The following is a 72,089-nucleotide window of genomic DNA, read 5'->3' on the forward strand; positions in this document are numbered from 1 at the left end:
ACATTTCAGGGTATATTAGGCAAGACCCATCTGCATGTATCTAGGAATGCACACTACCTGTTCACTAGTGTGAATTCCCTGAGGCACCAAAAACGTATCCATTGCAGTATATAGAACGTATTGTGTATAACAACTGGGCACACATACAGAAATACATCCCTGCAATTCAATGTTAACGATACAGATAATGTACAATGATCAAAACCGGGGTGCCGTTTGTTACACAGTAAACTAGTTTTTCATTAAAGGAAGAGCTATGCAGGAAAACTAAAGGTTGAATACTTAAACTAGAAGGTCCCTGAAACTTAACATAAGTTGTGCAAAAAATGGATGTAAACAATGCAGAAGAAAATGCTACAATTTCAGAAAAGAAATTCTTGGTAATTTTTTCCAAGACATCAACACTGCAATGTTAACTTTATGAAATGTTAAAACAAAACGTTCAGAGCACTATATATATATATATATATATATACACACACACACACACACACACACACACAGTGGTACCTCAGATCTCGAATTTAATCTGTTCAGAACTCCAGATCGAATCCTAAAAAGTTCGAGTTGTGATCGAATTTTCCCCATAAAAAATAATGGAAAACCAATTAATTGGTTCCCGGCCCCCAAAAAAATGACACCTAAAGATGTTTTTTTTTTTAGCATGTAAACACAAAATGATCCGGATAAAATAAGAAGAGCATATACTGTACTAAACACATCTAAGCACATTTATCAAAATAGTAATTTGTAAAGTAAGAAAATAAATGTATCCAAACAATGTGTCCTGCCCCGATTGTCCGCTCCTTCCGTGTGCCATGCCCCCTCGTTAACCCCGTGTGGAATCCCCGTGTAATCAGCTGTTTCTGGTTGTTGTCTTTAGTTCTCTGTATTTCATCCGCGTTTCAGTTTGTTCCCCCAGTCCGGTCATTGTATTGTCCGTCTGCGTTTTGCCTGCCTTACCTATAATTAAACCCCGTATTCCCCGATACCCTGATGTCTACGCCTTAATTGTCTCCGTTCCATCCCAGCTCGGCATGACAATATTAATATAATTAAATGTATTAATGGTTTATTATTAATCGGTTTAATATTAAAATAATTAATAAGAAATCTTTATTTTTAAATGTATTTTTATTATATAATGATAATTACTGTTGCTGTCTGTCATTGTCTAAATGTATTTTTACTGTCTAAATACAGTATATGTATTCATCTAGTGTAAACATGCACGATGCTATCACAGCAAATGTGAGGCTGAGACTGAAGCGTTACCCTCTGTTTCTGCTGAGAAACATGCAGCGTGACTCATTTCCCCGAACATACAACTTATCTTAGGTCGGCGTTCACGGCTTGACTTCTGAGATTCAGATTGAGTTCTAGGTAATGTTTTTTCGAACTTGTTTTCGAACTCTCTCTCTCTCTCTCTCTCTCTCTCTTATATATATATATATATATATATATATATATATATATATATATATATATACACACACACAATATATGGAAAACTCTAATCCCAACATGATAACCTTAAGCCCTACCCAGCTTTTAGCTTCACCAGAGATTTTTGGCATTTTCTTTTCTTTTTGGATTTCACAGATCACAGATAACCCCCACACCACGATGTCACTTGTGCACAGCTTTCAAATGTTTTAGTACATGTATGCAAATGGTCTTATACAATTGTCATCATTTGGCATAATTTTCAGTCGCTTTAGACTTCTCAGTCAAAATGAATTATGTCATTTGCCATTGTACATACATACATACATACCTAGATATATAAATATCGTGATCATTGTGTTAGCCACCACATGCAAAACAGTTCATCAAACATTCAAGATGATTAAAAAATAGGTTCCATAAATTACAATGTCATGACATTGTTGTATTTTTGGTTCCCACAATACATGATTTTGTTGCCATTTCATTGTCCTTCTCTTGCCATTTCCATTTTCCTGTTTTTGTGTTATACAGTGCTGTGTAACTGTGCTGTGTAATTGTACTGTGTCTTGAGATACGAAGAAGTTCCATGTGCATATGAGCCCATTCTCTTTCTAGTTAACTTTACATACTGCAATGCACTGTTGAAACTGGTGTTTGACATAAAAGTCAGTCTATCAGTGACAGAAAGTGAAAGATGGCTGTCATTCAGAATTGTGGAGCTCTTTCATACATTTAATTTTAATGGCACTGACAAATTCATTGATAAACTTATTTGGTTTTCAGACATGAGTCAATTGTTTGGGGTGAGTTACGGCCTTCTGTAGCTTAACCATAGTGTTGTGTGATATGCATGAACTGCTTTGAGAAATGTTGTTACAGGCATGAGAATGTTATGTTTCATGAAATGTGCCAAAGCAATTAAGAAAACCCATAATATGATCTGTTCCAGCAAAATAGCAACAGAAACGGTTAGAGCCTTGGCTAGACACACAAACACAAAAAAGAAAAAAAAAACAAGCCCAGTGAAAAAAATTACACACATCAGCTATGTCAATTAGCATTTTGTATTGTTCACATGCCACTTTGTTTTTTATTGCCTTTGTCTTCACACTTCTGAGTATTCTTTATTTTGTTGCTGCATATCTATCGAAAACAAACAAGCATTTCTGATATTAGAGAAAAAAAATGCAATAATGTTGGTAATAATTGTTATAAGCTGAATATGTAAACAAATATGCACTACTGTTTAAAGTTTTATGTGTTTTTCTGCATAAAGAATAAAAATAATATAAAAAGTACAATTCAGGTATTTTGATATAGAGATACTGTTTCACTGGGCCTGTTGAGTATGGTGAGCTCTACTTGCCTAAGGGGGTCTATGGGATACTGACAGAATCAGTCAGCAGTCCTGAGAATCAAACTAAATATGAGATCAATTCTACAGATTCCATCTTTACTGTTACACACTATTTCATTGTATATAGATTATCTAATGGTTACAGTGCATGCATTTTTTCCACATAATTGTAGATCACTATTTTGACATTATTTTGAACATGATAAATGTAAGTATAGATTACTTTTATATCACAACCTGCTTGTTATTCCCGTTTTAATCTCAGGAGGTATATTGTTACAAATGAATGTTAAAATGTAACTGGAAAACCTTCTGTACAACTACAGGAAAAAGGAAGAAGAAAAATTAGATTCCATTCTGTAAATCACAATAGCTAGACTTAAGCACGTGCAGATCCATTTTAATTTGTTAGTTGAAATATAGAGAATAAATGAATGAATGACTGAATAAACAGGCAAACAAACAATAAAAAATATCAAAACACAACATAAAAAAATGACAGTTTTAAATCAGATATTGCTGCCAGAAGAAAGACTAAGAAGAAGTTCTCTGTATCTGAATATGGTCAAAAATACACTTGTTATCAAGTGTTATGACAATACCTGCAAAGCAATTACTGGGAGTACTGTACTGTCAAGCTTAGTAATGCAATGCAATGATTATTAATTTAATTAATTTACATTCTTACAATATTAGGGTGGTCCACAAACTAGTGCAAAGGGCTGATGTTTCTAGAATCATTTCTCTACAAAGCCTCATTTTGTCCATTTTGGCCTGATTATGAAACATTTAGTGGTTGCTCCATTCTGAATATTTTATTTGTATTGTTAATATTTACGTAGTTTTGCATGGAGTTTTTAAACAGAACATTTTAGTATTAAGGTGGAGTTTTTATTTTATTTCTAGTTCATTCAGGGTCGACAGAAAGTCTTAGAAGCATCTGGTAATGACTGTTGCCTATATAAAGTATATAAAACTTTAGTAATGGACAAAATTACGCTTCGTGAACCATTTGCTATATTTTTTAACCCCACTACATGGTACTCCCTGTTCAAAAAAAGGGCACAAAGCATGCCCCAAAGCAAGCCAAGAGCACCATCTAGTGAGGTCAAAAAGTACAGTATATGGTTCATGAAGTGTCATTTTGTCCATCAGTAGAAAACTTAACAGGTGACAAGTTGTTACATGTAACAGTCGTAACAATAACAGCATGTTACTTTTACATAGGTATTACTGGACAAATATGGTTTAATTTAGTTTAAAATCTGATACAGAAAACTGGTTGCTCAGAAAGCCAATCTGTCACAGCAAGGCTACCATGTGGACTCAATGTCCTTAGTCCAGTTCGATCACGCGGATATCAGAAACGGTTTTATATATTTTCCACGTTGTAGACTTACAAGTGTGGAACAGTCGTGTGCTGTTTAAGTCAGATGACATCAAATCTGGCAAAAGGAGTGACCTCTTAATGTTGATTATTTTGTTTGTTATAAATATGATAAGGACTAAAACTAGCCTTGTGGAGAATTGAACTGCTTGTTTATTTCCAGTTCATTTATTGACGTTTATAAAGACTGTCAAATGCATGTGACTGTACACATTTGTACACTTCACTCTAGCTTCTGGCTTTGTGGACATGCTTATTCAGGCAAGAACACAAATGACCATAATGTAAAATAAACATCCAGTAAAATATTTCTTTGTAAAACAAATTAAATTTAAAATTAATTTGAAAGCATAAAAGAGCAAATTGACAGCACAGAAAAATAAATCATGTGCACATTTTAGCGATCATGCCAAGCTGGATTAAGTATTTTGTGAGAACATTAAACTGAATTGTATGCAGTTCTGTACATACCATTCGTGTAACTGTCATAGTTATTACTGTTACAGTATGTCATGTAAAATGTTGGTCATAGTGCAAATGAGAACAAATAGACCCTGCATTGGACAAACCTGCAGAGAAAGTGGAAGAATGGATGGATGCATATTTAAAAAATATTTCAAAATTAAATTAAATACTTGGACATTAAGACATACACAAAGCAATACAAGTATCCGCCTAATTGGTGGGGAAAGATTGTCCAAAATTGTTTGCAAGTGGAATGTGCAGTAAATGAATAGGTGTAGTTTCAGAGTTATACACTCACCTAAAGGATTATTAGGAACACCTCTTCAATTTCTCATTAATGCAATTATCTAATCAACCAATCACATGGCAGTTGCTTCAATGCATTTAGGGGTGTGGTCCTGGTCAAGACAATCTCCTGAACTCCAAACTGTATGTCAGAATGGGAAAGAAAGGTGATTTAAGCAATTTTGAGCGTGGCATGGTTGTTGGTGCCAGACGGGCCGGTCTGAGTATTTCACAATCTGCTCAGTTACTGGGATTTTCACGCACAACCATTTCTAGGGTTTACAAAGAATGGTGTGCAAAGGGAAAAACATCCAGTATGCGGCAGTCCTGTGGGCGAAAATGCCTTGTTGAAGCTAGAGGTCAGAGGAGAATGGGCCGACTGATTCAAGCTGATAGAAGAGCAACTTTGACTGAAATAACCACTCGTTACAACTGAAGTATGCAGCAAAGCATTTGTGAAGCCACAACACGCACAACCTTGAGGCGGATGGGCTACAACAGCAGAAGACCCCACCGGGTACCACTCATCTCCACTACAAATAGGAAAAAGAGGCTACAATTTGCACAAGCTCACCAAAATTGGACAGTTGAAGACTGGAAAAATGTTGCCTGGTCTGATGAGTCTCGATTTCTGTTGAGACATTCAAATGGTAGAGTCAGAATTTGGCGTAAACAGAATGAGAACATGGATCCATCATGCCTTGTTACCACTGTGCAGGCTGGTGGTGGTTTGTGTAATGGTGTGGGGGATGTTTTCTTGGCGCACTTTAGGCCCCTTAGTGCCAATTGGGCATCGTTTAAATGCCACGGCCTACCTGAGCATTGTTTCTGACCATGTCCATCCCTTTATGACCACCATGTACCCATCCTCTGATGGCTACTTCCAGCAGGATAATGCACCATGTCACAAAGCTCAAATCATTTCAAATTGGTTTCTTGAACATGACAATGAGTTCACTGTACTAGAATGGCCCCCACAGTCACCAGATCTCAACCCAATAGAGCATCTTTGGGATGTGGTGGAACGGGAGCTTCGTGCCCTGGATGTGCATCCCACAAATCTCCATCAACTGCAAGATGCTATCCTATCAATATGGGCCAACATTTCTAAAGAATGCTTTTAGCACCTTGTTGAATCAATGCCACGTAGAATTAAGGCAGTTCTGAAGGCGAAAGGGGGTCAAACACCGTATTAGTATGGTGTTCCTAATAATCCTTTAGGTGAGTGTATGTCACAACTAGGAGAATTTGGGTAAAAACACATTTCTTGGCTACTCCAATTGATCCACCCAGTAATTCTGAAAATTGTAGAGGTTAGGGAGTGCAGGAGGAGTACAGATTAGATGGGCAGGGCAAGTGACAGGGGCTGTCTGGGGAATACAATGCTGTCGCTTCCCACAACCCCCCTTTCTAGTCAATTATTTAAATTATTCCATGTGTCTTTGAGCCTTTCATAATGAAAAATAAAGAGTATTGTGAGTTAATAGATCTGCCCTTAGGGTTCAGCAGCTGGCACAAAGGGGATGCCATCTCTGAAACAGGTGATCTGTGACATTCCATTATTTGAGGAAAAATACTGAGGTGGCACAGTGGTGCAGTGGTTAACACTGATGCCTCACTCTTCTGGGACCAGGGTTTGAATGTCTGCCATTGCCCCGTGTGTGGAGTTCACATGATCTGTCGTCGTGGGGTTTCCTCTGGGTATTCTGGTTTCCCCCCATAGTCCAAAAAACTAATATGAATTGGGGTCGTCAAATTATCCATAGGTGTGCATGTGTGTGTGTGTGAATAGTGTGTGAGTGTGCCCTGCAAGGGGTTGGTGCCCCATCCTGGGTTGCCCCCTGCCTTGTGCCCATATGCTCCAGACCCCTGCCATGACCCTAAATAGAGCAAGGGGTGGAGAAAAATATTGCTTTATTTTCTAATTGCATTCATACAGTACCAGCAAATATAGTGGTTTGTGAAGAATGGTGATGGGAGAGCCTTGGTTCAGTGAAGCATGTACCACAATAAGGATAGATAGAGGACTGAGAAATACATGGAGAGAGAATTTTTTAAAAAAATAGGTGTTATCATTGACATGAGTAAGTTTACAGTTAATTCAAGGACCCAAAACTGAACCCAAAATATGGGAGCAGAGCCAAAACAAGAGCCTTGGATAGCATTTTTAATGAGCAGAGAGATAGCATCTCTCAAAACAATAAACATGTTAATAAATAGTATATAAATGTGAAATCTCACTTCATTTTCACAGAGGTTGATTATATGCCAGCAATAATCTCAGGTGGACGGCCTCAGATTTCAAAGTGAGTAGCAGGAAGTACAAAGAATTATGCCTTTAGACCTGCCTGCAGTTGTTCTTAAGTGTAATGCCATATTTTTCAAACAAATGGTTATTAATGTATGGTAACAGCCAACACTAAATCTATTGAAAAATAAGAAATAAGAAGTGACTTTAAGACCTACATCCATTATTCAGGATACGGTGATAATGAATCTGAAGCCTATTCTAAAAAGCACAGACATATACCCCCAGATGGGAAGCCAGTCTCTTTCAGGAGATGAAACCATTTAAAGGCACCAGGTAAGCTAACTTCTGGTTTTTGGACTTTTGGAGGACACTTACATGGTGTAATTCAAGTCCCCAAAATTACAACAGAAGCGTGAGGCGATAGTCCATCCTGCTGAATTCAGCTAATAAAAAATTTGATAATAATTAATGGCATTCATAATTGTCGCAAAATTTTTCTACCATTACTAAGTTGTTCTACCTCAAATAAGAAGTTATGACTGGAAAGATAGAACTAAAACACAGGCGGTGTCAGTTGTTGGAGTGTAGGGGCGGACTAACTTTTCTGGGGGCCCTAGGCTGACCTGGGTAGGGGGCCATTGGGGTTATTTTTGGAGCTGAAATGAGTGGGAATTAAAAACAATGGAATATTAATAATATGGTAATTAAAGTACAGGGTGCCAGAGGTAAAACTTACTGATCAGGGTGGGGTGGGAGTGTTTTTGATAAAATCCACCAATCCGGGGAAGGGTGTATCGTGCCGGTGAATTGATCGGCCAAATTTAAGTAGTTTGACTGTTCCCTCTGTTGCTGTTCAGAAACCTTGACTAACATTATATTTTAGCCCTAACGTTAAAATATATTTGTATATTGCTAAGAAAATTATGAGATTTCAATAAATGATCGTTAATAAGTGTTAATATTTGTTTTATACATACAATATATTAGGCTTAGTCCCCATTACTTTGTTCTGTACCTGAGTTATTCAGTCCGTATATAGAGTTTTTTTTATTACCAAGTAAATTAAGTGTAATTTTAAGTACTGGACCTAAACATACACTTATATACAGTAATGGAGGGTAAGAAGGAAATACAAGGCCAAAACCGCACAGAAGAGAGATCATACAGATGAAATTCCTTGAGCTTGACCCATTTCCATTTCATACACTGTGAGGGTGATTTAACAAAGCAAGAGGTCAAAGGTCAAGGCGGCATCAAGCTAGAGCTTTTCGAAAATGCTTTTCATTTTTGGTTTAATAATAGTGATGGGAAACAATACTTAAGCAGCAACGGGTCTCGCTACTAATCAAAACTGCCTGATCAGGGTTCCTCTGATTCTACCTCTTAGTCAGTCTCCAACATGATTATTTATTTAATTTGTAAGCTAAAAGCTTGTCCAACAGGAAGAGTCTACTTAATGAACTGTTTTTTTAAACCCTTAGATGTTCTGACATAGTCTATTCTCGTAAATAAGTAAAAGGCAATAAAATGAGATACCGCATGTAGGCAATTTAGGCCACAAGATGATAAGACTGGTATAGGCATGTTCCACTGGTGAGCCTGCCATCCTGCATTATTGAGGATGCATTGCTTGTCCCTTTTCTTCAGCTTTCAGTGAAAAGAAGAAAGGAATACTTGCCTTTGTGCAGTGAGCTGTAGATGAGACCTTTGATCACTTTCAAACATAGGGCATTATGTTACTGAAACATAATGCCTGTCATAAATGGATAGTTTTATATATGTTTCTACACATAAAAGCAATATTATACTGATTAATTATTTTTCTGTATTTGTGAATGTGGTTTTACCTGCAGAGATATGCAGAAAATTCCCTTATAGCCAATTGCAGTGTTTCCATCATCCATACTACATGGAATTACTTCCATCCCATCAGTGCCAGGAACCACTTGAGAGATGTACTCTTCGGGATGGACAAAGAGAATCCTACAACAAGTCATTTCTCCTCACCTGAATGTTTTGCCTCCAACTAGGAGAGTCCCTCTTGGTACCTTTTGCTGCCGACTGTGGGCGGTGCTCCTGATTTCCCTAACCAGCTTGCCATGGTCAGTGAAACAAACATATTAGGAACCTCTAAGTTTCACTGATTAAGACTAAGATTAAGAAGCCTTGTATGCTTACAGTGCTTAATTTTATTAATTTATTGGCCTACTGGATTTTTTCTTCTGTTTCTGTTTAACAATTATAGTTTTTTCCATTCGTAAAACTCCAGTCGGTGTCTACAATTGTGCAATAGATTTAATGTAGTGATCTATTGTTCAATATTATCAAAAGTTGCAGATTTATTATGTTGTTTGCTTGTTATTTTGTTTTTTTATTTGTCAGGTAGGTAAATATTCTGATCTAGGCAGTACTACATTACCCATCCTCCACTTCTGCTACACTGAGGATTTTGAGTTTTTATTTCGCAATTTGTGGTAAAGTTTTGAAGCCCTCACAATGCATCTTGGGACTTAGCATCAAATGCTGCCGTATACAAATGCATAACGAATATACTAGACAATTACACAATTATGGATTAATGTTTTACTGGTTTTAAGACATATAATGGGTGCAGCATGTGGTTCTGTGGGCTAAGCCTCTGTGCTTGTGGTCCAAAGGTTACCAGTTCAAGCCTGCCCTTGGCAGAATAATCATGTCTGTGGGCCCTCGAGAAAGGTCCTTGATCCCTGGCTCCATGGGCACTGCTACGGGTGGCTGCCCTTCACTGCCAAGTTTGCTGTCACCCCCATATGTGTCATGGAGAGCAGGATGGGGAAGGCAAAAAGACCTTGGACCCCCCAGAGGTTTTTTGTCTTCCTACTTGGGAGTTTTTGGTTCCTCTCCATTGTCATCTGGCTCTCTTTCTTTTATTTCTTTGTCTTTCCATCTCTCTGTTTTTGCATTGTTCTTACTTTATGATGCTGCACTGTATCACAACACACCCATAATAAAACACCTTGGGGCAACTCTGTTGTGAAAGGCGCTATAAAACAATACATTGAATTGAATTTCCTCACAGGGATCAATAAAGTATCATCATTTCATAACAAAAAGAGAAATTTAAACTCTCACTGGAATGCCCCCCCCCCAGTTCAGCAGTGTTGGAATGCATTGATGTCAATCCATTGGGGATGAAGGTTTACATCAGTCAGTATGCATGCTGGCTGCGAAATTTGGGTTGCTGGTTGCGATAGCTGATTCACTCTTCCAATCAGCAGTTGGCGATCTTGAACACCACTGTGTGAATGAAATGGGGGAGAGCACATCAGCTGCCCTCAGTTTCTTGGCAGGCATGTAGCCGTTGTGAACAGCCAAATCAGATATAGAATTGGAAACCTAATCAGACTGAAAATCTGAGGGGTAAAATATGAGATGCACTTTACAGTTCAGTTTTGTTGTGCAATGAGCCATTCACTGCCAGTGGTAGGAAAGCTGGGATATACATGGAGTTGGCTGAAGATAAATGAGAAAAGGAAGCATGCAAACACTAAAACATAGAATCTTGGGACCATTCTATCCACCTGCAGATACAATACATTTGTTCTTCTGCATATATCTGTTACTTCTATGCAAGTAGACACTCTCTAACCATATAAAAAAGAAATTGATAGAAGGAGAAGGGAAGGAAGAGAGAAGTAGGAAGATTGTTGAGTACATCAAAGCTGTAAGTTTTCTGCTTTGTAGAAGTGACTTCAACATTTCATGGTGAAATCAAACCAGGAATAGTTGAAAGAACATTTACAGATTTTAAAAGTTATGAATGCATTGTTTTATTCAACATGTTAGAATTCTAAGCATAAATGTTTGTGTACTGCAAGCATGTTTAGAACTATAGTTTTTGTTTTAATTGAGGATTGTTATTTATATGTTCCTTCAGACACTGGGCTGTTAAATTTTTTCATTCTGGAGACATGACTTTCTCATTTTTACATTAGATGGGAGATGATGTTACATCATATTAAATACATAAGCTTTGCAGATGTTAACACTGAATATGTAAGCAACGTGTTTCATATACTGTATACTGCTAATAAATGATGAAGTTAGATGTGCTTTTGTCCAATAGAAGTGGAGATGAGATTGTTGCCATGGCATAAATGTAATAAAAGCATTTACTGCATCGTAAAGGTTTCCATTCCTCTTTTCCTATCTGCTGTCTGCACTGCTTTCCTTCTGGCTTGAAGTTTAATTCTGAAATCAATTGCTTTAAGTGCGAGGTAGAAAAAAAGTTCTCTGCCATTAAAGTAATTCGTAATCAGCTCTGAAACCTTTAGATGTTGTAGAACACACTGCATTTACTGGGTATGTAGATGACTATTAAATTTAGAGAATGATTTACTGACATATAGGCCTAATTTACTCTGCAGCAATATTAATCCCTAAAAACATGTGAAAGAATGTGACAGAAAATGACATCTTGTGTGTTCAGAACAGTCTCAGAAAATCTTATTGCCAGAGGTATTGGTTCCCTTCTAGTAGCTTTTAACTTGACCATGCTTAGTTTTGACTTTCTTCCTTTCCGTCTCAGACCACCCTCTGCTTTTCCTTCCCTTTTCCATGTTCAGACTGATGCACACCAAGACAGGGGGGTGTGTCTTTTTCAAGATTCAAATAGTCCAACCGACTGTTTACAAGTAAATAGTCTGCTTGAGATATCACTACAATTCAATTATTTATTTTCACTTGTAAGGGGTCCTAATAACTTTGTCCATGTCATTTTCATTTGTTTTATTATTTCAAATAATAAGTTGCAAATTAAAAGGGTATGGGAGGGTACCAATAATTTTGGCCATGTTTGTATACAGGCCCAGTCTTACGGCATAGATATGGTACATGAAATTAACCAGACCCTTGGGTATATTGTTATTTCACCTGGGGAAAATATACTGCCACAGGCTGATGCAATGCAAGTTGGGGCAGTAATTATAAGTTGATGTTGCTGCTAATAGCTATGCATATACTCGCAATAGTCACTTGATTAAAACAGCTTTGCATTCAAGATACATCAATAGCTACCTACTGTATGGTCTTAAAGAGTATAAATGTTTTTCTGTGAGAGAGTGTGGGTCATCACCCCAGTTCTCAGCCTCCCATATGCCTATTCATACATTTCTAAGCCAGGCAACTGTTTTTCCTTAAAGGCAAATTGTGAGAGAGGAAAAGCGAAATAAGAGATTGGGCATCCAGCACATCAGAGAGCATTTCAAACAAAAGCTTGTTTGCTTTATACTGGACTTTATGAGTTGCTGATTTGCCACTTAATACTTCATACTTTTGTTGATTACAATGTAACTGCTATGAGAAAACGATGATGAAATCAAATATATATTGCTAATAATGCATATTACCGGAACCAAAAAAAGCTCAACACAGGGCAAATATTATTTTTTTGGGAATATCAGCAAAAATCATAAATTGGAAAAAGAAACCTAAAATAGCTACTTAAGCAATAAAAACAATTCTCATCAATCATTCAGTTTTTTAAGCAACACAACCCTAACCTCATCCCACAGCCTAAATATGTCCCGAATATTTACAGTAACTATGTAAACATTCACCTTTTACTGTTTTGTTCACCTGCTACAGTGTGTGTGCCAGGTGACCTACAATATGTTTGGCCGTAATACAGAGTGAGTGGGGACAGAGAGGGGACTGTCATGTGGCAGAATAGTGACATCCAGCTGGTTTGCTTTGTTTAGCTAACAAAGTGATCTGGGAAATCATAGGAGAGAAACTGATCAAAGAGAAAAAAAGATGGATCATACCTTTGAAAAAAAGTTCAGAAGGTGGCTAGTTTCATATCCTGTTCTCTGTACAGATCACCATTTCCAAGTTTCATTATTAAACACAAGCAATGGGGTATTGCGTCTTTTAGTTTAAATTCATTTACAACAAAATTGTAGCTTTAGTATGGGGGGGAGGGGCATGGTGACGCAGTGGTTAGTGCTGTCACCTCACGCCTCTGGGACCTGGGTTCCTGTCTCCACCAGGGTTCCATGTGTGTGGGTTTGCACATTCTCCCCATGTCATCACAGGGTTGAATATGGATGAGTATAATAGAAGGTACTATTGATCACCATGGGGAAATTGTCCTTTGGCCCATTAGACAGACAGGAGAGAGTGAGCTTGGGGGTCACAGGACAGTTTCTGGCAACTCTGGAGCAACTAGGCAGTAAGAGCCTTGGTGGGACTGTGGTGGGATTTGAACCGACGACATTCTGATCACGAGCACATGCTAACTTGCTAAGTCACATTCCACCCCCATTAATAAAACAGTGCTGGTTTTTAAAAAAGTGAATGATCTGGCTATATATATATATATATATATATATATATATATATATATATATATATACTCAGTGACAAAAAAAAGTTAAGCACCCAGAAGTAATGGTCCGATTTGGATGCAATTTGGTACATGTGTAGACTAGCCATGGGTATGTAAATGATTTGATTTGCAAGGAGCTGGCATGTCTAGTCACCGGACACAGAGAATGCGTCGTAGACACATTAGACGGCAGTACCAGCACTTGACAGAGTTTGATAGTGGGTTTGCATGAGGCCGGGTGACATGGGACCAGCAGTGTGCCCATACTGCCAACTCGGTTGTCCGTTTGATCTGATATTATAATCATTCAAATACAGTCACATGACCTTTGAACACATGCAGATTCAAGTCAAGTCATTTATTTGTATAGCACATTTTAAAACATCAGGAATTGACCCAAAGTGCTGTCCAGTTTAGAAAGAGTTAATTGACAAATACTGCATTTATAGTAAAATATATAAATAAAACAACATGAGTAATGATGAAACATAAAATATAAAAATAAAATAACATGAAAATGTGCACACAAGAAATAAGAAGATTAAATAAACAAATAAATTAATAAAATGAAAATAAAAAAATCTAATTAAGGACATGTAAAACAATAAGCAACATAAAAAAGTAAGAATGTAACTAAAAATAAACAAATAAATGAATAATGAAAGCTACTAAAAACAATATTTCTACCACTCTGTCTGGGTGCTTAACTTCTTTTTTTCACTGAGTATATTTGCAGAAATATTTTCATGTTAAGATTAGGTCAATTTCTTTTTATTTTTTTTGGATTGGTGAATCAATCCATGTACAAGCCCCACCTTGGACTGGAGAAGCTGTGGTGGTTAGGGTGGAAGGTGCTGGATTCTATCACAGACAGTATGGGGCTGGGGAAGACCCTGGATGGGAATCTACCATTGCAGCCCCCTTACAAACATACAAAATCAAAGTATGGGCAATTTATAGACACTGATTACTGAAAGGGCTACCCACTGAGCCACTGTAGCACCCAGCTTTTGGGTATCATTACCAGCTTAACTTACTTCTGGTGGGATTATTGGCACAGTACTATTGGTCTATAGTTCATGCACAATGCATGCATATTTACTTTTATACAGTATGTTAACTATTTTCCAAACAATTTGTCTTTATGATCTGAGTGACTTGATTTCTTCTGTTTTATATACACTTGTATACATAAAGTCAATGACAGTATAACAATTTTAAAATAAGAAATGTGGCTTCTACTGACCTGCCTCAAAACATTTATGGATGTGTTCTCTGGGATGGGTTAAAAATAAAAAAGTTGAATCCTGGCATAGCACGACTGCAAACTTAGTGTGCCATGAGATTTTGTATAAATATATATTAAAATCTGTTTTAAAGTTCGCATAAAGACTTAAAGTGGCAAGTTAGCTGAAGTGAGGCAAACACATCAATAAAATAAATGCAGTCTGTTTTCCTAGCCCAGTTCCTCACCATACTGATGCTTCAACTTACCATTGGCACTTTTACTTGAGAGGACCCTGCTATGTTTCAAATTGGATATCTAGGGCCCACTACATAATTCAGCATATTTCATCCCTTGTAAACAGAGGGGGTTGAATAAGATGTGATTGGTCTGCCTTAGAAATATAGGAAAACAGTTTCTACAGATAGGTCTGGACATAACATTATTGTCACATGCCAGTGAGCACAGGGACTGCACTTAGGAGACACTGTATTCTTTTCCCAAGAAGTGTCATTGTACTCTAGGATTTTCAGTTTTTAAATAATCTCAGTTATATTGTAGCATGTCAACACACCATTATATAAAGTACATTATATAAATGTAATGGTTTTAAGCAATTTTTAGTTTTTGTTAAATAGTTGTTTTGTTAAATATTTGATATTTAAGGAATTTCACCTTAGAGTAATTTGTTATGGAGTAAAATAACTGTTAGATTTCATTAGGAGGCGGGGGGCATGGTGGGTAATACCATTGCCTCACACTTACAGGGTTGGGGTTCAAATGTTGCTTTCATTCCATGTGTGGAGCTTGTACAGTATGTTTCTGGTGGGTGGCACAGGCTTCCTCTTACAGTATAGCTACATACAGGTAGGCTGACTGACATCTTTAAATTGTGTATTAGTCTAGTGCCCTGTGATGCACTGGAATTCTATGTCTGACTTTATGCTGCTCGCCTGCCTCCAGGGGACTATAGCCAAGATAAGTGCTTAGAAGATGGAGGAAATTATTTAGAAATTTTAAAACGATAAAGTCATCAACTTTTACTATGTGCTTCTAAATTAAGGAATGGTTGAACCTTTGACATGCTCTAGGACTTTACATTCAATACATTTGCTTTATATGTCATTTATATTTATCTATATTATGATTGTTTTGCCCTTTTTTGCAGCTGTCGTCACGCCATACGACACTAAAACCTCTGGCCTATAGAAAACGTGAAGGATCTGCCATGTGTTTCAATGTAACTCATCCTGACAGCTTGTTCTAACCATCTCACTAACTGCTTATGCTTCTGCTCACTCAGTTAAAAGTTTATAAAAGTAGTTTGAGTTATTTTCCCCACATATAGTATATATCTTAGGATACTGCATAAAGACAGCACTTTCTATTCCTGTTGAAGTGAAGCTAAATTGCCCCTCTAATGTCAGGCACTTTACAATGTTTATTTCTGCTACGGAAAAACGAAATTTGGCTCTATGGTTAGTCATCCTCTGGAAGCGTTTTAAAATTATGTTACTGTGCCTATAGTTATTTTTTTTTTTATGTAGAGATACTTGCTTCTTTTGGCCAAACTCACATAACCTAGTACTGCTAATTACTCTGTTTGTGAATGGAAGCCCTTGACCTGGCTCATGGCTTAGCCTTGGACACAGTTGTGATTAGAGATTGTTTTAAGGTAGGGGCATTAGAGGGGCTAACCTTATCATTAGCCAATGAAATTTTTTAAATCAAAGGGAGCACTCTGGGGACCAATCAGCCTTCAGCTGGGGCCAGTGCTCCTGTGGCCCCGCCCCTGTATACACCCCTTCTTGAACAGTTCCATTTCCTATTACACAGAAACCCGAGTTTCCTTGTATATCACGACTGGCTTTCTTTTCTGGGCAGAGGATAGTTCATCCAGACATTACTGTGACTTCATGCCTAATCCTCACTACCATGCTACAGTGCTTGTGGGCAATGTTTTCATTAAATGTGAGTGATTTTTCAGGAAGTGAATTCATATTCTACATTTTCAAATTATACTAGGAAGTGCAGTGAATCCAGCCATCCAACTAGTTTCATTAATTGGTTTAGGAGTACTGTGACTGTAATATTGTATCATCGTAAAATGTATTTGACATTAAATGTGGCTCACAGGATCCTCATTTCTGAGGACCCAAACAGGGGACGCCCAATTAACACCTGGCAGCGGCAGATAGATAACCATTTCCGGAGGGTGGGACTAGACCATGTGTCGGCGTGTGGGGGTGCCAACTGGGTTTGGTAGGTGTGGCAACACGCTGCACCAGTGCATGCTCCCTGACCTTAAATATGGATAAATGTTCAAATAGCAGTAAACTGCTGTTACTGTGACAGAAAGCATACTGTTGCAGGAATATTACTGATTATTGGTATTCTAAAGATATTCTGTGCTTCCATGTCCCACCACTCAACAGTGTAGCAGAGAGAAACTTCTGTTACACCACCAAAATACACAATGTTGATCTGGGAAAGCTATTTGCTGAAGCAATGCCTTGAACCATTATGATTACATGATTACATCCTGTCACCTTATGGCTTATTTAATTCCTGACTCCCTGACAATCGCCAAATCACTTTTCATCCTTTCCCATTCTTGTGTGCAACGCAGTTCAGAACAGAAAAGTATCTTTGCCAAGATTACATACCTTAGTGTTAAAAAAGGGATATATATATAAAAAGCATATATAGTGATACAGTGCTCACAGAAAGTCTTGAGACACTTGCTTAACTTAAATATTGGAAATTAACAATATAAATTAAATAACGGAATGTTATTGTTTTATATATATATATATATATATATATATATATATATATATATATATATATACCCAGACAGCAAAAGGTAACTGTGGCAGATCTGGGCCAGACATTGGATAGAATTTGGTGCAGATCCGCAAAACGGGTTTGCGCCGGGGTCTTTCTTTCCAACGGCCCAATACCGGCACGGATTTGGATTGGGGATCAGGAACAGACCTTGGCCAGTCCTGGCCCGATATAGTTATTAATGCTATGATATTTGGTGTGGATCTGGCTCAGATCCGTGACTCAAACTTTACATCTGGGGCTCATTTGGCCCTGGTCTGTGATTGGTGATTAATTTTTTCAGCTACACCTGGGCCAGACATGGCCCAAATAAATCCCCACGCATTTCTCATCTTCAAAACAGTTTATTTTTTTATTTATTTTACATTTCTGAATCTCAATCTCATCCAGAGAACACATAACATTTTTTGTCATTACAAAAACTCCAGTCAAATGAAAAATGTAAAAAATATATTCAAAAACATTGTGACAAGCTTGCGTGGAATAAATTGTTCAATTCAATATCAATTGTATTTATAAAAAAAATAATGCATCATGCAATAATTAAAATAAAAAAAAATAACGAATTTACGTGTGTGCGGAGACCAAGTGTCAAATAGCAAGACATTGAAAATAACAGTCAACTTACATGATAGTTTGGATGGTTAAAGGAAAACAGGTGATCAGCAAAAGTTGGAGCCAGTGGAACCGGGTACAGGTCTGAACATAAAAAAAGTACATTTATTTTACTAATCTCTGAATATACATTGATCTGTGTTTGTGTGTGTGTGGTGGTATCTTACTTGGTCTGTCACTTAAGAGTAGGAAGTAGCACGTCTGAAAGTAAACTGGGAATACAGTTTTCAGACTTTATTCAGGAGGAAAGGAATTCAACATTTGTGCTGGATGATATTGGTGGTGCCTATAGAGCAGGGGTCTCCAACTCCGGTCCTGGAGAGCTACTATCCAGTAGGTTTTCTATCCTACCTGGCTTCTGATGAGCCACACCTGTTCTCGGGTAAATAACAGGGCCAGGTGTGGCTCATCAGAAGCCAAGTGGGACAGAAAACCTACTGGATAGTAGCTCTCCAGGACTGGAGTTGGAGACCCCTGCTATAGAGTGTCATTTCTAAATCTTAATGTGTTATTCGACAGGGCATCAGGTGGAAATAAAGATCAAGCAACAAGTTTCAAAATCAGGGTACAGGTGCATTATGTGTCTCAAAATGTGACTGTATGTATGTGATATAGCTGGTTACCTGCAAGAGATGATGGGCAGCTTGACCTCAACTTGACTAGCATCAGCAGATGGAATGGAACAAAACCTATGGAGCACAGTTCAAAGAAATAGGAGATATTTAGCTACTCAAAAAAAACTAACACTGCTGCAAAAATGAGAATCTGAATTTGAAATGAACAAGTAAGAAACTGAAAAAAGGGGGGAAAATACACTTAATGTTTCACCTAATAGATAAAATACACTTCAAATCTAAATAAACATTTGTTCAAACACTATCAAAATTAAATCTGAAAATGATTTTATGCTAACACTAGCAATAAACGTTATGCAAACATTTAACTAAACGATGTTTGCTGATTTATCCAAAAACCGTGTAAACAGGGTCCCATCAACTGGGCCTACTAAGTTTGAGCAACTTTAAGTAACGTTTGCATGCTAACCAGATAAATGAACTGGAAGACACAAACAGGCTGGAAATGAGCTTAGATAATATTTACTGCCAAGTTGGTGACACTGAACCAAAAATTAGAATTTTACGCAGACGTACAAAAATATTGCCCGCATCTCATTGCACATAACATCCACGCGAACGGAGATATTCACCAATTTTGATAACAGGCTTTCACCACAATCGCCAATTCTTACTTTAAGCCTACTTTCGCATTAGTTATGTTTTTTAATCGCATGGATGGAACTATCAGCTATATGTCAATCTGATGTCAATCTTAATATAGTTTTATAATGCACTTACCAAGAACCACAAGCAGGTCTTCACTGGTTGTTGTGTGACTCTTCAGTTACCTCTTACTGAGGCACGTACACGCGCATCTGCGAGATTTAAAAAAGCGCGGGTCCGGTCTGCGCTGCTGCTCCGGATCAGATACGGACCTTTCTGACGGACTGTCAGTCAGAGCTTGCGGACAAATATGCTGCAAAGCTGGCGCAGAGGTGCACAGTGAGTGTGACTGCTACGCGAATCTAGTGATTCTAAAACGGATCCGGCACAGAGGGAATTGCTGTCTGGGTATATATATATATATATATATATATATATATATAGTAGTTTTAAGTACCACATTCATTTCAAGTAGCAGTGAACTGAAACCCAATTATTAGTTCTAAAAGAGCTATTCTGAGTTAGACTTAATTGACAAGCAGCCTCATTGTGTGCTTTTCAATCAGTAACACCTTTGCAGTAACATAAAACACCAATCATTGGAGTTTAGTATTGTGGCGCTGGGATCCCATTTTTGACACCAATCTGGCACTGGGATGACCAAGGCATCGCGGGTGTAGCTTTCCAGAACGGAACACACTCTTCATTGTAGTCCTTAACACTCAACAAGCACTGAACCCCCAAATACACAGAGCGGAAGCACAAGGTGTTCAGATGCCGAACTGTAAGGTGCACACATGGTGCAAGTTTAATTTAAGCTAAGAACATGGGAGGATCGGACAGGGTACACACAAGACACAGGCAAACATACACGCCACGACCGGGAAGGCAAGTATAACAATATAACAAGGGCTATTTACAAGACACAGACAGGGGCTATTTACAAATACCCTCAAGCATGCTGGGATATGCTGACCCAGCCGGTGCTACAGTGTTGTTTCATTGTAGCCAATGACTACAATTGCAAGTAATAGCAAAACGGCAAGAACAGATTTAAATGAGTCAGTCAAAAAAAATTATGACACAAAGTGTTTGCGCAGAAGATATGTGTGGAAACATTGAACATTGCTTGTCAATGGACTTTTGTTATGTAACCAATAAATTTGCTTTATTTTTACGGAAAAATTAAGCAACCGTCCCTAAGACTTTCTGTAAACCTACATTTACAAATTCCTCGACAGTGGAATATTCTGAAATCACCAATTAACAAAATGAGTCACAATGCTAAATAACATTAGTAATAGAAAAAGTCACACATATTAATGGAAATGAAATTAGTAATTAGTAGTACATTATCAAAATCTGCAATATACTAGAGAGGCTATTATTAATGACTAATCCTTCCAATTGCTTATCCTGGACAGAGTTGCAGAAATGAATCATTTATTAGAATTTTAAAAAGGAGCAGTTCAGTTTGTAACAGGCATACACAGAACAAACTGGTAAAAATGCTTATATATTTTTAAATATACATGTAATAACAACACATACAGTAAGGGACACATATGAAAAGATTATCACAGCTTCAATGGCAAATCTTTTAGCTGCACTGGTTTTAGGTTCAGTAAATCATAAAACTACCTTACAGAAAACATTGTTGAGGACAGAACAAAATAGATTATATAAAACCCTCTATGCTTATATATGCTGACTGTCATCACAATATGCAAAATGTTACTCCAGCACAAGTATCAGTGAACCAGTCAGGTATATGGGTAGTCCTACCTTTCTCTTCTTTCATCCATGACACACTCAATACAAATTTCACCAATAAAGTCTGAACTTGACTGATGTCTTTATGGGTTCCATGCTTGTCCACTGTACCTCAAAATCCAGGCAGCAGAGATTGTTTCTTAACACACTACAGTAGATCATACAGAGCTTTGTAGAGGTTAGAGAGTTGACTGGTTGAGTTGACGTCTGTCACACTGTTATCTCACCAGCAACCAAGAGAAAACATTTACGTAGTGGCTGCATCTAATAAAAATATGCACATGAAGACAGCCATTTTATTTGTAATAATTAACTTTAATTTTCAATAAATATAAAAGAATCTGTGGTCAAAGGCATGAAATTGGAAGCACTAAAAATTGATTAGAATTTGCTGCTTAAATAAAGGATTATTGCAGCAACTCATAATAAATTTTAAGGCATTTATTCACTTTTTACAACAGTAGTTGAAGTTTGTTAAATGACTGTGTTAGATCCCCTGGATAGTTTTGGAGGGTATCTGTATAACTGCTCTGTCTTTGTTTCAGTGTCTGTTTTATTTTGCTTTCTTCTTTGATCTCTCCATGTCCTTTGCCATTTCCCCATTTGATTAGTCTGTGCTCCTATCCATCACCCAGCTCATCCAGTCAACACCCTTTGCAGAATATACAAAGGCTTTTATTCCCCTCTTCCGTAGCTTGGAAGCCATTTTGTCAAAGTTTTCCTTGATTGTGGCTTAGTTTGTATGTACCCCCGAGTGCCTGTTTCAATTCTTCTGTCAGTTCCCTAACATTAAAAGCCTGCATCACGAGGCAGGATTTCTCACTTAGCTGGGTAACTTGTCGGATTTAAGGTAATCTGGGCAAAATTTAAATGATGAAGTCCATTTAAACTGGGGTTCCAGAAAAAGTCCATTTAAACTGGGGTACCTTAAATGCGACATTATCTAGGTATGCAAGAAATCCGGCTTTGTGGTGCAGGCCCTGGACTGGGCTAGTTTGAGATTCCCTGCACATGGCTTCTGCAGGAGGACATATCTGTTACAAACAATAGGTAAGAAGTGGATTCCGTCCGCTGTATTCATCTTTTTTTATTTTAATTAGAGTAGGTGGGAAGCTATATTTTAATTTGTTAGCAGGCTACATTTAATTTTTATTTCGTAGTTAATTCCAATTTGCTTTTATTGATTTTGTTTCTTGGGTATCACCTGTAGCCGTTACCTGTGTGTGGGTTTATTCCTCCTTTATTCCCCTGTGTTTTGTGTGACTTGAACGTATTGTAAATAGACTCATTGGTCACATTTTGTAAATAAACACAGTGGACTGTCCCCCATCTGTCTTCCTCTTCCTCCTACTGATGAGCTGTTGCCCCTGCCGAGCTTCCCTTAGACCGGGAGTAAGCAACCTAATCCATGGAGAACCAGTCTGGGTGCAGGTTTTTGGGATGACCACTTAATCAGCCAATCACAGTGAATTTCTGTCTCATTGGCCCGGTTTTCTACCTGTTAGTTTGTTTCCTTGCTGGCAGGTGACCATCTGAGAACTATGTAGTATTTGGACTGCTCACTACATGAAAGTCAGCCGAAGCTGCTGAAGGTTTCTGCATATTCTTCTCTGTGATCTGGTTTCCTCCTATAGTACAATTTCATTTACAGTAGGTGAATTGGTGAGAGATGCACTTGTTTGTGTTGGTATATGCCCTATGCTTCCTGTGATATGCTGCGTGTAACCCTGTAATGGATAAGCAGTTAGGCCACATAGTATAAAAACGAAGATCATGCAACAGGTTAGTATGTCAGGATATTATTACTCATTTAACGGTAACAAGATGTTATAACGCCAGAGCTATGTCTAAGAACTTATATGAATGATAGATTGCTAAGTATTATAAAACAGAGTAAATAGTCTTTACACTTTTATACTCATGTGATCAATTAATTAAAAGCATATCAAGACAGATTGTAATTGAGGAGTAAACCAATTTTTTTAAAAAGATATGAAGTTTTTACCAAATAGATGAAATTTTAATGCAGCACTTGAGGGTGTTGTGGAAAAAATATATATATAAATTTGAAATTTAGTTGGCAAAGGCATTGCAAAGAGATTCAAACACATTTAACATTTTAAGAAGTGAAACACACAGCTCCAAGGATGGATCTGTTGGAGAAGAAAAAAAAATCCTTATGAGACTGCCATGCACACCAGCAAATTTAATTGAGTTTGACCTGCTTAAAAGAGTGTGCCTTCCATCTGGATGCAAATGCTGCAATTGAAGGGGTGTCTCTCACATCCCTTACACCAGATTTTAATGTCTAAAGTAGTTTTATTAATTCTAGGAATTAGAATATAATCATATAGTGCACCTCGATTATAGATGCTAATAAGTTCATTTAGTTAAATGAGGGGCAAGCCCTTTGGTGCATTACAAATTATAAACATGTACAATTATAATGTGAACTTGACCAGAATCCACGGAAAATTGATATAATCTGATTAAAAGGCCTAAATCTTGCTTATATGTCATGATGCATACTGAATACATTGTATGACTCAAGCTGGTTGATTCTAGAGTTAGAGAGAAGTTAAAATGCATAATGGTAGTTTTTATGTAATATTTCTAAAATGTTGATACTACGGTATTAAATGTCAGACTTTAAAAAATATACCTCTGAATGAATTACACATTTATTTAGCACATTTCAAGACATGCAAAGTGCTTTACAGAACCAGTGAGGAGCCACTTAAATCACCACCACTGTGTAGCCCCCACCTGGATGATGCAACAACAGCCATTCTGCACCATGCTCACCACAATGTAGCAAATGTGGTGAAGGGGCAGGAGAGAATTCACCAATTAGATATAGGGGATGATCAGGAGGGCAGATTTGATAGGGCCACAGTGGGTAATTTTAGCCAGGTCAGGATCTTGGTTTTACATCTCATCCAAAACATAGAGCCATTTTTACAGCACAGTGTCCCCCTCATTGCAATTGGGCATTAGGATCCACACAGATCACAGGGTGGGCTCCCCCTGCTGGCCACAGTGTCCCCATCACTGCAGTGGGGCATTAGGTTCTGCACAGACCACAGGGTGGGCTCCCCCTGCTGGCCACACCAGCATCTCCTCCAGCTACAGCCCCACCTTTCCTAGTTGGTCTTCCATCCAAGTACTGGCCAGCCAAAATCTGCTTAACTTCAGGTGGATAACCTAGTCAGAAATGCAGGTATTCAGCCCTTGTAAAGCGACAGCACCATTACAAGTACAGTAGAAATAATAAAAACAAAAAAACAACATTACGAACAAGACAGCTAACAGTGCTAACAGCGAGGAAGACTGCTGTAAAAATCTGGTATTGCTTCCTCTCAAAGTTACAGTATTACACTTCAATTGCAACCTAAATTTAACATTAAATTTAGTAGACGCAGAAAATGTAGAGTATAATTTCTTGATGAGTTGCATATTTCTACAGCATGATTTTTTTCCCCCTTCACACACAAAAATATATTACCGAGAGCTCAGATCGCCCAAGTCCTAATGTGTTCATAATGATATTCTACAACAAGAATAATTAGTCTCTTACAATTACTGTTCGATAAACTCATCTCGCTTATTCATTAAGACAAAGATATTCTTTCAGATGCCTTCATTCAACAGCAGCAGATATGATTATGTAGACAATTGTATGGATTTATGTGCTGGTCACATGTGTAATAGGATAAGGGATAGAGGGCAATTAGTTAAAGTGTTTCACTGTGAAATTAAGCCTTGTTCAAGCCAAAGAGCAAAATTATTATGTTTGAGTTTTCCTTTGAAGTTAAATAATTTTTTCTCTGAAACTGCTGATTTAAAATGTTCTTCCAAATGTCTTGTATTTAATATAAATTATTTTTTAGATATCCAACCGTTTTCTATAACTGCTTATCCTATTTAGGGTTGTATGGTGGGGGGGGGGGGGACTTTTTGTGCAAGCCAGGAAACAGGGCCAACCTATTGTAAGGCACATTCACACCTATGGGCAATTTGGTAATTCCAGGTAACGTCAGTATGACTATGGACTTGCTCCCACAATACAAGTATTAGGGAAACAGCTTTTTTTTGTTGCTAAACAGGTATGTATGCCACAAATGTTTTTTTTTTAAAAAAAAAAATAAAAAAAAAACAGGCATAATCCTTTAAAATCCATTAAACATTAAAAGGTATGGTTAAAAAGATATTAAGCTATGAAAATTAATAGTACAGACATCACTGCAAATTAATTGATGCAATTTCTTAAAAATCTGTTAAACAGAAAAACATTTTTTTTAAAAAAAAGCATTTATTAACATTGTAAAGGTGTATCAAAACACATGTTGCAACAAGTAGATCATTTTTTTGAGCAGTTGCAAGCTATATGCAGGCCAGTAATTTAAGACTTATTCAAAAATCACTATGCTTGAAATCTTGAGCACTAATGTGGGTCTGGTGAGAATATAATGCTTCAGTGTGAAATGTCAGGAGTGTAACGCCTGTTTAAATACTTGATACGATCATACAGTATTGCTAGCTATAATTTCCCTAGTGTTCAATCCCCCGCGTCGCCGTTTATTATCTGAAATATGCAGCTCAGATTCACTAAGCTTGTTTAACATGTGGGAAGCGAGCTCCCCTTCAGATTTTTTTAATTTTTTTTTTACAGAAAAACTCAAGTTTAAAACAGGGATATATATATGACGTCCCTGAATAGGAACTTTGGTTACTTTTTCCAACTGTATCATTTTAGTCAATAAAATTTCATTTAAAAAAGTAAAACTATAGAAAATGTACAAAAACCCATCCATCCATCTAACTTCCAAGTATTTACCTAGTACAGGTTCACAATGAGTTTCTTGCCCACTCCAAGGAGCACAGGATGAAAGGCAGAGGTTCACCCTGGATGAGGTACCATGGTGTCCATCATAGCACGGCACATACACATACAGTACACGATGGGCAATTTAGAGATGCCAATCTGTCTGTTGGACTCTGGGAGTTCACAGACAAACCCAGTGCAACAAGGAAGACTGTGAAAACTTTATACCCACAGAGTGGGGTGGAATTTTGCCCTCCGAACCCTGGTGCTGGAGGTTACCCAATGGTGCACAACACTATCAATAATGCATACTTGTATATATCATACATATTATGTATCTTTTTTTATCTTTGTAGCTAGTCTCTATCATAGAGGCTAATATTTGATAAATATAACGAGATCATATTATTGACTTGGCCAGGACTTGGCCAGGTCTTACTTAATTTTAATAGCTTTCTTAGATATTTGTGTGATAGTGGTAATGTGGCCCAGTTCTGTGGCATGTCACGTCTAGGGTTGATTGTTTGAATCTTGCCTCTGGCTCTATGTATGTGCAATTCTGACAATCTCCCTTTATTTGTGTGGAGCTTTTCACAAACACCAAGACCTTGTGCTTAAGTGAACTTATGTCTCTAAATGAACCGTAGTGTGCAATTGTGAGTGTGCATTTTGTGGAATGCCAGGTGGGATGTTAAGCTCCAGACTCTAAGTGACACTGTACAAGATAATTTATCTGTTAATACAGTATTTGCTTTTTCTCATTATTACCCCATGGCAATACTGTTTCTGTAATTAATGAGACATGACATCCTGTTTTGTTCCACATAAATCTTTGGTAGAATACTACTGGTGAACAAGCCAGGTGTTCTTGTTCCTGTCGTGTATGAGACTAACAATGACATTTCACTTTAAGAAAGGTTTTAATATGTATATATTTAACTTAATTATGTCTGAATTATGGAATTGTTTTAATTTGTCTTATCATTACAAATGTATAATGTACTGTATATACATTTATAAAAAATACACAAATACACACACACACACACATGTATATACAGTATACATATAGTTTCTCCACAAAAAAGGGGAAAAAAACCAAAAACACAGTGCTGGGTTACTCCCTGGATTGGATGCCAGTCCATCACAGGTCTGCTACATAAAATACTAAATTTCAAGGACTATTTTCCTTGTCAGGTATGTTTTAAAAGAAACTTAACAAGGAATAAAATATGGCATTATTTATTTTTTTATTTGATAACCTTCAAACAACAAATATGAAATTTTTAAATGCCCTCATTCCAAAAGGAAATCATCTGCTGACCCGAAAATAATAAACATTTTATTATCTCTTGACAGAAGTGGGCAAATAAATGAGTTCAAGTCAAAACGTGATTATGGGTAATTATGGATGTTTGCCCCATGTCCTCAAACAAGAGCAAATGTCTAGGAAGTAATAGCACAGCTTGGTGGGGGTGGGTTGGGGGGGAGGTATTGGGAAGATGGGGGCTCATTCAGCTGTTTTCAATCACATTCTTTTCTGAAAAAGAAGCACTTTCTTCTATTTCAGCATTAAAACACCAACATCACTTTAGACAGTTTAGTGTTAAGCAATTTCTCTGCTATTGCAAATTACAAAATCAAATTCATAGTGTACTCCTGCATTCTGCTACATAAAGACCTTTCCATATGTTCTGCATCTAGCCATTCATTAAAAATAGCCATTGTTAATGGTGTCACATTGTTATTTGATCTCTAAATTGCATTTGAATCTGCACACCATTAACTGTGAATTTTGAAAGAAAGATTTAAGTGAATCTACTGTTGACTACCACTATTTTTCAAGACCTTCTTGAGAGAACTTAATTTATTTAACTTCACGAAGGGCTGAAATAATGTCTGTCATTTACTGGTTATAGGTAATCACTTAAGTCTCCTGCTGAAATGACAAATAAGGATTTATGTTAAACCTGCCAGATATTTCTGCCGATCAGGGTTATTTATCAATAAAAAAATTATCCTTTGTTTTGTGCTTCCTTCTCGGTCTCCTGTAGCGTCCCTTAGGCCTCTCCTGGGTCTTCAGGTAAATACCATCAGTTCGGTTCAGGTAGCTATTCTGAAACAGCATCTACAGTATGGTTCCATAAGTATAATCTACAGCAGTAACAGTTGTCTACATGCTATGTATTATTCAATTGTCAATGCTGAAATATTATTTGAATAGATACACAATTTTCAATTGAAATAGCACTTTGGGTCCTAGTGGAAGTCTTAATCGTTACAATATATTAATAGCTATATTTCTCAACCATGTCTAATGTATAATAAATTTGCCTGTAGTGATTCATAACTAGCTAGATATCAATTGATTTGTAAAGGGGCTGTGTCTTTTGTTGTTGCTAGTTATTTGTTTAAAAACCTTGACAACCATAGCATTTCCCATTAAACTTCTAAATGTCAGATCCAACATATTTGCATAGTGTTATAGAGTGGCTTTGATTGCCTTATTAATAAAGGTAATAAGGAAAGCAGCAAGTCAAATAAGCACAAACTGATTAATCTGCTTCTTATATCTGTGAAATATCTAATATTAGATTGATTATATTTAACTTGATTGTCATACAGTGATATATACAGTACATATATGATAATATACATTTTTTGCTAATTCCTGCCTGTCACTTTACTGCTTCTCATTAATGAAGGGCTTCATCCTTGCTATATGGGACTTCAGTTCTGCTTCTAGGAACCTGTTACGAACTTGTCCTAGCAGTGCATTTCACAACATTGAATGTTGTCCATTCTTTTTGAAGGTTACTTGATGTTGTCCTCCGATTCATGAGGCACTGTTGGGTAAGTTAACGGCCATCTCTGGCATTAGAAAGTCATTTCTACCCTCCATCTGACTGGTTTATGCTCGATTCCGGTGGTTCCTGTTTCTGTTTTTGTAAACTGCTGTCTTAGAAACGTTGTGCCTGGAAGCAGCCTGCCTCGCAGTGTAGCCTTCTGCCAACAGAACCAGGATTAAACCAGGATTTAACAATGCAGACTTTTTGAAAATATGAAGTGGTCTCCTAATTTTTTTCCCACAGCTGTATGATAGATGGTATTCATGGCATGGTTCAGATCAGTGCTTCCCATTGCAGTCGTCTGAGAAGCCCAGACTGTCCACATTTTTGCTTCTTCCCAGCTCCTTGCCAGACACTCCACAATTTTGGGACCAAAAACAAAGTCTTCTGCTTCTCCGTCCAAACAGGAGCAGGGTAAACATTCACATTTAACACATTTAGCAGATACTTGTGTCCAAAGCGAAGAACAAGTGACGCAAACAGCACATTGCATGCTGTCAAGGAGTCAACTAGGCATAAGCACAGCTAGGCTGAGCTTCCAATGAATTCCCAGGTTCAGATGTAAGCAATATTAGAGCAGAATCTGCATATCAACTTGTAAACAAGCAAGACCCTAATAAAGCTATTCAGAAACTAAGTACATAATAAGATCATAATATTCAGGGAAAGTAAAGAATGAGGCTTATAGAGAAATTCATGGAACAGATACTGTAGGTCTTGAGGCGTTTTTTGAAGATGCAAAGGCCCTCTGATGACCAGATATGGTTCAGCAGCTCATTGCACAATCAGGGTCCCACACAAAAGTGTGGTGGAGGGAACTCCAAACAGCATTGGTTCGTTGGCAAGAGGGGGCAAGATGGGACATAGGTCTTGAGGATCCTTTTGATGGACATGGGTGTCTGTCCATTGATGGATCTGTAAGCCAGTACCAAGGACTTGAACTTGGCATGACAGCGTTTACGCTAGATTAATATCTGATGTGCTGCTGAGTTTTAAATCATCTGCGGAGGTCTGGTAGCCCAAGCTGGTAGACATGCTGGTGGAAAGTCGCAGTAGTCTAGCAGTGAGGTAACTAGTGCCTGGACAAGCAGCTGAGCTGCAAACTCAGAGAAAAAAGGCCTGATCTTCATTCTTTGGTCATTCAGTGGCAGCTCAGCCCAGCCACATTTAAGCCTAACTGACTTCTTGATGGTATGTATTTTTGCAATGTGCTATTTACCTCACTTGTGCATCACTTTGGACAAAAGTAGACGCTAAATATGTAAATGTAAACATATTTATGGGTGGAAGGAGTCTCCAATGATCAAGCATCCTTGTACTGGAGGTCCTTGATGGGGGGTGAAGGGACTGGACTCAGGGATGTACTGGCCTTCTGGTTGGAGACAAAGCATCTATTTTACCAGATCGTGATACAGCTGGTCAAGATACTCTTAATGGTTCGCTAGTAAAAGTTGGTCAAGGATCTGAGACGCCAGCCAGGCTTTCTTCAGTCTCTCCAGGAAGGAAAGAAGCTGCTGTGCCTTCCTGACTAGGGTGGAGTACTTAACAGGCTAGGAGAAGTCCTCAGAGATATGCATTTCCAGGAGCTTGAAGCTGGAGACATGCTCTATTCAGTCCCATGTATGTGAATGGGGGCATGTCTGCAGCCTCTAGCTCTCATGAATTCCAGTCTCATGAAGTCCTCTATAAGCTCCTTAGTCTTCCTGGTGTTGAGGGCCAAGTTGCAGCTAGGTGTTGAGCCTCCTCCCTGTAGGCTTTCTTAACGGTCCCACTGATTAGGTCCATTTTTTTGATGTCATCTATGAAGTTGATGGTGATATCAGATTCTGATATTATTTTGATAGGTAAACTAGGAGTAGAGCAGAGGGCTCAGGATACAACCTTGTGGAATTCCAGTATTCACTGGTATCAGTTGTATTGCATTGCCAGTGTATCTTTCTCTCTTGGGAAGATTGCGATGTTACATCCCTCCTGCCATGTGTTCTGTTTGTCATAGTAAGTTATGTCAAAAGAGCAGTTGAGTCAGCAACATCCAGGTAACAGGTGGTGTATAACAAGCTGGTTAAATTGTGATTCATTTTACAGAGCTGATGTTAGGAAGACACGCCTAACAACTATAAAAATCGCAGAGAAAATTTGCCTTGACAGAAAGAATATGCCATGAAAATATTAATCCTTAGCTTGGGTGTAATTTAAGTTATTCACATTTATTTTAGCTTTCAGTTACAGTCGTGGTAATACCAGCTCAACTTTGTGTTACCCTGCCAAGTTTCAGGCATCAATTTTACCTTTGTCAAATTTCTGCTCAGACTTTTAGAACCATCAGTCATAGTACCTTAATTTCACAAGCAGAATTACTGAAGTCATATTGGCTCTTACGCCACCTGGGGTGACACTCTGGTCATCCTAGTACCAGCATTCCAGCTCAGCCTTCACACAACTCCTCCCTGTATTATTCTGTATCGCTTTCAAATCATTCTTAAACCATGCTACAAAATAGTTTCAACTATAATGATTATACACACTTAGCTTGGACAAAGATCCTCTCATTTTGTTTGTTTGTTTGTCTGTTTATTTCTTTTCACCCCTCCTCTCCAAAAGAGCGAATTCAGTTGATATTGCTAGTATTGTTACAGATGGAAATGCATGCCGTTTAAAGTTACCTTCTACAGATTCCATAGAATAAGAATAATGGACCAAACATGGAGAGTTAAGAACTGATAGAATAACAGAAAGAATTGTCTTGTTATGTACTGGCAGCTGGACTAATTATTCATTCACAGAAGCTTAACTCAATTTAAAAACACTTTTAGCATGTGAACCATCCTCATTCATTATACAATAGATGCCATAAACAATGCATCAGCAGTCAATAAATATCAACAAATTGCTAATTGTATTTTGACTGTCTGAAAAAATGCATTCACTGGAACAACATTTATATTTATACAACAATCAGTCTTGAAAATTCAGTGCATAAATTATTTTAAATGTCATTTTAATTAAATATAAAACACACAAATATTAATACAATTTTAGCAACTTGAGAGAATTCAGCAATTACAACAGTACAACATCCATCCATCCATCCATTTTCCAACCCACTTATCCTTCTGGGTCACGGGGGGTCCGGAACCTATCCCGGAGGCTACGGACACGAGGCAGGGAACAACCCAGGATGCATCGCAGGGCACAGTACAACATACTTATGACAAACATTTTAGCAGAATATATGGGCAGTCTCCGGGTTAAGAATGTCAAACTTGCAGACGTCTCTTACTTACAAACGGACCGTCCTGTGCAAGTTCACACTAAACAAGAAATAGCTCAAAAGCTCAATTCACACAGTTTACAATGAACTAGTTCACATTCATAGTTCACAATTTTGAATTTTGAACTAAGTTCACGTCCCAAAAACGAGTTCCTGTTCTTCCGATTTTTTAATTAGCTGCTCTTAATCCCAAGTGAAATTTTTGATCAGCAACTAAATATCACTAGCATCACCTACCATTAGAAAGCTCTTGAAGTCTACTTTATTGGTATAAACAATGGATCCCACTAAGTCCCAAAATTGGTATTTCTTTATCTTGTGTGGACAAGATAATATCTTATTGCTATACAGTGTGCACATGGTTTCCACACATGTTCTAAAGACATGAAGCTAATCTATTCTGTATCTACAAATGTAATATAATTAGGGCTGTCAAAATTAACGGGTTAACGCGGATTAATCCATCATCATGATTAATCTGATCATTTTTTTTTAACGCAATTAACCTATCTGCAGCGCAGAATGACTCAAAATCATTGAAATGTCTCTGTCAACCCATTTCGGGCAGTTTTAGTGCATTCCATTTGCCATCGGAACTCGTATTCCGAGTCTTATTTCGAGTTGTGAAGCCGGAAGTGTCGATATGCACGCTCCCGTTTCTCGGAGATCCAAGAAATATCTTAGAGCAGCATAGAGGATCCCAAGTTCAGAATCCGAGATGGCTGCGCCCTTTATCAACAGAAGGGAAAGTCGTAGTTTTATACTGTTTGTAAGCGCCATTTATATAGAATGGTGTAATTTTTGTTTAGTTAAATGGTTAGAATATAGAATAATGTTAAACCTGCCAATATAATTTGAAATTTATGTAGCATATTATACATAAAAGTGCTTCTCCGGTTAGTTTTGGTTTGCGACTGCCATAAGGGATATGTGTCAGAAGAGCAATAAAGTTTGTTTTTGAATGTGAAAATAAAGAAGTGGACGTTGGGAGCCACACAGTTGTTTTACCATGATTGGTAACCTACCAGTTTAACGCATAAAACAGTCTACCGACGTTCATTTCACAAAAGGGGTCAAATGTTTAGATTGTGCCAAAATGAATAACGTTCCCAACGTAAGATGACCACTACACTGTTTAAGCACTACTTCTCATTTGTGGCTCATTAAATCTGTCGCACACGCTATACCGTCCAACTTATCCGTGGACGTGTTGCTACGGAGTTTTATATGTAAAGCACCGCGCGTAATATGTTAACTGATATTGCTACCAATGGGAATTAACCGGGCTAGAATTGGATTTCATGATTAGTCGGATTATTTGTCGAATTTACAGTAGTTCGGGCTAATTGTAAGTGAACGAAGATAAAGACTTACCATTTAAACTGAGGTACCTTAAATCCGACAAGTTGTCCGGCTAAGCAAAAAATCTTGCTTTTTGATATGGGTCCATGGTATTGCACTTCTGTGGCAGATGGAATGCATCCGAATCGTGTTCAAGATGTTCAATAAACATAGTGCATGTATACTGTATTCCTTTTTTTCTTGAGCCTCTTTGCTCATGCAAAATGAAATGTGCTTAAAATAGATTAAAAATTAACGATATTTAATCGTGATTAATCAAAATTAATCCACAGCAACCCTGTGATTAATCTGATTAAAAATTTTAATCGTTTGGCAGCACTAAATATAATACGTCAATGAGTCTTTGTGAATTCCTAGTGATGGACAGGGCATCCTGTAGAGTGCCTCCCTGGCTTGTGCTGCCTGAAACATGCTCCAGCCCCCTGTTTTCAAAGAGATTTCTATCAAATTAAAAAAACAAAAATTCTCCCTCCGATGTTAGAACAGCAAAAGGGCAATACAAACAGCTTTCAGCCATCAGTGAGAGACAGCAAACAGACATTTCCTGGTTGTTTGTGCAGTTCTGTTTTTACTTTATCATTTTATCACGGATTGTTTTGACACAGAGGTGCTGAATGTACCACCTCAGATATCATGAAAGGGACTTTAGATTTACAAGCAGTGCAGAACAGAAAAAGCATCTTAAACCAAGAAACTGGAATTTTCATACCCTGGACAGCTACTACAGTAAATTCAACATATGATCAGTACAGGGGCACATCTGTGCACGATCAACACTCAACAGCATTCAATGGTGATGGTGCTTAACTTCAAAAGACAGACCATCATGAATGCTGTTATATAAAGGACCTTCAGAGATGTATGAAGTTGTAGGCTTGTTAATTAGTAATGCTGTAGCATGTTTTGAGGTACAAGCTAACAAAACTGTATACAAACCATTGATACAGACATCAATTCTAATTCATAAAAAGAAAACAAAAACAGGAAATTGCCAATAGACTGTGTGATTCATGAGCCATTCATGATGCAGTCGTGTTATTAATTCCATTAAGTTATTACTAGTAAATAGATTACAATGTTACAGATATGATAACGTTATTGATCTTATTCAGCCCTTGTCTTTGTCTACTACACTGCATGGTAGATGACATTGTGCAGATTGTTGTGTAACGTGATTAATATCTATAGAAAGGACCATTTCTGTATTCTGAGTGATTTCACAATCAAGTATTTTTTTAATTATAATGTGGATCACTCATCATCAGCCTACACAGCAGAATATAATGTGACAATAGCAAACACAGCCACTGTGTCACACCGGCATCTAGTCATGCCCAGTCTGCCCATGATAAGCTTCGCTGTCTTACTAGCTCATCTGCTCTTCATGAATTCGTTTCTGTGGTTAAGTATAATAGGCCCTAGTTCTCAGTAACCTCTAAGTCCACTATTGTGTATTTATACCATGCTGAGAGTTCATTACTAAGCTGCTCTGCTCTTGTGTATGACTGCGTGTGAAAAATCTGCTGGTTTTTGATCTCTCTTTTGTGGTTTGGATGTGATATTTTTCTCTGCTTTGTCCTTGTCTGTATTTAACTACGATTTTGGATTACAAGTTGGATTTAGATATAAACCTTGTGCCTTCACATTTTCATCCTCTCGCCATGCCATTATATAAAAGTACATAATTAAAATTCCATATGATAAAGATGTAATCTCCTACTTGTAATGCCACAGGCAACATCCTATGTTAAACAACATGTTTACTGGAAAATTCTTGGGGAGAAAGTATGGAAAATTTCATAAAGATTTTTGTGGTTAGAGTCTATTTGAAAATAAAGGTGTTAACCCTCTGTATAGTTATTGTAGTTCTTCCTTATTTAATGGGCTTTCTATTAGCAGAATTTGTCATCATCATGTCTATACATGTTGGTTAAATTTTCGGCTGTAATGAAAATTTAAAACATTTAATTATTCTGGAAGCCAGCACTGATGATGAGAATCTTTTTGTTACTTACATCCCTTTCCTACACTACCACTTTCACATGATCATGTAGATCACAATTTCTGCATGCACAGTTTTGATTGGGATATTCTTCATTCAAGTTAGCAGCTCGGAGAGCAGGCAGATGTGTGGTCTACTAAAGAGCTCATTCTGTCACCAGTCTACTTTTTTGTCCATCTATAAACCATCTATAAAAAACACTCTTAGGCTGCTATGTGATGGACATTCAGCTAGGCGTGTCCGACAAGCGGGGACAATGTCAAGCAATTTGTTTATAGGTTGAGACATATACAGCATAAAGACAGGTAATGAGGAGGAAACCACACACATGCCACATCAGCAACAATACAGGCTATCCTCGAGAACTTTCCTCAAGGCTATCCTCGAGAACTTTCCTCAAGGCTATCCTCGAGAACTTTCCTCAAGGCTATCCTTGAGAGCAGGGATACTCAGGCGCGCATGCTACAGTAGCTTCATCCCCAGGATTCATTTTGATTATATGCAACAAATGATTTGGTGATGATCCTTATAGTCCCAGCTGAGATGCCCAGGAAAAGTTCAATAGTACTATATACCTTATAGGGGGTTAAATATAATAGACATTAAATCCTGGATCAGTATCACCAAACCCATAACTGTTTTAGACAATACATTTCATGAACTCATAAGGGACTGGCCGCCATGTGTCTCACAAATTGCACCATTGCTAATGCAGTCAGATGCATTGAAATAAAACACAATATATATTACTCTAATAAACTTATCGACAGCCATCAATAAAATCTAAAACGTAACAAATAATGCATGTCTCCCATATTGCATTATTGTAATACAACAAAATCCCTAAATTGTGCCTGCTGGAAAAATGTAATTAACGTAATCCAATAAGATAATTCAGTTTAGAAACTTTTTAGAAATAAGAGAACAATTTCAATTATATATTGTATCGACCTGTCCGACATACCTGTATGTATTGTAATATCTGGCAAACCGAGGCATCGCGGCAGCAGCGAATGACGAGGAGGCTCTTATGCCCTCCTATTAAGTCCTGAAATGGACTAACACAAGCACTTAACAGCAGAAAGACAAGGAGGTCAGACGCCGAACTGTAAGGTACACACACAGTGGGAGATTTATACAAAGCTAAGAACACGCGAGGATCATACAAGGTTCACATAATTTACCAAAGGCCTCCCTTTGGCCCAGTCAACATATTTTGCAACAGTGTTACCGACCACTGTACATATAAACTTAGATGGAATCACCTACCACACACTTAGGCTACAGTAAACTTTTGTAGACTGTAAAATAACAATAAAAGTATAGTAAAAACATAAAACAGTAACATAGATGTTTATTATCATTATCAAGTATTATGTAGAGTACATAATTGTATGAGCTACATACAACTGGCAGCGCAGTAGGTTTGTTTACACCAGCATCACCACAGCTTAGGTCCAGTAGCTACTGTACCACCTACTAGAACAATGAGGCTGCACCTGGTCAGACTCCAAGATCAAGATGTTTCTAATGAGTTTCCACACAGTTTGTGTGAGGGTGCAACTGCCAATTCTACTGGGAGACCTTCTGTCCCTGAAGGCTATTGAGGGTTGACTTGGTGTTGCCGGTGTTATCACAAGTACTGTACTGTAGGTATTTCGTCTCACGGGGCACCTTGGATATTATTGAGAGGAGTCGCAGCACACAGCTTAATGACAACTTCAGTCTGTATCAGGAAATGAGAAGGATGGCTGTGAGGGCAGATAAGGGGAATCTGTGAGCAAGTGACACACCATCTATGGTGCAACCCACGCCCTGCTTACAGAAGAATTGAAGCATTATGCACACCTGTATCTAAATCTTCTTAAGAATCACTTTTTATTGGTGTGAAATCACAAAATTGTCATAAAAATAAGGTGCATCTCCTAATTCCAGCTCCTCAACGGTATACGGCTCTGGTCAAAAACGTGAAACAGCGCCACCCCCAACCGCAGTGAAACAGAATTTCAGTGAAACAAGCTTCACCCTGATCGATATTTTCCCCCATTAGTTTCAATGTAAATCATCTCAGACCCCTGCGGCTGGTGGATTTTCCAGGTTCAATGGACTCTTATGGCAATTAAGTCCCACCCGTGAAACAAGTGACTGCCTACTGTGATAGGGTAGTTGTCCACTTCAATATGACTGACACAACACTGTAGCCAATCACTGCCAATCATGTACTGAGCACCTGACCTTGAGTATGAGGGCAGCTGGAAAGCTTCATAAAATAACAAAACGCATTACATTTCGTTTATGAAATCTTCATTTTTCAAGCTATGGTATTTTCTGTGAATTAGAGGGATTTGTGATTTCAGGTGTTTTGTCTATGAAAGATTTGTTTTATTATTCATAATAAGTGCTTGTTCACAAAATGAATGGATCGGCCTATAATGTGTGGCAGCTTATCGTTGGGGAAATACGGTAGCTACCTTTTTGCCTGTTATTTCCATAGCTGCTCGCTAACTCCTCTGCGAGATGGATCCACTCACCAACATTTCGGAAGATGAACGGAATAACATCATTGATCTTACAGGATTCTTTCCAGTCTTTTCCTTATGAGAAATTACATGTGAAGGCAGAGGGAAGAGGTTAGATGTGTTTTCTTGGGATTTAGCAATATGGTAAATTATGTATTGGTGAAATAAACATTATTATTACTTGTTTGTAAGACTTGTACAATAATATACATATTTTTATAATTTGTAGTGATTTAACACCTTGAGGCTAGAGCAGGAGAAAGCAGGTGTGAGGCAGTAAAAGTAAATGGTAGAATGGATCTTTCTCTGTAATAATAGTATAGGCTCTGTATTGTTTTATAATATTAGGGTTAATGTATGTGTCCTTGTGATTGTTGTATGGCTTTGTCAGCTTCATGTTTAACAAAAGTATGCAAGCATCCAAAAAAAGTAAAAACAACCAAAAAAACTAAAACAACAACCAAAACAAACCCCATAATATAGTAACATCCTTATATAACCTCGTATCATGACCTATACCTTGAATTGGGGAGTGGGCTTTTCCCTAAACAGGTCTTGCTTAAGTTTGCTGTGTGTGTGTGTGTGTGTGTGTGTGTGTGTGTGTGTGTGTGTGTGTGTGTGTGTGTGTGTGTGTGTGTTGTGTGCGTGTGTAATGTAAAAATGCAGTTACCTTCGGGGATGCCCCGCCCCGGCTCAGCAAAGGTCACCGTGTTCATGGCCGATTGATAATTCCAGTGCATCCCTAATACCATATATGGTGACAGTGAAGCCAGTCCTGTACTGTACAGGTGGTTCTAGAAGATGGATGAATTATGTTTTTAAAAAGTATATGTTTACGTTAATGATAATTAAATAAATGTTACAAAAAATAAAAAGTATTTTAAATGATAAATAAAAATGGTTTCATGTTTGTGTATTTAATGTCATGGTAGTCATTTACCATAGCTTTTTCTCATGGTATTTGACAATGAAAACATTTCACCAGGAATATGAAAGATTCTGAACAAAAGATTCTTTGAAGTTATAGAATTTTTTTGCTTAAGCATCAGTATTCACAGGCTTTGCCATCTCAATCCTAAATAATCTCTGGTGCAAGAAAAAAAAGCCTCCAAATTAAAAAAAAAAAATCCATTAAATGGCATCCATCTGCTTGAATAAAAGGTTGGTCACATCATCTCAGATTAAAAAGATCTCCCTCTGCAATGTGCAATAAAACCCAGTCCTCGGGGACTGCCTGACAGTCCACATTTTTGCTCCCTCCCTGCTCCCGTGGGAAACACTGCCATAGTATCTAATGCAGCTATGCAGCCGGTACTGGTAGCACATATTGACATGATCATTGCTGTTCAGCAATAACTTCCATCCAAACTGACAGATGCTGAACTATCCTGCCAAGGACAATTAAATGTTTTACAATTAAAATGGCTGTTCTCAACAAATATCAAAGAAGGAAACAAAAGTGATGTATGTGGATAGTTTTAAACAAAACAAGGAAATATATTTATAACCATTATTTAAATATCAGCAATAATTTTCAGATAATGCATTACTTAATGACATTTATGTAAATATTAGTTCAGATAATTTAATGCATAAACTGAAATCCTCATTTTTCTATATATTAGAGCAGAAGTACTGCTTTTAAAAATTTCTTTATATAGAGCTGGTCGAGCTGGTGTAGATATACAAAAGAAGAACACTAATAAGTATTGTACATGCAAGTTATTTTTTGCCTTATTTTTTGTTAATTCCTCAAATTACTTGAAACTTGCTTTGCACTCTTTTCTATAAAGTTTTTGCAGTTTTTATTTCACTATGCTGAAATAATTATATCATAATAGATGCGTATTTGATTAATGTGTCTAAGTTTTAAAAAAATGATCAATAGCACAATTAAGACATACAATGTCACTCTAACAAAATGACAGCCAACTGACACGTGAAGACTGTTCCATTTGGGTAATTATTCCAGTATGGCAAAGATAATTTAAATACTCATGGTATTCTGCATCAGTGCTGGGTTGCTGTAAGGTAGCTGAAATATGTCCAGACCCAAGAGAACCATGCGTGTTTCTAAAGTGGCCTGTTGCTACAGAACCTAGCAACTTAATAAATGGTACAAAACTACTGCAGAAATTACTCTAGATTTATTGTGGATCTTAATTAAAGTACAATGTTTAGTATTTAGTTATGAACACATATAGCCTCCTCATACCATGTTAGAAAACATGTAGAGAAAAAAAACCCGCAGTACTACACTAAAATCTACATAGGCTGATAGCAATAATAATAATAATAATAATATTTTAATTTAAGAACTGAATGTCTGAAGACATCCAAGACTTACAAAGGTAAGGGGATTTCTGGTTGAAGTGTGCAGTAAAGTTGCCTGAACATTCACAAGAGGGGAAAATATATGATTTCAAATGCATTTGTTACACTTGGAAGGAATAAAAAAATATCTAATATTTATAATATCTAAATAATAATGTGTTACCGACATATGGTTACACTTTCTGCAAACATGCTGCAATTGTTTGCTGTACAGATTTGCCCAAGCTATGTGAGATATGGATGGCACTTCTCAGGTATTTCCTTAGAGTGGATGCGCGTCACTGCCATGCAGGCTCATTCATGACATGTTCATTATATTGATATGCACATTTTCTAACTTTACAGCCAGTAAAGTCTACAGTTCTTTTAAATTCACCTCTGGCATTGAGGTGACATGCTTTGCTAGTTCCTTCCTTGCTTGCCTGCGGTTTCTGATTTAGATCTAGAAGTGCATGGGTGGTGTAATTAATGCTGAATTTCTTTATTACTGAGAATACTGTGCTCAAAGGGATAGGGAAATTACCCTTCTCATTTATTCTTTTCATTTAATTTACCCCTCATTTGCTTTGAAAGCTCTAAAGTCTAAATGATTGAATGCTTGGTTGAAAAAGACTTTTCATTCATTCATTCTTTCATTCATTCTTTTTTATTTATTGTATGTGGTGTGATATATATGTAGCTGTTTTGTTTAAGTAGGTTGTTTGAAAACAGCAAAAAAAAATTAGTTTCATTACTAGAACTATTAAAGCAACAACATATTAAAATGTACATGGTTTGAATATTTTTGCTGGTCACTATCAACCTGTGCAACACCAACACAACCCTCAAACAGTTCTCACATGAAGGAACAACGCATGGATGAATGGGTCAATATTGAGATAAAGAAATAATAGAACATGGAGTGTTTCTCCATATGCGTACTTTACCGTATTTGTATTCTTGTGTACCCATTTTACAGTACATCATGTAGTTCCAATACTAAGAACATAAGTACAGAGGATGGTGAAAATACCCAGATGTTGTACTTACCCCACCCCAAATATCAAGATACATTAGTTGCATCCTTGCTAAACAAGACTAATCCCATGATTCATCGCATCCCAAGTTCACTCTTTTGAGGCAGGTTAGCAAGACCGCTCTTGATCTCTGTACTCTTGATATCAAGAAACAGCCATGATCTAGAGGAGTAGTGAACCCAGAAACATTACCAGCATCATACTGAACGCATGGCTGAATTTATGACATGCATGACCAATGTCAGCTCCTCAATTCCATCTTACTACTGCTGTTCATTTGTCGTATTTCCTGAATATCCCAAATTATATTCGGATATCATTTTAATAGTAATGCTGTGCAGCAGGTATTGTTATTACAATTGCAGCGTACCCTGTCTGAAATGTGTTTTGTTGACCACTATAGGTATAAAGCATCCCTTACTGTGAGGTCATGAGCGTTTAATCTTACCAGACTATAAAGAGTGAAATGGATTCCAGTCTGTAACTGCACAGTGTGAACGGCTATACAGCACATAGGTTTACACCACTTGTTCAGTCTTGAGCTTATTCCTCTTCTGCATCTTGTTCTCTTTATGTTCTTTCGCTTTGTTAAACATCATTCAAGCAAAGACTGGAAATTGTTGAGGATGTATTTCCCATATTCTGTCAGCTTTTGTTAGATAAGCTTATAGTATATCAAGTCTAACAAGACTTGCTTTAAAAAATCATCTTAGAAGCAGAATGAGTATAACAATCAGTCATCATGATAATTTGCCATATCAACTCCCAGTCTTTGAAGTACCTTCTCTCACCTCACAAAACGCACAGTTAGATCTCTCTACACCACAACCTGTGGTGGATCTATTTAAAAAAAAAATGTTACTAAATACTGATTCTTGTTTTGGTTCAAAATTGAGACGGAGTGACCTACCTAAAAACAAAGCTATATGAGCAGTACTGGAAAGTAAAAGTTTGGCAGGGGCTAATTATTAATTACCTCAATGACATGCATCCACAATACTCAGAATCAAGCTGATAAAAAGGCATTAATCATGCATATCAGTGTTTCCCACACGGAGACTTCACTACAAAAATCAGGAATGTGTTTGGCACAGATAACTTGACCATGTGCAACATGCAGCAAAGCTGTCCTGATTAAATTTAAGAACAATTATCTGTTTCTTTTAGTTAGAAAAACACAGTGTAACTAAGGTTAGACAACTGATTTTATTTTTCAACTGTTAACAAGATAAGTGAATTTTCTCTTTCAGCACTAAACATATATTGTCTAAGATATGTATAGTTAATCTAAAGCCAAAATGTTTGTGTTTCATCTGCTTTTCAGGTGAAAACTGACCTGAGAACCAGACTGAAAGGGGAGCATCTGGGTGCATGTCTGAGAATATCAATAAATGGACCAGCAGCAGTTGTGTTCCCACATGCACAGGCTTTGCAGCTCTCCTCTAAAAAACCCAGAAAGATTAAGTGCTCTGACAAACAGTGCCATCGTTGTACACACTGAAGAGTTTTATTCTTCATATCATTTGTTTCTTTCTCCTCCCATGTGGGTTGATGGAGGGGAGGGTTTGGGGGGTAGAATCTGTGAAATGTTATATAAAATTAGTAAAAAAAATTCCAGTAAATAAAAACATTGGGTTAAAGGTGACAAATATATGTACAGTAGTAGACCATTTTTGTGCCATCAGGTAATTCTGGCCCTGTCCGCCAGATCCTGCCACAAATATATTTCTGACCTGAGGAAAACACTGCCTGTGATTCTTTTTTTGGTTAAATTTTTTTTCATTTGGCATGAGTGGCGCTTTTGGTAATTAAGTTTTGTGTGATGGACAAGCTCGTTATCTTTCGTCTTTACTAACGTCCATTAGGCCAGTTTTACAAAATATTTTAAATTCCAACATGCAATATATATTTTTTGTGAGCAATTAACTTCGAGGAGAAATGCCCATTATTTTGTCTTTTCTATATAGAAGGGGAATTTGTCTCTTAAAATACTTTTGCCCCGCTAAGCACAACATCTTCCACACTCCATACAATCACTACCGCTAGTTCTTTCCTGGCGTGTCAGCATCTGGAACTCCGTTTCCTTCTTTCCTTGTCAGTCATGCATAAACAAAAGACTGCCTCGCTAAAAATGTATGTGCAGGGAAGCATGTACATCGTCACAGGCGGTTCAGCAGAGTCCCCACCCTGCTGATTTGCATTGCGTGAGGGAACACAAAGCCTCCATTTGTGCCAAGAAGAGAGAAGGGAACTCCATTGCACAGGACTGAATGTCGCCATAATGGGATCAAGATGTTCATACAGCATAAGCTTCACAGTCACTTAACCCACAATGACAACCTCCTATGAATTAGTCTTGGCTGTCTTTCACCCAAGGTATTGAAAGACTATCTGTGGGAACCATTTTCATTACGCACACTTGATTCTACCAGTTATGATTGAAAGTGGATCTGTTTTATCAGGTCTGAAGGTCCTTTTTTAATATAATGGGGGGGGGCTTCCTGTATGAGGTGTTTTCAGTCTATGTGTAGAAAATAATCTGTAGATTTTTAAAGGCTGCAACACACTACGTGTGTGTGTGTGTGTGTGTGTGTGTGAGTGTGTGCGTGCGAGAGAGAGAGAGAGAGAGAGAGATTTTTTTTCATTCTATTCATATCATTCATTCAGTGTGCCAGGCACACTGTCAAACTGGAACAGGCCAGGCATTGTAAAGTTTCACCATGATAGATGTTGTTGTGGAGGGTCCAAAGGAGGGGACATTTAGGTGACTAGGGTTTTGTGTATTGACTAGACCTACCTGCTCTTATTTCCTCCTAAAATGTTTAAATGCTCCAGTAACCTAGATAAATCTGATGTTACACCAAAGCCTCATAAGAGATTCCTGTTGCATCAGTCTCAGTTTTTTTTAAGTAATATTTTTTAGGAACATTTATTATTTGAATGTGTTGATGTTCTCCAGGCCTGCCCCATTCTCAAGAAACAGAAACTTTCGAAGCACATTTGTTCCTAGTTGTCAACCTCAGTGTCACACACTGCAGTTCATCCTTTCAATAAGTCACACAATAATGATTACTGCTGACAGGATATCCAGTTTGCCAACTCATACAAGGTCAAAATAGATGATATTGTACCTGTATTGCTGTTAACTATTATTGCTTTTCGGCCAGAATATATTTTTTAATTAGTTAGAGATAAGATTGTTCTCCACTATACCTTTTGTGTGATGTGCGGAATAATCCTGATGGGTATATTACACCACTTCAAGAATTATTGATTTTTAAGGTGGTCGTGTACAGTTATAATTCAAAGGGTAACATCTTGCCGTTGACTCAATGCTTTACATTATCATCACATGAAACTAAAGAAACTTGGTCAGAGAATACCAAGAATGGGTCAGATCAGAATCAAATATAGAAAAACTTAATTTCAATAAGATCAAGCCAAGGAAAAGTGTAAGGTATAACCTCAATTTATTTCTTCAATACCTGAGAAAGTATTCTTTTTTTGATGTGTTTTCGTTAGGATTATATGTAGTTCCTCAGTTATATAAAACAAAAATACATTAATTACTGTTTCTATCATTGCTTATTGTATATATTTGCCTCTTTATCTCATTTCAATAATTGTCATTCCATGCTTAAGACCAATTGTTCTAAGGCAGCGGTGGCCAATCTTATCCGCAAAGGGCCGGTGTGTATGCAGGTTTTTGGGATAACCTGTAGGTCAGCTGTTCAAACTCAGGTGTGAGGACTCTTCAGCCAATCAGTCCTCTAATTAGTAATCTAATTAGTAATTAGTAATCTAATTAGGGAACCGCAGCGAAAACCTGCATACACAAGGGCCCTTTGCAGATAAGATTGGTCACCCCTGTTCTAAGGCATTCTAAGTCAGTAGCTAGTAAAAATGAATAAAATAGATCAACAACATTAAAATAACCATTCAATGCAGTGCAGTTGACAGAATAAGCTTTATGTGCTGACTCAATAAGGATTTTTGTGCTTCCAGCTCTAATACTATGGCTTAAAGTCTTACTAGTTTACTCATAACTGATGAGCTTAAAAAGGAAAAAGACTGAAAATACCAGATACACCATAGATACCTTTCAGCCTGTGTTGCTCAACATTTAAACGACTAAATCTTGATGCACATTTGATACACTTCTGTGTTTACACTTTGTAATAAGAAAATAAGTTGCATTCTTTATGCTCTAGCCCTCATTGCAGAAGTTTGACATTTTCTGATGTAGAAATGCAGTATATAAAGTCAGACACTAGGATCTGGACACTAGATCCATGATCCAAATCAGGTGGTTTTGGTAGAAGTGGATGTCAGAGATGGGAGTCTTGTCATGATACTGTCAAGTGCCAGTCAAGTCAGATGGTGAAAAAAGACTTTCTGGTTGAACTGATTGTCTTTTTGTGAAAACAAACAAACAAGTAATCTTTTTAAAGCCTAAGATCTGCTACGGAACCCTTATCCTTCTAGGTCAGCCAGCACTTAGACCCTCACTCAGATCCTGAGTCACTCCAGTTGGCTGAATCTATGGTGACCAGTCCATAGAACTATTAGATAGCTGTTGACTAGCTCCCCACAATGTGTGGGGGCATTGGGGAGCTCCCCACTTCTGTGGTTTGCTCCTAACTTCCCATCAAAATGCCCTTTTGTGCCCCTGTTTTGCCCCAATCCCCCCCACCTCCTCTATCGGTTTCCCAAATGGTGCCCATTTGTATGTCTGTCTCCAGAAGTCCCATCCAGCTGTTACCCTGGGGGTGGGGGTGGGGGGTGCTGTTATGTACATCATGTTCCTGTATGGCAGCATAGGTCATTACTGGTCATTTCATTCCCTTCAATTTGTCTGTTAAAATCTCCGGTCTCTCATTTGCTCTTAGTTAATCCATGTATGTTAATGTCTGCCTGTTGTGTGCTCGCCAATCCGGTAATTATCATTATCAATGTTATTCTCTGCACCATTCCCTATGTGAGCGTTAGTCTCGCCGTCCCCTTAGCTGTTCTCAGTTCCTTGGTTTTACCCTCATGATCCTTTGTTTTCTGTTTACATTTGTTTTGGTTATAAAGCCCCTTTTCATTTCACACTACGGCTGCCTGTGAGTTGTCCCCACATCGGACATACCAAAAAAAAAAAAGACTTCGGACAAAAAAAAATTGTTACACATTCATTTGATGTTATGCCCCTCTGACCAAGAAAAGGAGGGATGCGTGTAACATCACACTGTACAAATGCTGTTATCCACATTGTCGGAACATGGTTTCCCCTCTGGTGCCTGATACTCTGTGTGTACTGTCTGTGATGTTGTGCCACATTCATCAAAACTGTGTGTGCTGTTGTAGGGTTCAACAACAGCAGTATTTACAACACAGGTAAAGGATCTTTTACTGTAGACTTTCCAAAAGTTTTAAGCGAGCGCTACTAACAATTGCTACGAAACATCTCAAGAGCAGTTTCCACTGAGAATACCCTTAACAGCGCACAAGTTTGTGGAGGTCACTTTATCATTAATTGGTAAGAATAATGCTAATGTTACTAGCATTTCTATGTGTTTGTTTCTGTAGATAGCAGTACCCATCTTCATTAGTTGGAGAACATCAGCTTTGTCTGTGTTAGCATGCTAAAGTTACTGCATCTCAAGATTCCCATTCTGTTTATGGTTGTGGCAACTACAGTATGTAACCTAATGTAAATACATATAATGTATGAGAGGCTTAAGACGATGACAACACATTATTGTATAGTTTAAAAAAAAACATAAAGGCCATTCTTATCTTTTCACGTTAGCTAAACCAGCAGGCACTACGTATGGCTGCTTTTCCACTGCACCAAGTACTGAACTTTTGGTACTGCAAAAAAGTACCAGTGTCATGATCCGCTCTAGCCTGCCCTGTCCTATTCCAGGGACAGCAGATGATGTTGCTGGTCCTCCTTCACCCTCCTTTCCTACTTGTCCTGGAGAATTAACAATCCATGTCTGTCCCTTGTTACCCCCTTGTTAGTTGTGTGTATAAATGCCTCCTCATCCCATATTCCTGAGTCTGGTCATTGTTCTCCGTTAGTGTTGCCGTTCTTGCAGCATTCACTTATGTGTACCCTTAATCAAGTCCCCCAGCGAGGGGTGAATTGATAACAGCCAAGTCCTGTCTTGTTGTCCTCACCTGCCGAAGTGACAACCAAAAGTATGGTACTACTGTGTGTTGGTTTTCCACTGGTGTAAAAACTGGTACCAGTGCTGAATGACATCAGAGTGAGGTGGGGCATTTCCTACTGAAATTGAAAAGTTGCTATAGTATATTATATGGCTGGACAATGCGCAATTTTAATACCAACATGTCATGCACAATGCAATTCTGAAAGGTCCACAATAGTCAGCTGGACCTGGTTTAATACCAGGTTTTTTCATGCCTTTTACGCTTTGTTAAAACATTTTCAGTATGACATAAAAAAAACTTAATGAGTTCTGCAATTTTAATGATTATTCCTTTTCAAGATTATCTAGTATACGTTTAAAAAATCAGTTTCAAGTTTATCTCCACCTCTTTTGCATGAACGCTGCATGCATTCTCTTCAACAATCATAGTCATTTTCATCCTTGCTGTTTAAATCACTCCTAGATGGGTTTATGATAAATTTATTTTGAACTCCTTCATTGCTCTATAAATAATATCGCAATGTTTATTACAACAAAATCACATCATGTTATTTGAAATTTTTCTATCTTCGCAGCACTAATATACTATAACATGGAAAATACAATAACTCTTTAAAGGTAAATAGTCTATAGCGCATTATAGATTAGAGCTTCATAAAGCATTCATAATGCATAATACAGATGGATATAATGTGTTATGCCTTTTGATAAATATTTATAGCCATGTTTATAATGCTTTATGAATGCATTATTTTTTGTTATGATTATGTTTATAAATTACTGAAACGATGGCCGTAAGTGTTACCGAAGTTTTTCCCCCTTGTCATGCTATCCTGACCTTGTTGTATCTGTTTTTCTGACTAGATTGCAATTAAAGCGGGTGTCTCTTCATTCATCCACGCATCCATTATTACTACTTCATTTGTTTTTTACTTTGCTTATCTTTGTTTTCTGACTTTGCAACTTCAAGACGGAGGTTGTATTGTGCTTCAGAGACAGGCTTTTTATGTAAACAAATGACAAAGAAAGCATTTGCAAGTCTCACCCCAAAGTACTGAAGTACCAAAAAAATATTCCAGCTGGTTTAGTACTTTAGGTACTGGAACATATGGTACTGGTAATCCTGATAACTCAGAAATGTCCAACCATCTATTTAAAAAGTACTATAGAACAGCTGAACAGAACAGATTTGTAAAACAAAATTTACACAAGCAATTCCGAATTCTGCTAGTGTTTGATGCGAACATAAGAGAACGATTCTTACAAAAATATTAGCAGATATTGACACACAGTAAATCATGATGTACACTGTGTGAACAATAAATAAGCGTATTTTTGATTTTACGTTACTGTCGCTCTCCAAACCTGGCAACGTTTTTATTGCGAAAACTTAAAATGTTAATGTTAAAATGCTTCATGCCCTTGTTTAAAGTGTCATTAATATTTAGAGTTATTGTATTTGTACAGTATGTTGTTAATGTTGAATAAATATTAAAGTTAAGCAGTCGTGGTACTCACTTGTTTTTCTATTTAAAAACAACAGCCTAATGTCAGCCATCCCCCTAAAAATAAATAAATAATTAAATCGGCATTGCATAGGTCACTGAAAAATCCGTATCGCCCAACCTGTGCTCCAGACCTTTATCTGCTCTTGCTTACCTCAGTGTTACCCACAATGGTTTGAAAAAACAGATAATGATCGTCATAAAGGACAACGAGCGGCTTGTAACCATGTTGCTTTCATTGTGTATTGGTCAAACACTATCTGTTTTTATATCATTTGCTTTTATTTCATTTTGTTTATTTTGGTTTTATATAATGTTACTGCGCATTACTGAATGCAGTGTGCTGAAAACGACTGGTGTGACAAAGCCATACTTGACTTGACTTGCTATAGCTTTCATGTTCTTGGAGTACTCCATTATCATAACTGACAATTTATCAAGATGGCAGCACAAGGGAATTATGCAATACTATTGCAACCCTTCTAGTGCACCCCTAGTGGTCTTTGCCTGAATCACACACCGGCCCTGCTTGGACTACAATGAGCAGGCTGATAAATGACACAGTACTTTGAAGAAGGCCTCTCCACAAACAGATTCTTCTCAGGACCTACACATACACAGCCATCCTTGAAGTCCAGGTTGAATATTAATTTTATATAACTCTTCCAGCAGAGAGTGCTTCTGAAAACATAAAGAAAAGTCAGTGGTTCTTAAAGGTCCATTAAAGGTCCATATTGGCAAAACCATAAATGACATTCAGTAATATCATGCATGCTAAAATGTTTACATTCAAAATATGTATAATAAAATACAATGAAAGAAATTCTTTGGCATGTTGAACAGTCTTTAGGCTGCAGATTCAGTGTTGTGTATTGTATAGTTCATTCTTTGGTGGCTGTAGGGTTGATAGAGCTACTGTAAGTATCGCTGTCACTCCTTTTTTAAGCAATAACAAGCTCCCAGGGGGAGTGGGGATTAATATGATTACTATTCCCTCCTTCTCATGGATATTCCAAGCCCATTCTTTCCCATTAGCCACATTTGTGTGTCAGGTTCAATTTGTGTGATCAGAGTGACTATAGTGAAGGCCGGAGTCTGTGGTTTCCTTGAGTATACAGTTATGCAGGAGAAATGCTATTCACTTACACCGTTACAGACACAGCGAGGGTCTCACATACTGAGGTGTGGTCTATGCTATTTTGCTATTTTCTTAGGTTATGGTATCTATATTAGTGTTTGAAAATTCAGTAAAGTAATAAAGCATGCAGTATTATATACAATATTATATGTTCTTAATTATAATAGAGGAAAACCATGATGATGATTACAAATGCAGCTGCCAAGGAAACTCAGTCATGTTTACACTAATAAGCTATGAAATTGTGAATGACCATAAAAACCAATATGTACATTAATCTGTTCTTTGATACAAAGCATCTTTTTTGAAAGATTTAGGAATTAAATTCTGGCGCGAACACAGAGGCCTACTCTAGCTTGAGTCCCGCTGGTTTTGGATCTGTCACACTCTTAACTTGTTTGTGCTTATTTTGTCTGGGCAGTTTTGCCCCAGTTCATTATCGTTATCACAGTCATTTGTCTTTTGAGATGTTTACCACCTTAATTGGGTCCCAGAGCAACATGTTAGCAATATGCAGAGTTCTTATCAAGTGTCTGGATGAGCTATTGGATTGTAGTGCCAATGTTCTCAAGTGCCATTGTTTTTTTTTTGTTTGTTTTTTTTGGGGGGGGTGGCGTTTTATCTAGAATCAAATTGTATGTGTGCATAAATGTGCGTGGATGTTTAAGGCGTCTGTGCTCATTTACATTCTTCAGAACTGTCCATGAAGAAGGATCCACATTATGATTGATCACTCCAGCTGTACACAATGTAAATATTATTTGCCTTCCTCACGGTTGAGCAATTATTTAGCTGTTTCACATATGCTTTAAAACTGTTATTTTAATCTTATACATTTTATTTAAATATTATAAATGCCCTTGTATCTCTGTCCAGGATAAATGGTTGGAAGCATCATTTGACCACTCCGATGAAAGACATGTATCACACACAGAGCATTGTTGGTATTATTTAAATGGCGCTCGAATCTGTAAGCTATTGTTTTCACAACTTTCCTCTGGGCTCTCCAGATTCCATCTGTAGGTAAGGTAATAAGTGGGAGTGCATGCCCCATAGCAAACTGGCATCCTGTATATGGGGAGCCTTGCCTTGTACTCTCTAGGATAGACTTCAGGCTCACTTGTGATCCTCTACTGGATAATCAGTTAGGCAAAATAGATGGATACACTGCCCATTAACACAGTGTATGCAAAATTTTGAGATTTGCTTTGGACTGAATAGCATTTCATAAGCTGGTTCTTCTGTCACCCACAGTCAAGGAAATTATTCTTTTAAGAAATTATATTCCCAGAACAAAATTATGCTTTCAAGTTCACAAGTCAACAATTAGGTTTTATTAATTTGACAAGTCTCGGGGAAAAAGAAAATACATGTATATTGTCCTGAAGCAGTCCTGTTTCTGTCTAAATCTTTCTCCTTTCAGGATGAAAGACAAGGAGGTTATGTGGGAAAACAAAGCGGTGTAAACAAAGCAGTTCATAAAAGAAACCATTCCAGTAGAACTGGAAAACAAAACTGCTTGTTATGCGGTTGATCAGGCCACCTAACCTCGCATCAGCTCTAGATTTACTGGAGGTGAAAAAAAATATGCACTATACGAATATTATCAGGAAAACACAACGAGCAGGTTGATGGGAAATGACCCAAAGTCACATGCCGTCACCTGACAAACAACCCGAGATGTATAGTGTATTACAGACCAGATCAGCAATACATAGCACAAAAAAAGAAATGTATATTATATATGAGTGTAATAAAGAAAAAGGAAATGATGAAAGAATCAAGGTGATTATATATTAATATCTGTATTGCTGTCACTTTTTAGGTTGGCATTGTGGGTAAATGCACTCTCTCCATTTCAAATTCAAAGAGAGATTGATTTTTTAATAGGTATAAGCGCAAATTGATCCAGTGTGGAGAGACCATGGCGAGACACAAAGAAGCAGTGTGGTTTTCTAATAGATTTTCTGCAGTTTCATATATCACACTTTCTATATGGTGCAATCATGATCATAAGAGTCATTGGCTGCTTAAAAATAAAAGCTGTTTTGAAAAGGACTCTGGGTAGAATCACTGAATGCTTCCTTCAAACCAAATACTCTGTGCTAGAAAAGCTTTTGTAAATACATTAAGACGGATTGCTCTTTTAAAAGCATGACAAAGCTTTCTGGTACAGTATATATATTCAATGATATTAAAAAATCCTGTAACCTTATATAATAAAGGAAAAAAATCTTTTGTCCTTTTGTCCAGTTTTTCTAGTGAGACCTCTGATGAACCTTGCAACCTATAACCTACCACAGGTGCAGACTGACTGTCTCCATTGCTCACTTTTCTACAAAAGTTAACCCCCACTGCCACTGTGATATTTTTGTCAGGTGTGACACTGGTAATGGGGTTAAGGTGTATGAGGATCACATCCATTTCCCAAAAGGTGATTCTTTCAGAGATATAACACAATACTCAGCCGAACCTTTATGTGGTTCTTCAATGATTGCATTCTAGAGCTGTGAAAACAGAAAAAACAGTCAGTTTAAAAATACACATGTGAGTACATAGTTTATTTATGTTGCACCTTTCAAGAAAAAAATGTCACAAATTAGATAATAGGAAAACAAAAATATTCAAACATCAGTTGAAGGCTTGTCTGTACTTATCAGTTTTCAGACGCTGCACATGCATTTTTCAAATATTTATCCAGTATATCCTAGACAGTATGTCAGTCCAACTTGAAGCACACGCTTGTGCAAATTGAATGGAAATACAGTGTGGAATTTTTATTTAAACAAATAAGTTCTGCATGTGCGTGGTTGTTTAAGCATTGGGAAAAATGCATGTTTATCAGTTATACAGCATTAAATGCACCAAATAAGTAAGTAATTAAGTTCTGTTTAATACTGCAATTCTTCCTGAAATTGTTGGTTATGGTCAAGCTAGATGTTAGTGGGATGAGAGTGTGTTTAAATTTCCTGATAGAGGAAAGACAAGGCATGCATGGCGTATCCCAGCCTTCTACCCTATCCTGCCTGATCCAAGCGGAGGATGGCTGAGTAATTGGGGGACGAATATGATATGAATTCATGAGGTGCAAAATCTTCAGCAGTGCCCTGGCCTAACCCTATTGCCTCGATAAGGCTGACCAGAATAAGCACTCTGGAGAAGGATGGCTAGTCTGATGTCTAATAAAGTTTTATATTTTTGAATTGTTTTATTCTGGCCTGTAGATATTTTTCTACTTTTTCTTGATGTCACCATATCTCATGCCACACCCTGATGTCTGGCTAGGTGTGCATGACCCGTTCGAACCAGTTCTTGTTTCTTGGTTCATGCCTTTTACATTCCAGTTTATTGCCATTGCTATTTTATTGTTTATATGAAAACACAATTTCAGAGTGCATTTATTATTTATTATTTGATGTGCTCATTTTCTCCATCTTAGCTGTCCTGTAGCAGGAAGGGCACATCTGACTCTGCACATTCTGTGTTGTTAGGTGTTCTGGTAATAAACTTTGCAGGGGTGATCATGGTCAAGTCACTCCTTACTATTTTATGGCTTCCATAAAAACTAGCACGCGGTGGAACGGCTGCCAAGTAGAGATGGGCCACTTTAGACATGCCGTGCTTGCGGTCTTAATGGGGTAATGTTTCCTTAATGCTTCGATGGCAGCAGTGATAACAACTGTGTGAATTACTGATCAGTGGGACTCTTCCGGACTGTGATTTTCTCAGAAATACACACAGAGCATCAAAATGTAGTTAGTTGTTTCTATTATTGGGTTGCAAGCTATTCACTTCATTAATGACATTTGCTGTGAGGGATGCAGCACCCGGCTTTTTGATATTTCACTGCAGTTCATCGCCACAACAGAAAAGAACTTTTATACTAATAAATCTCAAATCTGTAACACAAAAGAAACATTTTCTTTATAACTTGAACACACACATTGTGTCTTGCTGTTTTACACAGTTCTGAATATCTGACTTGAGTTAGCACCATTGATGAATTATATTAAAAGCTAAAACAAGGCAATTAATTTTGCCGCGCTTATCATTTTAAGCCCTTTAATGCCTTTTTGACTGATGTTGCATTTTCTTCATGTGTCAGACATGGACTGCATTTGGAACAAGATTACAGGGCAAGAGAATCCTGCGTTTGTGTTTTACATTGGCATTTGACAGGGAACGAGATGGAGTTTTTTTATGCTTGATAAATATGCTCACAACGTATCCATGTTTTTAATAGACAAATCATTTCAGGTTTTGGTTATACTTCGTGTTGACAATAGATCTGTCCACATGAATATAACATAATTGTATTGCTGATATCATGATAACAGTTTTACATTTTACATTGTGATTAGCAGTAAAGCATCTAGTTTTCAAACTTATGTGTTGTAATTGTCACCTTTTGACATTAGAGCTGGCACCTTTCGGAGAGCTGTCTAAACTGGACAGCCAGTTCTGTGGAGTGACAAATCATGCTTCTCTGTCTGGCAGTCTGATGGATGAGTCTGCGTTTGGCGGATGCCAGGAGAATGTTACCTGCCTGACTGCATTGTGCCAACCGTACAGTTTCTTGGAAGAGGGATAATGGTATGGGGTTGTTTTCAGGGGTTGGAGTAGGCTCCTTAGTTGCAGTGTAATGAACTCTTAATGCTTCAGCATACCAAGACATTTTGGATAATTCTATGCTTCCAACTTTGTGGGAATAATTTGGGGAAGGCCCTTTTCTGTCTCAGCATGACTGTGCCCCAGTGCACAAAGCAGGGTTCATTAAGTCATGGTTGGGTGAGTAAATTGTGGAAGAACTTGACTGGCCTGAATAGAGCCCTGACCTCAGCCCCATCAAACACCTTTGGATGAACTAGAACGGAGATTGCGAGCCAGGCCTTCATGTCCAACATCAGCGCCTGACGTCACACATGCTCTTCTGGATGAATGGGCAAAAAATCCCACAGACAGACTCCAGAACCTTGTGGAAAACCTCCCCAGAAGAGTGGCAGCTGTTATAGTTGCAAAGGGGGGACCAACTCCATATTGATGCCTATGGATTTAGAATGGGATGTCTTGTATACACACACACACACACACACACACGTCAGGTAAACATATCTTTATGGGGATCGCTCATTCATTTCTATGGGAAAAGTGCTAATGCTAACTATGACAACCTTAACCCCTACCCAGCCCTAACCATAACCATAAGTAACCAAGAAAAATACAAGTGTTTTTGCAATTTTAGTTTTTACATTGCAGTCACAGATTTTTATTAAATTGAGTTTTCCCTTATGGGGACTAGAAAAATGGGTATTCACCACGTTGTGAGGACATTGTGCCCCCATAAGGTAAGGTATACCCACTCACACATACATACATATACATACTGTGCTATGACATGATGACATGGAACAGTTAATGTGTTAAAATGGTTCAACGATTAAAAGTGCATTTTCTTCACATTGTATTGTGCATTATTCTGACATGTACACCCATTTATTGCAGCTTAATGAGATGATAATAAACTGATTCTTTGGCTGAGAACAAACCAGGCAGCTCTAGTAGGATCAGTAAGAAGCATTTAAAATCTCAAACAGCTCTCCATGCCTTGCTTCTGTCAATCCTCCCAGCACCCTTCCGATGGTTAAATGAGGAAGAATCTCCATTCCTTGCTATTTAAAATAGAGCAATTAGAGGGGGAACCACTGAATCACATGCCCTCATCTAGCAGATATAAATTTACACTATGCTTCAGCCCCCAAATTAATGTGAGCGCTATTTTTCCAGGTTGCATTACTGAAGCGCTGAACCTTGCATCTTTGTCAACGACACACTGCATTGGATAACTACTGGAAATAAAGGACAACATGTAAGCGTAAAGTTAGGTCTGGGATGTGAGAAGGAGATGCCTTTGGTAATCTGGGAACCAGAACAGCCTTGTCCCTATGGTATCCTGTGCAGAACCATACAATGGCTTTCCAGGTAAAGACAGTTGTAAAAAAAATTTAGACAAATTGCAACACAGAACCCTGTGGTAGGAATCCCATCAATCACGATGACCAAATATCCCCAGTAGAGAAACTTTTTTCTTCCCCATCTACACTCACTTTTTTTCCCTCAAACATGTTCTCCTTTAATCTTTCATTCTCAAAGAAGCTTGACTTGTGATATTTTGAATTTATATGTATAAAAATGTTCCATGTAATTTCTTTAATTAACTTTTGAGGTCAACGGGCTCCTTTCGATGAAGCTGTGCTTGAAATATTTCAAAGGCAGATTGGTGGGACCTTGTGGTGTGCTCCTCTCAGTCACTTTCATGTTGCTGAGAATATTAAGGGGATTAATTACTAACCATTTCCTGGAGAATATATTCAGAGAACACATTGTCTGATCATTCATAATACATGTCAGTGTATGTAAATGTGTTCTTTGGAGTCAAAATTGTGAAGGAACAGTTTGATGTTCTACGCCTTGTCTGCATTCAAACTATGATACATGATATTGCTGATGAAATGTTTTAAAAAGGCAGAATTTGCATTATTTTGCAGTCTTCTGTCATAAATTACAACAACATGAACTAGGTATTCATAAGGTGTACTCTACAAGCTAATGGGATACAAAGGCTTGATATGCTGAGGCTCAAATACCATAGCAAATAAAAAACTGAGAGAACTAAGATGCAAACACAAAATCCACAAAATTCTCCAGAGCTGCAGAGTTTTGTTCCTGTACAGTCTCTCAATATATAGAAATTATTTACACCAGTTCACCCAGCAAAGGCACGCTTTCGAACACAAAAGACTTGGTACTATGTAGATAACTAGATTAAATTTGAAGTTAAAGTTTAAAAAGCCTTCATATTTTAGGGTAGGTGGTGATAGTTACTATACAGTGGTACCTCAGAAATCGAATTTAATCCGTTCAGAACTTCGGATCAAATCCTAAAAAGTTCGAGTTCTGATCGAATTTTCCCCATAAGAAATAATGGAAAACCAATTAATTGGTTCCCGGCCCCAAAAATTTACACGTAAATATGTTTTTTTTAGCATTTAAACACAAAATGATAAAACAAGAAGAGCATATACTGTACTAAACACATCTAAGCACATTTATCAAAACAGTAATTTGTAAAGAAAATAAATGTATCCAAACAATATGTAAAGTAAAAAAAAAAAAAAAAAAAAAAAAAAAAAGTGTCCAGCCACGATCGTCTGCTCCTTCCGTGTGCCACGCCCCCTCGTTAACCCCGTGTGGAATCCTCGTGTGATCAGCTGTTTCTGGTTGTTGTCATTAGTCCTCTGTATTTCGTCCGCCTTTCAGTTTGTTTCCCCAGTCCGGTCATTGTATTGTCTGTCTGCGTTTTGCCTACCTTACCTGTAATTAAACCCCGTATTCCCCGATACCCTGACGTCTGCGTCTTTGTCTCCGTTCCATCCCCACTCGGCATGACAATATTATAATAATTAAATGTATTAATAGTTTATTATTAATATTAAAATAATGAATAAGAAATCTTTATTTTTAAATGTATGTTATTAGTGCTGTCAAATGATTAAAATTTGTAATCCGATTAATCACAGGGTTCCTGTGGATTAATTTTGATTAATCATGATTAAATATCATTCATTTTTAATCTATATTAATCACATTTAATTTTGCATGAGCAAACAGACTCCAGAAAAAAGGGAATATATATGCACTTAACATGTTTATTGAACATCTTGAACACGAGTCGGATGCATTCCATCTGCCACAGAAGTGCAATACCATGGACCCATATCAAAAAGCAAGATTTTTTGCTTAGCCGGACAACTTGTCGGATTTAAGGTACCTCAGTTTAAATGGTCTTTATCTTCGTTCGCTTACAATTAGCACGAACTACCGTAAATCCGACAAATAATCCAACTAATCATGAAGTCCAATTCTAGCCCGGTTAATTGCCATTGTTAGCAATACCAGTTGATAACACATTACGTGCGGTGCTTTACATATAAAACTCCGTAGCAACACATCCACAGATAAGTTGGACGGTATAGCGTGTGCGACCGATTTAATGAGCCACAAATGAGAAGTAGTGCTTAAAACAGTATAAGACTACAACTTTCCCTTCTGTTGATAAAGGGCGCAGCCATCTTGGATTCTGAACTCGGGATCCTCTGTGCTGCTCCGAGATATTTCTCGGATGTCCGAGAAACGCCAAGAGCAGAGAAACGGGAGCTCATGTAGTCACTTCCGGCTTCAAAACTCCGGAATCCGACTCGGAATACAAGTTCCGAGGGGAAATGGAACGCACTAAAACTACCCGAAATGGGTTGACAGAGACATTTCAGTGATTTTGAATCATTCTGCGCTGCAGATGGGTTAATTGCGTTAAAAATTTTAATCAGATTAATCATGATGATGGATTAATCCGCGTTAACCCGTTAATTTTGACAGCCCTAGTTATTATATAGTAATTACTGTTACTGTCTATCGTTGTCTAAATGTATTTTTACTGTCTAATTATATGTATTCAGCTAGTGTAAACATGCACGGTGCTATCACAGTCAATGCGAGGCTGAGACTGAAGCGTTACCCTATGTTTCCGCTGAGAGACGTGCCGCGTGACTAATTTCCCGGCGTGTACAAGTTCTCTTAGGTCGCCGTTCACGGTTTGACTTCTGAGATTCACATCTAGCTCTAGGTAATTTTTTTTCAAACTGGTTGGTTCGAGAACTGAGGTACCACTGTATTTTTATGCAATTGTTTTCTGATTTGATTGCTGTTTCCTCTCATTCATTTTTTTGTATATTAACATTTTTCATAAAGGTTGGAACCCCATCCTGGGTTATTCCCTGCCTTGTGAAGTTAGCTTCTGGAGTAGGCTCCAGATGCCCTCACGACCCTGAAAAGGACTAGTGGGTTCAAAAAAAAAAGATGGATGGATTTGTCATACAGCTTAATGTAGTAATTGTTACAATTAAAAAAATATATATTTTCATTTTTTCCCTAATATCACTGACACAACTGAAATTTTGCTAAGATACTGCAGTCCCACCCTGTTTTACACCTACAGGAGGATAATGGCTATAAAATGTTAGTTGGCTGAATGGTGTTCTTTAAGTAATGTGGGTTACATAGAAAACTACAATACCTCTGGTAAAAATTTTGTTTTTAAGGACAAATGGTGCCCATCCTTTGTGTCCCTGGGCTACATTTTTATTTTTATTCAGTTGTCTGAATAATTCCAACCCACGACTAAAAGAAAAGACCAGGGAGTAGAATCACACAGATATGGCTTTCCCGTGTCTAGTAGTTAGCGTTCAGCCCGTTCCTTTTTAAAAGCAGCCTAGCCCCAAAACTAGTACCTATACATTACCTACAATACAATACAAAACTAGAAAAGGCAGAGTGAGCATATTGTTATCAGACAAAGGTCACTTACAACTTAAGCAATTTGTAAGTATGTAATTGTAACTTGACTAATTTCTGATCATGCACTTTATATGCTGGGACTTACTGAAACCTTGCTGATGATGCTGAAGACGACTCTGCTTTAATGGTGCCTTCCATATTAATATACTCTTTAGTAAAAGCCCTTGTCTTAATGACCGTACAAGCAGTGATACTTTCATTTACAAGTCTGGACACACAAAAATATGGGTTTTAACTGTGTTAATATGCATGCTGAACCCATTGTTCAAGGCTTTGTTATTCCTCAGCAATGTCTGTGTGAATAAGCTTGTTGTTCATTCTTTGAGTTTGCAGATGATTCTGATCATTAATTCATATGCGTGGTTGTCATCAGTGATAAGATTACCATTAGAGAAGACCTTAACATAGCAAAAACAGAAGTAGTAATCTTGGGTCCATTTTTGCAAATGTTCTTGAATCTGTCAGCTTTCTTCAAAATGTAAGAGGCCGCATTCATTGTAATAATCATGGAGTAGATCCTGTTTTTACCTGTAGAATTGATTTTCAGAGTGTCTCTACCCTTTCATATAACCTTGCTCTGTCAGACCACTTATTACAGCAGAACTGCAACTGACTCATCCTGTGATTTATTATCATTTTTTTTTTTTTTTGGGGGGGGGGGGGGGGTTCAGTACTACTGCTGTCTCCTTCCCTTCAACCCCACCCCAATCTCTCTCTCATACACATTTTATATATATATATATATATATATATATATATATATATATATATATATATATATATATATATATGTGTGTGTAATTTATGACGGAAGACTGCAAAATAATGCAAATTCTGCCTTTTTAAAACATTTCTTCATCAATATTATGTATCATAATATACAGACATATATTACATAAATTGTATGATACTTTGAACATAATGAATATTGTGGCGAGTCTTAGAAAAGCATATGGACCACATATAATTATTAACACAGTAACACAGCCTTCTCAAATTTCAGCGAAAATGACACACAACGATAAAACAATAAAATGACATACAAAATGACATTATTTCATCTTGCCTGCATAGACAAACCAAAAGACCCATTATAATTAAGTCAGCCAGCTTTTGTAATTAGACTGAGGTAAATAAGAATGATTAGATTTACAAAAGATGATGAACTAACTGCGTATAGTACAGCAAAACAACAAATCCAATTTAACACACATATGGACTTTGGAATGATTTTACTGTGCAAAATTTTGTTTTCTTCTGTTAACCTAGTTGTGTTCAATATGTTTCATTCTGATTTCAGGTACCATATCATTGGCACTTGTCTTAGTATTGAATGACTTCTCTACTCTGACTTTGGTAATATAAGAAATAGAAGAGAGTTCTAAAAGAAATAGGAGAGAGTTAAGGAAAATCTAATTTTATTAAACACTGATGAACTGGTATCCCTCAAACTGCACCCTCAGGTTGCCAAGCACTCTGCCTATCAGACCTGTCCTTAGCCGAAATGCCTTCAAGCACTTAAAGTCAACAGGCAGCGAAGCAAGACTCAAGTGCCAAGTTCCAATGGATACCACAAAGGGCAGTATTGAATCGCTAAACAAGGTCAGGGCAATAGTCAAATGGACAGTAGAGAAACTAATCAGAGACCAAGTCAAATGTCTAAAACAAGACCAAACTAACAAATCCAAATCACACAGAATCAGAAACCTAAAACATGAAACCAGAATGCCAAGACTGAGAAGACCTCAGTATTGAACTATGCGGTATAAACCAGAAAAATATGACAGTAAATGCAATGTGTACAAGGAGGTATGACTATCTGTTGAGGTCCTCTGGAGATGGATGTGATCACAAGGCATGACTGGTGGCAAGTAAATAGGAGACTGGTTTCTGGACTACATGTGACACAATGGTCTTCTAAATGAATGACTGAATGAGTGATTGAATGAATGAAGCTACCCACTCTCTACAGCACCTCCTTTAGGTAAAGATACAAGAAGAGGATGAATTATGACTACAGAGAAGTTTGCAAATCTTTCAGTTAGTCCTCTCATCGTAACATTGCATGCCATGTCTATGAGCTGTTCTAGACCATGTTTTTATGATGACTGCCTTGGCTCTCCCTCATGGTCATGTGAATCTTCCACCTCTGGAATTGCGCAGTTTATTGGGGATATCCCATATTGCATGCATATCCAAACTTCACAATAAAATACTTTGCCTTACTTTTTTCATTCCTTCTGCATCCTTGAGACCTGAGCTCACTGATTATCAGCTTAACTTCTACAGAACTCCTTCTGTCCTTCTTTCCTTTATTTCCATTTAGTTCTTTTTTTTCCTTTTATATTTCCAAATAGAAAAATCATTTCAAATGATTATAAAATGTTATATGGCAAACATGTATCGTCATCGAGTGGCAAACTGTGGAAAGACTCAAAACCTGGACTCCAGCACCAAAAGGCAGTGACTCTGCATAGTGATACACATTAATCTGTATTGTAATCATTTTAAGATCCTGCCAAAATGATCACACACATAAAATGATTACAGTACAGATTAATGTGTGTGATCATTTTGGCAGGATCTTAAAATGATTACAATACAGATTAAAGATCCTCAACCAGATTATCAAAAGTAGTCGTTTTGCATCTTCAGTTATGAAGAAAAAAAGCAAATGATTTTGCAAAAGACTAATATCTGAGGACCAAATAAAAATGATATTAGCATAAGGCACATGATACTAGTGATGGCTATGATGCAGATGTCATGACCAGCAGTTGCTAAAGATGTAAGAATTAAGTACTTAGGCCATGTTTTCTACTTTCTCGTAAGCTAGCCCCAGGTTTTTGAATCTGATGCAAGGATATGAAAGAATATTCTGTAATTCACCTGAACTTATTATTTGGCACAGTGGCTAACAGACTAATGTTACTCTCCATACTTGGACTGCTAGGTTGTGTTTGCATAGGTGATGGAAATTGCCAGAGGCTGAAACTATTGGAAAGCTGTAGTGACACTTCAAATCCCTTGTTGAACACAAGCTTCCAGCCAAACTTCCACAGCCACGGTTCCCAAACCCAATAATCTATACTTAACATGATTCATTTCCCTAATTGATCCCTTTTGCATCTCAATCAGCAAGATTTTCCAGCTCGTCTTGCTGCCATGTCTGTTTGGCTATTGAAAACAGAGTTAGTCCCTCGCAGCCTGCCAGTGGCATTTTTAGTTTACACTCTCAAAAAGAACACCGACATATTTTTTTTTATCATGCTTTTAATCTCTGGTACTTTCTATATTTCCATATTGAGATTTTTGAAAATCTCACGAAAGGCTCCCCTCTATCTAAAAAGATCTCAGCTGGGTCTTTGAGAGATTTCACTAGTCTGACATTTCACATGTCAAAAGTCAGAAAAAAAAAATCTAAGTGGAAGTTCACTGTGTATGTATACAAGTAGAATAGAAAAAAGTATAGATATCACTATATTGTTCATCTTTTTTCTTTGACTACAAAAATAGCCATACCATGATATTTTACACTCATTTTATTTAAATTACTATATCTGCTTTCACTAAATAGTCTGATGTCATGCTCATTCACCAACAATCCATGGTAAGATAATAGTGATTGTTTAAATGGACATTTGTGTTTGTAGAATACTTATGGTAGTGCTAATTATTACCATTTCCTCTCCAAAGAGATTTGTTTGTCATGGGATCCTCAGCCACATACACACACGTAGCCATTTCTCAGTTAAACATAACAAGGATGGCTGTACCTTGTTACTCTCGTTATTCTTTGAAATAGGCACTTGCATTTAGTCAGTCTTTTCTATACTTAAAGACCTGTGCATTGCTATGGTATCTTAATTAATTATCAGAAAGTAATGCAGCTCCTCAGACGGTAAACAGATTAATGATCAAAATACAGCTACTATAATGAACTACTGTAATGAACTTGTAAATTACATCAGAAAATACAGCTGTTTGAGTTGGCTGCTTTGCTGAATGCCTTCATATATTTTGCAGAGTTTACCTTGAGAAAAAAAGACATAATATATAGATTAGTCATGCAGTTTAATAGAAATGTGTAACAAATTAAACTGATATAAATGCTAATTTGCAATTCTCTTTTCAGGTAACTTTTTTAATTATATCGTATTTTTCTCTCTGTGAAACTACAGCAATGGATTTCGCTGAGAAATTTTAATAGTGTTTTTAAATTGGCTGAATGTAGTTTCATAGTAATGCAATGCCTTAGAAGTGAGAAAAGAATCTTTATCAGACTTGGGCAATTTACACTGCTATCTACTTCATGGCTTTTCAGTTTACTTGCCCAATAACATAGGCTCCATTCTTTCTGAAATCTTAGTCTACAACATATAAAGTGAGATCAACATATTAAGTGATTAACTCAAAATGTTTTGTGAGAAAAAGATTTTAAAACAGATGGAGCTCATTTTTAAATATCATGGCTTTATTTAAAGATAAGTAGATAAGTAAAATCACATAAAAATATCTGTATACATTTGTTTGTTTGTGTAGATGTCTCTGATAAAAGATACGAATAATATTATAAATCCTAATAAACTCTGAGACCTGACATTTACATGCCATGCTGATAGAGCCCTCTCTGCACATGGTAAATGTCAGGCTAATAAAGTATTAGCAATAGGAAGGAGGTTTTAACATTAACTCTGCTTCAAAAAGATACATAGGCAAGCATCTGTTATACTCCAGGGTACTGCTATAGATGTTCTTTAAGTGCGTAAAAATGATAATAAAAGGAACCAATGCAAGGTCTTTTGTTTCATTAAATTCCTACAATGCATTGATGCAATTGATTCAATGTGAAATGCATTCTGTGGAATTTCTGGTGATTCCCCTGTATTATTGTGGGTGTATAGAACATATTCACAGAATAATAGTGGTGTGGGATAAATAGGGGTCAATGACTGCTGGGCCTCTACTGATGTCTAAGATATAGAGGATCAATGACGCCCAGCACATTTGCAGATGGTGGTTGTCATGGATACTAGTAAGAAGACATGAAGCAATCAGATATCTACTTAGAAGAAATTCAGATACCTTTCCCAATTTTCTTTGAGAAAAGAGATAGTAATTCTGAAGCAATCACAATGTAATTCTGATAACACTTAATATTCTTTCCCTTTTTACTTTGAAATGCAAAACTGGGGAGGAATACTGACAAAAAAACCTTTTAGAGGATTAGGAATCTTTAAGTTGCATTTCTAAACTTCAAATTATACAAAAATCTAAGTCTGGTTATACATCATATATTTGACTAAAGAAAAACATGACCTACCATTGGCCTTAGATTTTTGTTAGAGAAATATAAAATAATGAGCATCTACAAAATTTAAATAGAAGATCTGATTAGTTATGACACCAGTAGTACATGTGGGAGCAGTGTGTAGTTCAGGGGCAAGAGGGGATTTGCGGGATCGATCCAACTTACAGGAACAGTACCACTATTCTATTGTTATAGTTACGGCCTACTTTGGAAACTGTTTAGTTTGATTTTCCTTCCAATTATATTAAAGTCTTGGTAGAGTTTATCAAATACTGTCATTTGGTGAACCTTTTTATTTCTTACAAAAGAATGCAGCAAAAACATGCAAAGCAGAGGTGAGACTCAAGGCCCCAAACGTAGAGATGTCAGGCGCTGCATCCCACTCAGCCATCATGCCATCCTACATCATCTTTATCTGGTAAAACAGATTATGTTACACAAAACAAAAAACAAAACAAAACAGGACTATAAAACAGTAACAGGAAATGTTTCTAAGCAAGCCACCATTTTCCTTGATAACACAAGGTTTTCAGTTTCAGTTTTAGCATGAAATCAGACAGCTAGCCCTGCCATCTGGCAGCAATTACCAGTGATGTGGATGCTTCTGGGTTGCTGTCAGGGGTAGAACTTAAGATTTTTTGTTACTAGGTAACTGTGCTAGTTCAACACAAAATGAACTAGCCAAGATAGATTCACTATTTCAAAATTTACTATTGGTTTTCAAGCATATGGAGCAATCAAAGGTCAGCACAACATAAGAAATTACTATTTAAGAAACTATTTTCAGGAAAAATTTCCATAAACAATGTTCTTATTCAGAGCACAACATAGTAGCATAGTCAGTACATAACCAATCCATACCAGTCATCATGCTATCCAATACTTTTATGATTTTCACATCCTCATCTTTTTTTAATTCTTAATTTTGATGCTTCAGTGATGAGGGGTGGGGGGTTTGAGAAAGAAAATGCTGCATTAAATCTAATTAGTGTTTTCAGTTTCTTTTTGTTCTAGCTGACCAACATGCTTGCCAATACTGTTCTCCCATTGGGCTATCATATTCATATCATTAATAAAAGTAGTAATGGCACATTGATTTTAAAATCAAAACTAATACGTTAATGCATTCACCTTGACAGCACTATGGGAAATGTAATACCAAAATACCAGTTGGGCCCTTCAAGTTGAATGGTCAATTGGGATGAGTCTGAAATTGGGATTGGCCAAGAAGACATTGCATCAGAATCTTTAGACAGGCAGCAATGTACATATCTGTGTGAGAAATGTTTTTTTTATTGTAGTCTGGCATGCATTTTTTTTCTAGCTAGTGTTTTGGTTTTGTACTCGTCCTTTATGTAAAATTACTCCACTTCGGCGAGTGAGCGATCTTAATTTCCAGCCCTGATAGCTATACTTTGACTATGGGATTGAGCTCTGGAGATTGGGCAGGCCAAGCCATTAGCCGAGTTCTCCTTCACTCTGCTTTTCCAGATTGTTCTTGAGCAATTTTGAGGCATTTTGGGTTATTTGTTTCTAAATAATGGAGGACTGCTGAATTAGCTACAATCCTGTAAAATAATTCCAGATGTAATGGCATACCTTTGCAGTACGCTGTGGCAGCTGTGCTGGTTGAGATTGCCGTGCATTACCAACTCATCACCAAATGGGAAACATCCCATTTCATCACACTGTCTCATCAATTAGTGACAGTGTGAGCCGCCTATACAGAACCCAAGCACTCGTCCATTCTATGTGTTTGAAATACAAAGCAGTTGGACACTTGCATTTTAAATCTTCTCTCTCTCTAGATACACTCCTATTGATCCAGAACGAATTGCATAGATAATTATGGTTTCAAACCGATGTACTCAAAATTTTGGGAGTACTACATACATCTTCAATCACTGTTATCATTCCAGACTTAAACATCTGAAGCTCTGATATGATAAAGCAATCCTATTTATTATAAAAAGCATCTCCTTAAATGTAGTTACGTTAATGTGTAGTGGAGTGTTAATGGTTAATATGTAGTTGAGCTTAAGTATAGTTAAGGTGCATGATTTTTAGGACCTCAGCATTATTCAATACATGTTTTTAGTACAAATAAACACTGAGTTATTTAATAATTTTTTTAAGGCATTCAGTCTCATGACTGAGTAAATTGGGTGTTACTTTCATATATGAGTAACTTGGCTGAATGGCCAGTTCAGAGTTCTAGTTGTAATATATCTCCTTTAATAAATCGGTACATTTTGGTGCCCTTCTTTATGTAACTGAATAGCATAAGAATACTAAAAGCAATAATGAGCTCTGAAAGGGCTGCATTTGAAAGCACAGGGCTTCATTCAAGGAGACAAAGGCTGAGGTTTCTAATCAAGTTGTTCCCACAAACAGTGGAAATTGTCAATTGAAAAGATTTCCTCAACAGTTACAGTACATGGTATCCAGCTATGGCTCTATATGAAGCTTTCATTTTCAGCAAATTGTAAGATTGTCATAAACGTTTATATGGTTAGTATTGACAGAAGTATTGTTACTATTAGAAATGCAGTTGTGTCGAATTAAATTGATTTGCTGTTTATGACTCTGCTTCCTTTGTTGGTCAAGGATTTTGATATATTTAAAGTAACTGACTTTTGAGAATATATTTCTTTGAGCAATACCGCATCACCTTCAGTATAACTACGTAACAGTTAAAAAATAAAATAAATTGTCGAAGAAGGGAATTGAAATGGCATACAAGGACAGCAAAAGATTAGAGTGTGATTAAAGTACATATTCTCTAAGGACAGATTAAAAAAAAAATAACCAAAAGGAACGGAAGCCATCATATTTGGCTTAACTGATTTGTTTTTGCAAATCTATTAATATTTTAACACAGATGGCAGCTACAAAAAGGTAACAGTTTTAGACAAGAGAGGTATCCTCTTTTTCTAATTGACCTCAGGGGACCAAGATGGAGAACAGTCATATGCATCATTAATGATAAAAAAGGACCTTTACCATGTAATCATGGCTGTTATCCATGTTAGACCTCTTATGATAATAAAAATGTTCCCAATATCATGAGGACTAGTAATACTCTAATATTCTAAACCTATTTTTAAATCAGCTCATTATACAACCAATAATTGCTACAATATCGTGAGTGACAGGCACCTTAACAGCAGTAGGTATTGCAGGTTTGCTCACAGCGGAGGGCTGGCGATTCCAATCCTGCCCCCCACCCCGTATCTGGATTTGCCGTGTCTTCTCTGTGTTGTGGACAGTTCTCTCAGTCCCCTGCCTTCCTCCTGCAGTCCAAGAACAAACATTTAGAAAGCGTGTGTGTCCTGTGATCAGCTGCCATCCATCCATCCATCCATCCCTCTTTCTTCACATGCATCTGTTCTTTGCCCACTTTCCAACCACTTCTCATACAGGGCATTGATAAAAGTATCCGTTTTAAATGATTCACTTATTTATCCATCCATCCAGTATTTATTTGTGGTAAGAACTGTACCAATAGGATATTTAACAATTCGGAGAAATTGCATTTTTAAAATGAATGTCCTTCCCTCTGGAAGAGAAGAGATTGCCGCCATGGTGGAATGACATCAATTACATGAACATATAGATGTTTTAACTGACTGAATGGGGATATTAGGGAAAGCGCTGAGGCATAGTGGAAAAGCATTGGTTATCGACTTGATTTTAGGGGAAATTACATCTTTAAAAATTACTGAATAACCCCCTAATGTGGATATAGACATTCAAGCCCATGGGCATGGACTGTGACCTAATGTCATTATGTCAGTGGTTGGAAGGATCAGGCAAACTATCTGGGTGTTGATCTACTCTTTAAAAATATGGCCTGTTGTAATAAGTTTCCCTGTGCGTATCCATGACAAAATGCCACAGCCTGTTTTCTGCCTATTGTATATAATTCACATATACTGTAAAGCCATTCATCCATCCATTCATTTTCTGTAACCGCTTATCCTCTCTCAGCGGCTACAGGCACAATCCAGGGAACAACCCAGGATGGGGCGCCCTCCCATTGCAGGACACACTCACACCATTCACTCACATATGCACATCTATGGGCAATTCTGCTTACTGGAAAACCATGCTAACTTGAACCTGAAATTGGACCTTTAGATAAGGCCTATAAATGACTGAAATGTCCCTAAATTACACTATTATTCATGTGATTTTGATTCTGTTATCAGACATTGCTGTCTATCGGTTACCAAATGGATGCAAAAATGGATGCACGATCAAAGATATTCTGTATTCCTTCACAATACGAAGCCATAGAAAGGTCCCCGATGAAACCCCTGCATTGCCACATAATAGAGACTCTAATCTCAACATTTAAAAGATTATATTTGTAGTGTCTGCAAATTTTTATATTAGATGAGACTAAAAATTGAGAAAGTTCAATAGGTGCAAGTTGTTTTCCTCATAAGAAGGATAATAATGAATGTATTTCAAATTATGACGTCTGAATAGCCCAGAATGTCCGAAAACAAAACCATAAAGCACGTGGCTCATGTACATGTCTCATTTGAAAAAAAAAATTACCTTTGTACAGAAGCATTGATTGATAAAAATTTCCATGGTTCATATTACTGTATGTGTGCCCTGTGATGGGTTGGTGCCCTGTCCTAAAGATGGATGGATGGGTTCAAATTATACTATACTATCCTCCCCCCTCTGGGGGCCTCCCTGGACGGCGGTTGGCGCCCCCTTAGTCCCTCACGGGCATCCTCTCGGGTTGGGTGGGTGGTCGTCTCGGGGACACGTGGCCGTGGGCCCTTATGCCATGGGGGCGGCGGGGTGGCCTCGGTTGCCTGGTTCCCCCTGCATTCGCCTCGGGCCTTGGGTGGGGGGCGCTGTCACGTCCCCCGACGGCATCAAATGCCAGCACATCCAATGACAAATCAGTTCACACCTACACTTGCACATACGAGAATGGGCGCATACGAGGCTGAGCGATCAATTATTATAATTATTATTATTACTTAGCGTATGTTATAGATTATTATCATTAATATTGTTGTTGATATTGTTGTTGTCATAATTTTTGTTGTTTGATGTCCTTGTAATGAGTGTTATGTTTCTTATGGTTGTTTGTATTCTGTATTCCCCTACACTTAATTTTCTGTTCTTATTTTTATTTCTGTATACCTCCCCCCCCCCACCCCCTTCCCATGGTGATTAATGTCTGTTATTGTTACAATTGTTGTTTCTCTGTCTCCCCCCCCCCTTTTTTTTTTTTATAATCACGGTACTAGGATGGGTTTGGAGCGGCCACACTCTTTACTCTGTACCTTAGATTTAATGTGAAATAAAGTTGTCCTCCGAAGAGGGGGGGTGGTAATGGGCAATAAAAAAAATTATTTAAAATTACGGACAGTGACAGTTGTGTTCTGAGGTCCATTATTTTAAAAAAATGCAGATATTTCATAAATACTGATGCATGGATTTGCAGCCAACAATGTTTGTATTGCAGGCAGACCCATTACAACAGCAATAGTACTGAATATACTTGCATTTTATTTCTTCGTGAGATTAAATTATTTTAGATACTTAACCCCTTAAGTATCTAGTTAATTGAATCAAAATATAATGAAATCAAGCAAATTTTCAGCCATTTCCAACATAGATGAAATTAACCAACTGAATTAATGAAAAGTAATTTTTTTGTACAAAATAAATACCATTTGGAGAAAAAGACAATTTAATAGAGTCACACTCTAAGAATAAGCTTAATTAATGTTTTAAAAGTACAGCTGGTTGTTCTTGCTTCTTTTTTTCATAGATCTACAGAACATAAGAAAAATGTGTTTTATATTCCGCATACCTGTAGTTCAATTTTAAGGTAGCAATGATCACTCCTGGATGCCCAGGATGAAGTTGTCCAAAATGACACATAGGTTTATGAACAGTTCCTTTATTCACCTCAATGCATGGACAAGAGAGGATATCTATCGAGGGTAACCTTTTTCCTCTAATGATATACTTATTTAACCTTGTGCAAGAAGTAAGTGACCTTTCTTAAATGTCATAACAAGAAAAGCAGGAGTTATGAGATAAGAAGTAATGAGGGACGACTAGGTTCAAATAGTTGCCGTGTTTTTCCTTGCAATTCTGTTCAAAATGAAATATAGATTGAACCTGCAATGAGGTGAATAATGCTTTACAAAAATATAAAAATAAAATGATACCATTAGGTGAGATAAAAATTAAGGAGTGGTTGATCCAGGTAATCAGATGAATGATTAGCTGTTTCAAGCACCTTTTCCCTTGGTTTACAGGGGATCTTCTATCAGATGATATGGAAAATATTATCTCATCATTTGAATAGCTGACAAAGGAGGTATTTCAGTAGTTCTATGAGTTTTAGTAGTTCTTTCATGTGGTTATTATTTGTAACCATGTGGTCTGTGTATTTGATCCTTATATGATGCCTTAGGTAAAAAGTGCATGGCATAAGTCTTAGAATAATGAAATAAAAGAACAAACCTGCTAAAGCAATATTCAGACATTTTATTTTAAATACTCTGTTTAATAACTGTGTTAAAGAAATTCATATATTGACAAATTAGATTATTTTGTAAAAATACTGATGTCCGTAGACAAGAAACTCCAGGAACCCTTAGAAATTGACCCGTTAAAGGTAATCTTGTGCTTTTTCTCCTTCAGGCATGATCAATTTTACATGTTACATGGATTTTGAGAGAAGATCCATCTTGCAGTGTTGCCCTGAAGATGAAGCCATACTTTTTTGATCTAGCATTTCTTTACTCCGCTTCCAGGAAATGGATCCACACCTCAACGCCCAGAGCTCTATCCCCCCCCCCCCCCCCTGCACTTATCACATCTCATATTTTCATCCCTCCCACCAAAGTTGATTTTCTTAAACCATTCTAAATTCCCATCCCCGAATGAAACTCTTGTTCCTTCCTCCATGTCACATGGCATGATGTTCTGTATCTCACCTGGAACAAATCTTACAAGTAAATGAACAGAGTGACTTCCAATAAGGTAAAGGAGTACAGCACTGAAATCTGAGCGGAGGGACAAAAGTGAGCTTGAGGCTATATATTCCACAGCCATTAATGACATTTAATAATAAAAAGCTTCCATTGTACAGAGA

This window comes from Paramormyrops kingsleyae, chromosome 5, assembly GCF_048594095.1.
Source record: "Paramormyrops kingsleyae isolate MSU_618 chromosome 5, PKINGS_0.4, whole genome shotgun sequence".
NCBI classification, from domain to species: Eukaryota; Metazoa; Chordata; class Actinopteri; order Osteoglossiformes; family Mormyridae; genus Paramormyrops; species Paramormyrops kingsleyae.